We start from the raw sequence: 71,049 nt of genomic DNA, 5'->3' as shown, positions 1-71,049 counted from the left end.
GGTCCCCCCAATTTATACCAATCATCTACCAAAGAATATTTGCTTATATCGAGAGAAGAAACCAAACACCACCTTGCAAGCTAGTGGAGTTTTGTCTTTTACGAGTCTTGTCATGCAAAAAGCATACAATAGACCGATGGCCCTTTTGTTGCATAATCCATAAGCTACATATTGCAAATGACAAAATCATGCTAAGCCGTAATGGAACGAGACCAACTAGTTTTCGGGCATTTTAGATTGGTTTACTCATTTAGTTCAAATATTTTCTTGAGTAATGAAAATTCATTATTCCTAGACAGTTTTATGAAATTTCAAAAAAAAATAAAAAAAATTCATTGATGCTAAAACCTAAAAGGCATGAATTTGGTTTACTTTCGATTGTTACATGACTTCAGCTTAATTTTTGTTCAGCTAAAATGTATTAGGACAATCAGAAGGTTATGCTATTTTTCAATAAAATGTGAAACATTGATCACCAGGACTGTGCCACCAACCATGGTGAATATATTATTTCTCCAGTAAAACATTGCCTAAACTAATTGTTTTGTACTTTGGAAGAATGTCTGTTTGCTGCGCTATATCACCAACAATATAGTCTCCAGATGTATATATTTGAAATATACAACAGTTTGTAAAAGAGAACTGAAATAATAAAAGAATGATTTTAATGGGATAATCACATAATCAATAACTGATGTCTGTAATAATAAAACCACATGAAGCTTTATTTTTACTGTCATAATCATTCAAATAAGTGTCCAAAGGGAAGAGATCTATATATTAATACCCTGTATAAAAATCAAATCAACTTGTGTTTATGATTCATTGGGACACTTTATATATATATATATATATATATATAAAATACCAGTATATATATTTTATGTTTGTTTCCACCCACTGAGCATCATCCTATAGAAAGGGGTTTCTCTTTCTCGTAATCTTGATAAAAGTGTAGATTTTCTTAGTTTAACTCAAAAGGTTGATACTTAATAAGGATCGGGTACTAATTGTGGCTTCATTTGGAGGAAAAAAAGAAAGTAAAGTACTAAAACAAATAATTCATGATTATGTTAACTTATTGAAGTCAAAAGGTTGGAAACATCCGTGCATACAAATTTATAATATATTGAAACAGACAAAACATCTTATTAAATCTTTTCAAATTTGATTAATACTTTGATGACTACTAGCTCTTTTGTGTAAATGAAGAAATATTGATGATAATGCCAAATCGCAATAAATAATTAAATTTAAATGTTTATCAAAATCTATAATAGAATGCAATTGATTGATTTTTTTAGCTATATATAGAAATTCTAATAACATAAATTTTGATTTTTTAACATGTTAATTAGATTAGATTTGATTAGATTAGATTAACATTAGCCAAATAACAATTACATGAAAAATTTACTCGTGGTTGTGACATGCATCTATAGGCGTTGTTTTAAGGTAATTTCTTTTCTTTTCTCATTTTCTTTGCCGTGATAGTGGCGCAGAGGCAAACTGTGATGGACGTGACACAAAGCAAAATACAAACTTACGACAAAAACTTTATTGGAATAAACCCTAGCTAGCTTTCCCTATATTTGATTAAGTACAAAATAATATAATATACCTCTATATCTATTTTTTAAAAAATGTGAATGTACTTGTATAAGGCCACCCACATTGGTTGGTTAATGGGTGGTAATATTAATTTTCGCCCACCAATATGGGCGCAAGAATTAATAATCTTGGCTGACATGGCAGCCAAGAAATTCATCAGAATGAACGGCGTTATTTCGAAATTTGCAACGGTTTTTCATAAACCATCGCAACTTTGCGACGGTTTTTCGTAAACCGTCGCAAAGTGAAAAGCGTCTGTTTTTTTTTAAAAAACGGTCGCTATTTGCGACGGTTTTTTAACACCCGTCGCTATGTGCAAAACCGTCACTAATTATCACCAACGGCTATTTTCAAACGGCAAAATTATGCACCAACGGCTATATTCGATTATCGTAATTCGTTTTCTTTGTATTTTGTGTTTTTTTTAAAGAGATTGTGTTGAATAATATTTTAAATAAAAGAGTCCAACTTTTTTTTCATTTCTTAATAATATTTTAATGAATATTAGAATTAAGTTATTTTTAAAATAATAATACTATTTATTTTTAGTAATATTTGTTGTAAAATTTTAAAAATATTAGAAAGATATTGAAATATTAAAAATAAAAAAAAATGAGTAAGTGGACAGTGGGACCCATAAATAATGAAAGTTGAAATTAAATGAATGTGGGTGTGTGTTAATAATGGGGAAGTGTTAATGTAATGAATATGTGGCTCGTGGACCCCATCATTTTTGATGAGATGGAGAGTTATTAACATGAATTAATTCCGACGGATGCGGATGCCCTAACAAGCAGCTGTAAATTATACCCTTTTTAACTCATTTTAATAAAATAACAATAATAAATAAATAATATATATATTGTTAGAAATTTTTCTCAAAAATCATGTTTTGCACGTATATAAACATGATATATAATATGCGGAAGCGGATCGAGAATTACCTCCGGCCATTGAAAATTTTTTATTTCTCTGAGTTCCTTATGGTTGAAGCCTTCTAAGCACTTCACGTTCTCCGTAGATGGTGTATATTTCTTATGAGATGTGTGTGCTTAGGGACCTCAATCGTTGCTATTTATAGGCATCTCATATCATCAACGAGAAAATTTGGGAGCATGAATTTCAAAAGAAGATTCGTGTACGTAACTTAATTTTCTTGGTCGTCGCCAATTTCAATTTGTACACGCTATGTGTCACGTTTTTCTTACATTCTCCTACTTGACACATATATCTCATTTACCATAGGAGAAAATAAAATACATGAATCATGGCGATAGGTTATCTAAAAGAGATTATTATCTTCCATGTATCACAATGTATTATATCTCTCAAATAACTTAATGAATAAACCCTATATTTATTCGAGGTCCAACTTTATCGATATTTCTCGAATAACTGAATGTGTGAACAACAAATATGAGAAAATATCACATCATAGTTTCATTAAATTTGTTCTTACAACAAAATTACGTAAAGGAACCAAGTCCCATTCTTTCTGTATGATTCTTAAATTTCAATGGTGGCATGCCTTTAGTCAAAGGATCTGCAATCATCAATTCAGTGCTAATGTGCTCGATAAGTAACTTCTTATCTTTAACACGTTCTCTTATGGCTAAATACTTAATGTCGATGTGCTTGCTTCGACTACCACTTTTGTTATTTTTAGCCATAAAACAGCAGCTGAATTGTCACAATATATTCTTAATGGCCTAGATATAGAATCCATAATTCTAAGCCCTGAAATGAAACTCTTCAACCATACACCATGTGAGGTTGCCTCAAAACAAGCTACGAACTCAGCTTCCATAGTGGAAGTAGCAGTCAATGTCTGTTTCGCACTCCTCCAAGATACAGCTCCACCAGCTAGCATGAAAATATATCCTGAAGTGGATTTTCTTGAATCAATGCAGCCAGCGTAGTCTGAATCAGAGTAGCCTATTACTTCCCAATTCTTAGTTCGTCTGAACATAAGCATATAATCTTTGGTCCCTTGAAGGTACCTCATTACTTTCTTTGCAGCTTTCCAGTGATCTAAACCTGGATTACTCTGATATCTTCCCAACATCCCAACAATAAATGCAGTGTCAGGTCTAGTGCAAACCTGAGCATACATCAAGCTTCCAACAACAGAAGTATAAGGAATGTTTTTCATTTGTTCCCGCTCTAGATCATTCTTTGGGCATTGGCTCAAATTGAATTTATCGCCTTTCACAACGGGAGCTATACTTGGTGAACAATCTTTCATCCGATATCTCTCTAAAACTTTGTTGATATAGGTTTCTTGAGACAGACCTATAATTCCTCGAATTCTGTCTCTATGTATCTTAATGCCAATCACATAAGATGCATCACCCATATCCTTCATATCAAAGTTTTTAGAGAGAAATTGTTTCACCTTATATAACAAACCCTTATAATTGGTTGCAAGTAATATATCATCCACATATAGAATAAGGAAACAAATCTTACTCCCACTGACCTTCTGGTATATACATTGATCCATGAGGTTCTCAACGAATCCAAATGAAGAGATAACATCATGAAATTTTAAATACCATTGACGGAAAGCTTGTTTCAATCCATATATAGATTTCTTAAGCTTACATACCAATTGCTCACCATTACTAGAGAAGAATCCTACAGGTTGCTTCATATAAACATCTTCCTCTAGTTCTCCATTGAGAAAAGCTGTTTTCACATCCATTTGTTGTAAATCCAAGTCAAAATGTGCAACTAATGCTAGAATGATACGAAGAGAATCTTTTTTAGATACAGGAGAAAAAGTCTCCTTATAATCGATTCCTTCCTGTTGACTGAATCCTTTAGCAACGAGTCTTGCTTTATACCTTTCAATGTTGCCTAATGAGTCTTTCTTTGTTTTGAAGACCCATTTACATCCAATGGCTCTTACACCATCAGGCAACTGAACAAGATCCCAGATTCCATTAACTGCCATAGAATTCATCTCTTCTTTCATAGCATTAAACCATAGTTTTGACTCATTACAACTCATGGCTTGTGAAAACGTTTCAGGATCATTTTCGGCTCCGATGTTAAAATTCGATTCTTGTAAATACACAACATAATCACTAGATATAGTTGATCTTCTAATTCTAGTAGATCTCCTTAGGTTGTTTGGTTGATCAACAATTTCTTGTTGTTCTTCATTAACAACTCGATCTACTGGATTTTCATCAGCAATTTGTGTAACTTCAGTAAGTGGTTGTCTAACACCCATTTGGTCTTGAGGGATGTGGATAACGACCAATCTGTCATTTGAATAAGAGGGTTGTGCATTAATGTGATCATTCTCAAAAAATATGTCATGATCACTCCCACTAATTAATTCATTTTCAAGAAATTTTGCATTTCTTGATTCCACAATTCTAGTATTGTGAGATGGACAATAGAATCTGTAGCCTTTGGATTTTTCGGCATACCCAATGAAATATCCACTTATAGTTCTTGGGTCTAGTTTCTTTTCATGTGGGTTGTAAACTCTTATTTCAGAAGGACAACCCCAAATGCGTATATGTTGCAAACTCGGTTTCCAACCTTTAAATAACTCAAATGACGTCTTTGAGACAGCCTTAGTTGGAACTCGATTTAATATATACACAGCTGTCTTAAGAGCTTCAGTCCACAAGGATTTGGGAAGTTTAGTGCTACTAAACATGCTCCTCACCATGTCCAATAATGTTCAGGTTTCTCCTCTCAGCTACGCCATTTTGGTCCGGAGAACCAGGCATAGTATATTGGGCAACAATCCCATGTTCTTGGAGAAACTTCGCAAACGGACCAGGTGCCTGTCCATTCTCAGTGTATTTACCGTAATATTCTCCACCTCTATCAGTTCTCACGATCTTAATATGTTTTCCACATTGCTTCTCCACTTCAGCCTTAAAAACCTTAAAGGCTTCAAGTGTTTCGTTTTTATTATGAAGCATGTAGATATACATGTATCGTGAATAATCATCAATGAAAGAGATAAAGTATTTCGGACTTTGCATGTCCATATCTGGACAACATATATCTGAATGTATGATTTTTAATATTTCTGTACTCCTCTTGGCACCCTTTTTAGACTTATTGGTTTGCTTTCCCTTAATGCAGTACACACAAGTCTCAAAATCAGTAAAATCTAAAGTACTGAGTACTCCATCATTTACTAATATTTTAATTCTCTCTATGGAGATGTGTCCCAATCTCCGATGTCACAATATAGAGGAATCTTCATTTATAACACATCTTTTAATACCTCCTTGAACATGCATAGTGGTGTTATTATTTTGTAAAGAAATAGAGAAAAGACCATCAACCATTGTACCATTTCCAATAAGATTTGATTTATAAAACAAATTTATTGATTTATTCAAAAACTGAAATGAATAATCAAGGTGTACAAGTTTTGAAATCTAAAATTAAATTCCTATAAAAACTAGGAACGTAAAAAGTTTTTTCCAATTTTAAAATATAACCACTATTCAACACTAGACAGCAAGTCTCAATAGCCTCCACATGCGAAGACATCTTGTTTCCTGAATAGATGCTTCGCTCATTTTCTATTGGCTTCCTTAGGTTTTGCATACCCTGCAAGGTATTTGTAACATGGATTGTAGAACCAGAATCAATCCACCATGTGTTACAAATATTATTAACTATATTATATTCATAACAGACAAATGAAGTAGGAATACATTTCTTTTCAAGCCAATCCTTAAATTTATTACAATCCTTCTTTATGTGTCCCTGCTTTTTACAGAAGAAACACTTGGATTCTTTCTTAATGTCAGGTTGAGGTGGAATTATTCCTGTCCCTTTTCCCTTGACTTTGACTTGCTTCTTGTACTTTCCTTGCGTGGTCATAAATACATTATCACTCGTTTCCATCAACAACATTCCTTCCTCTTGAACACACATGGTCATTAATTCATTGATTGACCATTTATCCTTATGTGTGTTGTAAGAAATTTTGAAGGGTCCATATTGCTGTGGAAGAGTGCATAAAATGTAGTGCACAAGAAAAGTCTCAGACATTTCCACTTCAAGTGTCTTGAGCCGAGCCGCCATGTCCCGCATTTTCATGATGTGTTCTCGCACACCTCTCACACTGGTGAGCCTTAATGAAGAGAATTCCATAATTAGGGTACTGGCAAGTGCTTTATCTGAAGACTGAAACTGTTCATCAATAGCCTTCAGTAATTCTCTGACATTATTATGCTGATCGACAGAACCACGCATACCAGCAGAGATTTTGGTCTTTATGAACATTACGCAGATTCGATTAGATCGCTCCCATTTTTCACAAAGATCAACATCATCCGGAATGTTGTTTTCAGTAATAGCAGATGGTTCGTCTTTCCGTATAGCATAATCAATATCCATCCACCCCAATTGAAGAAGAATTCTTTCTTTCCAAATTTTATAATTATCGCCCTTTAGATCGGAAATGTCACATTTCATATCAGAAAAACTCGCAGGTTGCATAACTTCACAAAATATAATATGCTTAAAATTTTGAGACAATATCATGTTTTACCAATGTAATTCATGTTTTTAAAAAATCTAGTGACATAAAATTTGTCTGTGGGCTAAAATTTTAATTCAATAAGATTTTTCTATAACTTTACGATAAAACTATCAAAATGTATTTTTCTTAACTCCTGTGGGTAAATTAAGAAAAATATAATTTGATATTTTAACCTAATTAGTTATATAAATATAATAAAAATTTCTGTGGGAAAAAATTTATTATGTCTATATAATTAATTACAATTGTTGTCCATTATGTGATCCAAATCCTCTTAATGTATAATTTTTCATAATTAAGGATGTTGTGACTATTCCTCAATTATTTAAAATTATACCGTTCACCGGACAAAATTTTGGCTTTACTTAATGCTTTATATAATAATTATTTCGCAATCAACACTTTCCAAGAGTGCTCCCAGGAAAGATAGGTAGGGCTAAGGCCCTTTAAATACCTAACTCCTAGACAGAGCAACATTCCTCAGGGAGACCAGTGGCTAGTCAAGGCAATTTAAACCGATCTATGAAGAACTCCCTCGGATCATGTTTTCTTACGTCACATTATAATTATTATTCAACTTAATTATCCACATTTATGTGAATCTTTATAAGCCTAAATTTTTCATTAAATAACTTTATATTCACATTTTTACTTAATATGAACAAATATGTTTCCCATCAGTTTTTCTCTTCAATCAGAGTAGTGATAAAGTGAGGATCACATTTACGTGAAAATGTGGGCTCCTCATCAGTTTTTCTCTTTTATCAGAGTAGTGATAAAGTGAGAATTATTTGTTCATTTGTGAACATCTGAAATATTTTAAAATTTTATATTCACATCTTACTTGATATGTTCATTTCAAATTATAAACAACTCAATATAATTTAATATGAACATAATGTGAATTTTGATTTACCAAAAAAAATTTTCAATACAATTTGCATTTAAAAAAAAACTTCAAAATAAATGCAAATATAATATTAAATTTGCAGGTCCATATCAAATAAATATCCATAATATTTGACACAATATCTAACATGCAAAAATAATTTCTTAAAATGTATTGAAAATTGCATCGAACTTCAAATTATTTTAATGTGTACAAATTATTTAACCAAATGTTATATGTATACCGAATTAAACATATAACCTAATAACACATTAATCATTATTTATTAATTAATTATTATTATTAAATAATAATAATAATAATAATTAAAAAACATTACCGAGAATTGACAATTTTGTCAATTTTCGTGGGTCTCACATTTAATTTAATTTTTTAAAAAAAAAATTAAAATAATATAAAATTTGCATGCATTTAATTTTTCTGATGACTTTACGTGGCATGTTGGATTCAATCACAAAGGCATTTGATAATGGTTCAATCACGCATGGATTTTATAATTGATTCAATCACAAAGGCATCTTCATTATATCGATCATCTTCATTCTCTCTGGAATAAAATTTTCCCTTCGTCTGAAAATTTCTTTTCTCAAAAAATTTTCAGAAATCAGAAAACGTAATATTTTCATCTTCAAGATGCAGCCGAGAACAAATTCCAGGTAAGTTTCATATACAAAAGCTTCAAAAGAAATTTTATGATATCGCGTATTTTTCAGAAAACAAATTTTCAAGGTAAAGGTATCACTGACTCTGATACCAAATGTTAGAAATTTTTTTCAAAAATCATGTTTTGCACGTATATAAACATGATATATAATATACGGAAGCGGATCGAGAATTACCTCCGGCCATTGAAAATTTTTGATTTCTCTGAGTTCCTTATGGTTGAAGTCTTCTAAGCACTTCACGTTCTCCGTAGATGGTGTATATTTCTTATGAGATGTGTGTGCTTAGAGATCTCAATCGTTGCTATTTATAGGCATCTCATACCATAAACGAGAAAATTTGGGAGCATGAATTTCAAAAGAAGATTCGTGTACGTAACTTAATTTTCTTGGCCGTCGTCAATTTCAATTTGTACACGCTATGTGTCACGTTTTTCTTATATATATATATATATATATATATTGATGAATTTAGGTGACATATATCTAATCTAACCTTTAAAAAATCTGCTTTTTCTTAATTACAACGCCAGCAAAATCTACGTACTAATGAAGCTGAGCCCTGAATGCTAAGTCTGCCTAAACTTTGAGTCTACGCCTGTTCAAGTTAGTAACGCAATTGATTCGATCAAGAACTGACATATATAAGCATTATTCTGAATTTAATTTCTTGTCAAATGTCGTTTAATTTGGATTTGTAACTTGAAAAGAAATCAAGAAATCTAATGTACCTGCGTTTTTTATAAAACCAAATAACATTTAAATATTGAAATATTTTTCAAACCCTTTGAAAAATAACCATAGCGCTTTCATATAATAAGTAGAAATAAATAAACAATATAGCTATTAAAACAATATAGGTATATGCATTTATTTAATATGCAATCATATATTTTGAGCAGAAACAAAAATGTTCATATGTAGCTAGCTGTTGACGCACAGAAGGAGAAGGCCGAAAAGAGATTCGTCGAGTCGGTGTAATAAGTTTAAAATTAAATGGAGAGAGGTTGGAGACAAGCTAAGGAGACGGCTGCCCCACAGCCACAAACTCTCAGTTTTTTAGAGTATATATGCTGTTTTGTTTTTTCATCATTTCTCACAGAAAATGTATTTGCTTCTTTCGACTTTTTATTACTTTACAAACACAACAATCTCCCCAGCATGGGAGGAAGAATATTTATCTATTTACAAAAATAATTCAATTTTGTAACTGACGGAAAGTTTGAAATGTAATTAAAATTCGCTGTATCAGTAAGTAAATCGGTGTAACTTTTAAAATTTGTGATTATATTGTAATAGTTTTAGTTATTATTTGGATAATGATTATATAATTATATTAAATATATAATTTGTATGAGTTGATGAGTGAATTTTTTAATTTTTGAAAGTGAATATTTTGAATTTTTTAAATGTAGATATTAAATGAAAATATATCATATTTCCTAAATATATAGACATATTTTTATAAAAATCAATTAGTGTCGCACAATACACGAAATTCTATTAGTACAAATAAGATGTTGAACAAAGTATATGGAAAAACAGGACAGATAGCTATGTGTAAAATCAACAAATCAGTATAGTGAATCAAAACAGTATTATAATACTTAATTAAATCAAACCAAGGCCTGTAGCTTGTACAGTTTCCTTAAAACATATTCGCCCCCTCCGGTATGTGCTCCGAGATTCAGCGGACGTCTGTTTCCCAGGATACAACGGGCAAACCAGCAGAGTTGCAACACAAAGCACTATGCTAGCGAACAAAAGCAGTACCTGAACTTTATCAGTGAACGAAGCAGAAGCAAAACAAGCAGAAGCAGTACTGCAGCAGAACAAGCAGAAGTACTGTAGCAGAACAGGAGTACTGTAGCAGAACAGGAGTACTGTAGCAGAACGAGCAGCAGTATTGTAGCAGAAGTACCACTGTAGCAGAACAGAAGTACTGTAGCAGAAGAAGCAGAAGAACTATAGCAGTAGGAGAAAGTGGATTTTTCGGTCTCTTTTTCTGGCCTTGGCACATCTCCTATTTATATATACCTATACAAGCCATACGAAAGGCCAAAGATTGTCATAAATATGCCTTTAAGATGGTAGATGAAGCACCAACAGTTGGGGAGATGAAGCACCAACATTTATGCCATGCGAAAGGTCTCAAGAGCATGTGAAAGGTCTCAACTGAAAAAAAATAACAAAAGATGACATAGACTGCTAGGCGATTTTTTGCCTTGATCGGTCCAACATTCGACGCACCCAGGTCGTGCTCGTACGATTGCACACAAGTCAAACCTTTTTTCCACTGCAAATCGGGCTCATGATTTGCACCCCCTGCGCCGGTGTGCGCGAGAGAGAGCCTCTTGACCAATCATTGTTACACCTCCATAAAGTGTAACACAATATAAACTTATCTATACCACTTCAATTTTTCAATGTGGAACAAAGCCACCTTTCTAAATTTTCATTCACTCAAATGAAAAACCCATAAGCCTAAAAGCCCATCTTTAATCCAACATAAGATTCTATAGCTTAATATTGAGATATAGATAGATATTAAAGCTCAAAGTTGAGGGCCTTCGATTTTGTAAAGAACAAATAAGGCAATGGAAATTTCCCACCCTGCTAAAAGACTAAATCGTTAAACGAAATATTAAATCACAAAAACCCGTGTTTGGATATAAAAAATGGGATGAATTTAGATTATGAATTTCTAGTATATAAATATCCACTCAAACTGTTATAATATAAAAAAATATTGTATATATATATATTTTGGGAATAAAATAATCTCATTCATTAATGGCCCATAGTAATAAAAATTTCCATATTTATATATAGACTTGAACCGATTAAAGCTAACATTTGGATTATAATAATGTGATTTTCCATTGAAATATGATGCTGTCATATTATCTAATGATTTGGGATATACGCAGAAAGTGAAGCAAGGATTAACCTAATTTTCAAATTGATAGATTGCATAACTTAATTTATTTCAAGTTATTATTCTAAATACATAAACGTCTTTTCACTAAATTTTTCCATCATTAGAGTTCACATTAATTATCCTGAAATACATTAATTGAATAAGATATCTATATTCGAACTCAAGTTTAAGACCATATTTGATAAATATTGTTGAATAAAAATTGAAATTTAATTAATATGGCAATTGGTGTTGCTTCAATTGAGCAAATTTCGGCTTTCGTATGCATGCCATCAGCTTATATAATTGAGGTTGTCCTAGGTCTTCAAAGACACCAAAAATCAACTCATCTCCCCTTGTGTTTTTTTCGTTGTTTCTATTGATGTTTTGCGCAGATCGCGGATAAAGTTCAAGTACTATTTTAATTCGTTAGTATAGTGATTTGTGTTAGGTCGCTAACAATTATCAGTCTTGATCCTCGAAACACATACCAGAGAAAGAATCTATTTTGAGGAAACATATTTGATACCCGGCCCCCATAAGGATCCGGGTCATGGACGACCCGGAGCATTAATTGGATAGCCCGAACCATAGTCAATATGCATAGTATTTTCCTTTGCAGTCGAGCATGGAGATGCCTTGGACATTCTCTTTCCGGGCAATCAAGAGCCTGGGCTCTCATGCGAGTTCCCGGGATCTTTCTACCGGGGCTATCTCGAGAATTGCACCACACTCGAGTATACGGATATGGGCAATCTTATCTGTCAGAACAATATGTATTTGGCGTGTTATATAAGTCATCAGAAAGTATGGACAACCGTCTTACCATACTTAGCAGGTGACACTGAAAACAAGGTAATGATGGAATTTACTACTATAAATAGCAGATATTATTCTCATTTACTGATTCTAGATTTTTGAACTCTCAAGCATACACACATATTCTCACATATATTGCTTGTGTTCTTGATTCTTCAACCCGCTGACTTAAGCATCGGAGTGGTTACGCCGGACACTCCTCCGGCACCCATTCACGAGTTCCTTTCTTGTTTGCAGGTATTATCGAGGCCATAACCTTCACTCAATTTCCTAAACATTTAATCACTTTCATTATCCGGTGGATTGCCCACATACCTCGTACCCGATTCATAGGGATAACATCAATATTTATTACATACCTCGTACCGGATTCATAGGTATTATGCACATATGATGTTTATATTTCTAATAACACACTGTTTTTGTTTGGAGGTCTGTCTATATCTATACGATACTATTTTCGTTTACTCACTACAAGAAATTTTTAAATCAACAACACCTCTACGTTTTTAACAACGGTTTTAGTTAAAACCGTTGTCGTAGAGCGTTTTTTTAAGCAAAAGAAAACAGTTTCATAAAATTGTTGTCTTTTTGAAGGAGCGTTTTTTAAACCGTCGCTATAATTAGCGGCGGTTTTAATAAACTGTCGCTACATTTAGCGACAGGTTAAGTTAATCCGTCACATGTTTTCATTTAGCGACTGTTTTACTAAACCCATCGCTAATATTAGCGACTGTTATAGCTTTACCGTCGCTAGATATAGCGACGGTCAAAGGACAAACCGTCGCAAATTTTAAATTTTGAAAATACCGCCATTATTAGCGACGATTTTACCAATAACCGTCGCACAATTTTCTATAAATACCGCAACTTTGGATCCATTTTCTTACCCCTCCCTCACAACACTTAAAATTTTTTTCTCTTACACAATTTTACCACTTCACAACACTTAAAATTTTTCTCTCTTACACGATTTTAGTTTCGATTTAATGTAAATTTTATCTTTTTAATTTTTGGTAAATTTTTAAGTGTTAGTTAAGATTAGCAATTATGTTATCATAGTAATATTGTAAGTTTGTTTAGATTTATTAAATTATTAAAAGTAAATTTTTTTTTATTTTACCGAAAATATTAGCGACGGAACCCATGATAAAACCGTCGCTAAAATAGCGACGGAATGCATGAACAAATTGTCGCTAATTTTAGCGACGGTTTATTAATTCCGTCGCTACATTTGGAGGCGACGGTTTTTAAATCTATCGCTAAATGGCGACGGTTTTACATAAATTCGTCGCTAATGTTGTAGGCGACGCAAATGGTTGCTACAACAACGGAAAAAAACTGTTGTCTTTGAGCGCACCCTTTAACAACAGCTTTAAAAGACCTACAACAACGGTTAAAAACCGTCGTCGTAGGCCTTTTTTCTTGTAATGACTGCGTAAGTGTTGTATTCGTATTTTGGATTTTAGTTATTTGGCTAACAATTATCAAGGTCTCTCTTTAAGGATTTTAGCAGCTTTTTTAATACTAGCAACGAGAGCTGACTTGTGGGCTACGGCGGAAAGCAAAAGATGAAGAGAACACACCATGCAAACCTTTTTTGGTGGACTTTGCTCGGTGCAAGGGTGGGAGGCCGAAAACCAAGGCTCCAAAACGAAGGAAGACGAAAGGAAAACGAAGAGGGAAGAAGGAAACAAACCGACACGGTAACCTGCATGTGTGTGTTGCGGTGGAGAGAAGAACCCATCCCACTTACTATTGTCCCTGGCACGCAGTGTGATGGAAGAATAGGCTCATGACACGTGTTATGGACGTTACCGGCCACCGTGCCAAAACTGACCAAGGAAAATGTATTATCGCTTTCATATAAGTAGATTATTACTCAATCTTGTGCAATATTCAGTGCTCGATGTTTCGGATAAAAGGAAGATAGATACACACACAATGAACACATGTTTTGTATCTGCAAGAAATGAACTTTATCCATGCCATTTATATTATGGTAATTAATCACTAATTAAATTAGTTTTATATACTTTGCCTAAAAACAAAGATGTAAAATGAGATGTTTGATTTGTAGTAGTGGAATGGTAGGGTAAGGGCGTAGTAGAGGACAATGTAGGGAAGAATAATAATCAGTGAACGGACAAATAACTCAAAACCAGATTTATACGGTGAGTTGAGAAATTGTGATTTCTTGCCCCGGACACCAAACCCTACTGTCCAAATTACACCTCGATTTGATCTTTCATTCAATCTCCTCCTTTCTTTTTAAACTTTCCACAAGGGAGCTTGGCTTCTCTCTCTAGTTTGCCAGTAATGGCAGTGGCTCAGTGTCAGTGCAAGAAAAAGAGGGAGAGAGTTTTCATCGGGAAGGTAAAAGGCTTTGCTCGATAGCCCTTTAAAATAATACACCTTTCATAAACACACAGAGTGGTGTCTCTTTCCCTTCCTGCAAACGCAGCGTGCACTCTGCAAATCTCTCTCTTTTCTCTCCATCAGTGAATTTCTTTCTTTAACTCATTTTGTTGTGTCTCTGCAGAGGCAGCAGAAGGAGATTTAATGCTTGTGTTGTGTGCAAATTAAAGAACCGGAAACATAAACTCTAAAAACCCATTTCCAAAGGATAAAGATAACCTGGGCAGGTTACTTTCTCAGACCCCATATCCAAAAGCGAAAGATTTCGAATCCTTCATCGACTGATCCCCGCAGACTCTACACACCCACTACAACTAATACTGTTTAGGATTTTCTGTAAAAAGGCTGAAACCTGTAAGCATAAAACTCGGGAGGAATTCAAAAGGAGATAAAAGAAAAGATGGCCTATTCGTGTGTGCAACAGAAAAATGTGTGATGACCTAGATTCATCTTCGTCAAGGGTTTTTTTAGGGTTTCCTGCAGGAGTACTAGAACAAGAGAGGAAAATGGAAGGTGCTGGTGGTGGCTCCGGTAGTTTGATGTCTTTCGGAGAAAATAGTCATGGATTTGGTCCTATGTTAATGATGCCTCCAACAGTAGACAGCTGCAACAATAACCTATTTCTTCCTCCCGCTAATCATCAAGATCTCACTATTCGACACGGCAGTTTAAGTGTAGAAGGTAGTTCTTCTATGATGCCTGAAGAACACCATAGCAGCAATATGAGTACAAGTACTGGGTATTATTTAATGGAGAATATTAATGATGCTGGCAGCGGCTCTGTGAAGGCGAATATCATGGCGCATCCTTATTACCAGCGCCTCTTGGCTGCTTATGTTAACTGTCAAAAGGTATAGATAATTGTTCTTATATTTACATGAATTGGAACTACGTACCACAGAATCTTGAAATTTAAAACCTCATTTTGTACCAATTTTCTACCTCGGTGAAACCCAAGTACCAGAAGAGCTGTGAGATTTTACCAAACGGGTTTTTCTGTTAGTGTTTGATAACAACAATCGAGATAGAGTGTGTCACCAGAACCCTTTGTAAGCAAGTGACGAAAGTGACCGGATTGAAATTGTTGAAAAACTTTAGTGTTTCATGGAATTGACTGTTCAACAGATCGGAGCTCCGCCCGAAGTGGTGGCGAGACTGGAAGAAGCCTGCACATCTGCCGCTGCGCTGGGCCGACAAGGCACAAGCTGCGTCGGCGAAGATCCGGCGCTGGACCAATTCATGGAGGCCTATTGCGAAATGCTGACAAAATATGAGCAAGAACTGTCGAAACCCTTCGCGGAAGCTATGCTTTTTCTCTCAAGAATTGAGTGCCAGTTCAAATCTCTCTCTGTGTCTCCTATGGACTCTGGTGTTAAATCAATCCCTTATCTCTCGCTCTCTCTCCCTCTCCCTCTCGCCCCTTTTATCGATCCTCGGAAGGATTGCATTTATTCTTTTTTATAGATTTTACTGTTATGAGGTGGATTACTGCTTCGTTTTGTGTTTTATATACAATAAATGCCTGCATGTGCATGATTCCTAGGAAATCAAGAATTCAATTTACTATACGAAGAGAGTTTAGGTTCCTTCATGTAACAGTACTTCCTTGATCCGTGACTGTTTTTCTTTCGCCATATATTAATTACGACCGATATGTTCATGTCCAAATATATAAGCTTGTTTGGTTTCTTCTTATTAAGAATATTGTATGAAAACCAATTGTACAAATAAAGTTTCTATTTTATTGGGATTTTAAAAATGCCGATTTGACAGTATTAAGTAAGTCTTTTAACCTTTTAAGTTGTTTCATCACAAACTATAAAGCATGTGAGGCAGTGTGTGTATACATATTTGTGTGTCTTCGTGCATGTTCGTGATTTCTTCCATCTTGTTTACTGTTTGGTATTCAAATAGCTTTAAATAATCAAATATCAAATATTTCTCGCAAATATGTGTTTTCCAAAAAGTTTTATCTGAGGTAGGGTGAAATATTCCTCTGATATCTGTGTTTATTTCTATATATTCGGAAAAAATCTACTGTAAGATTTCCTGCAACATTCCATGTTACATTAGCAAATTGCTACATGTTGGGTTTTCATTGGTGTGACAGTTTATGTGGCTATAATGTTACATGATTTGTTGCAGATGAATTTTTTCCATTTCTTCGGCAAGGGACTTGTTTTCCTGATCAATTGAAAGTTCATGTCCATCGTCCACTGAACATGTTATAGGAGCATGATTATTACTTTCTTTTCAGTATGAAGTCGACTGGAATATGATGAATGAAGTTTTCTCGATGGGTTGTGCACATATAAGTGAACTAACTTTGTGTTGTGATAATTCATACAAACAAGTGGTTTGGTCTTGTCTGTTTCATTAATTGTCTAGTAGGGACTATTAGATATGAAGTTTGTCATAAATTTCTCACCATAAAACAATTGCTTGCGCGTGGTGGCCTATTGTGTGGAATTTATGCGGCCTTCGTGCAATTCTGAATCTAAATATCTTCAATTATGCATCATATGCTCATAACAGTCTATGTTCTATCGATCATCTTTTCCTAATGATTAGTATATTTTGTCTCGATATCCGTTATTTACTTAGTTGGGGAATTATAACTTCATACTGATTGATCACTTTGTTTATTTAAAAGGTTAGAGCTAAATCTCTTTTTGGAGGCTTGACATGTGAACAATAGACACTTTGAACCAAAGCCTTTCTATCCTTGCACGGCATGAATACTTGACCCGAAGTACATTTGCTGGTCCACGTGTATCCGAAAGAAAGGGAGTATGTCTGCGTACGAGTGGGAGATGATGTATTTAGGTGCTATATAACACTGAGAGTTGTCATCAAGGTCTTCATTAATTGGATAGTGCTGGAAACACTTTCTCGGGCACAAATCCTCTTGCATATGCTGTCTATATTAGTTTGACAATGTTGATGATTTTATTGTTTTTATTTGAGTGCTAATTGAAGGACAACTACATATTTATATTGTTAAGAACATGTGTGGCCTTGAAAACTAGGAGGTATACCTGAGAAATCACATTTCATCCATTGACCGATGTGAATAATCAAGAATTTCTGGCTATCTTGGGATTTTTATTTCTTGAAAACATTTTACTCTGATTTTCATTATATTGTTTCCGAAGATGATATGCAATTTGTCCTGATATATCCATTTTTTGACGGGCCATGAACTGAGATAAAAACCGTGATGGATCTGAATAATTGAAATGATTTGTGTGCTTTGACTAGATAATTCTCTTGCGGCTTGTGGTGAAGCAATGGATAGAAATGGTTCGTTGGAGGAAGACGTAGATGTAAACAACAGCAGAATTGACCCTCTAGCAGAAGATCATGAATTGAAAGGTCAATTGTTGCGGAAATACAGTGGATACTTGGGGAGCCTGAAGCAAGAATTCATGAAGAAAAGAAAGAAAGGAAAGCTGCCTAAAGAAGCACGGCAACAATTACTCGACTGGTGGAGCAATCATTACAAATGGCCATATCCATCAGTATGTATCTATAATGTTCTGTAATCATATTGATCAATACCCTAATATCTAAAATAATTCAAAAATTCTGATGTTTTAGACTTTGAACCACATGAAATGGCCTTCAATTACAACATATTTCATTTCTTACGTCAACATGTTTTTCGTAGACAGAAGATTTGATAAATTACGAATACTCTTATCATCGAGCATTCTTGTTTTGTGAGCTAATAGGAAGCGCAGAAGCTCGCGCTTGCTGAATCGACCGGCCTGGATCAAAAGCAGATAAACAACTGGTTCATTAACCAAAGGAAGCGACACTGGAAACCCTCCGAAGACATGCAGTTTCTCGTAATGGATGCAATGCATCCACACTTTTACATGGACAATGTCTTGTGCAATCCCTTTCCAACCGACATGTCGTCTACGTTTCTTTGAGAATTGCTACGAGTCTAAGACGAATTTATATATTGTAAGTATGGTAAACAATGAAACCTGTGCTTTTAGTAAATGTAATTTTGGTGGTATATAACTTGCACAAACCCATGGCTATTATCTATTACCGTTGTTTGACTTGGAGTCTTGGACATGGTGTGCTTGAATTTAATTCAACTTTCCTCTTCGTATTTAAGTCATCTAATTTTGATGACTACTATGCTTACTATCTTCGTGTTAGCATCTCATCAACAACGATAACGATGGACATGAGAGGTTGGTGTTGCGGTTGCCATACTTTCGACTTCCTCCCATGTGCGTGCGTATGATATTATGATCTTTTAGGCAAGTTCGATTTTTCTATCAACGGCGAGCCATTCGCACAACTACGATATTTGTCTAATGCATTTTACAGTAGACATGGTTTGCTGTGTTAGATCATTAGTTTGAAACTGTAATGAAATGGAATATGAACTTAACAACAGACCACCCAATAACGTTGCGTTGCTAATTTTGTAATATAAATTTTTTTATAATATATTGGAAAAATTTGGAATTGTTTTTTTTAATAATAAATCTCTATGACCGTTCGTACAACTGTAGGGCTCAGTCGTGAGGGCCTGTGACCTAATGTTGTAGACCTTTTGCTGGCCTGCTTAGATTTAGATTTTGGGTCCAAGGGAGCCTAATTAAGTTGGCCCAATAAAATTACGGCCCAGATAAACCAGATAAATATATGTTTTTTTTCCTCTCTTTCACCCCACACTTCCCATGCGCTTCTCTAGCACTTCAGAGTGTAGGTAACTAAAGACCACGCCAAATGCTCGGACACATACAACCGGCTCCACGGATTCAGTTCTTGGCACCGCCACCTTCGGATTCCCTCCTAAGCCCCCGGCGGAAATTACTTCTGCAGCACCGCCGTTATTGTATAGCTTCTTGCGGACTCCGAGCATCCAATTGCTTTGATAATGGTGCTAGTGTTAATGGGTTTTACAAGAAGAAGTTGAAGAATCTAATACCCAGAAAGAAAATGAAGTGAAAAGAGCATATCCTTTTCAAGAAATAGAGGCCAACTGGCAGCGATACTGGGAGGAGAACAAGACTTTTCGGACGCCCAACGAGATTGATGCCTCCATCCTAAATTCTATGTTCGGGACTTGTTTCGTTATCCGGGGTCATTGTCTTCCACTTTCTCTTGGATTTTCAGTTTTGTGTTGTTTCGGAAATTTTACAAACTTTATTTGTTTTCTACTTTCTTTTGTTTAATGTCCTATTTTTTGTACTTGCAATATTTCTATGTCCAAATCCGTTGTCTTTTACTTAATTTCTAGTTTGTCCGTATGAAATAATATAATTTTTTTTATATAATTTTAAACTTGTCCATGGCTCTTGACATCTCTCTTTACCTCAGTCCTTTGTTTTTTAAATTTTCTTTTCACTTTTAAAATTGTGGAAATGAGTAAATTTACAAGTCATGAAGAGTTTCTTGGGTATGAAGGCTTTTAATTAATGATACATGAACATGAGGATCATTGAGCGAAAGAGAAGTGACTAGAGAATTCGAAGGGAAGAGAAATCAATTGGAGTTATCTATTTGGCAAATAAAATGGAACAAAAAGCAACTTTTTAAGATGTGTTTCCCTGTCAACATCCCTTCAGTTCGCTTCCGACATACCTGCCCAATAAGCAATCCCATGGATAAATTAGGCATGGCTTTTGGAGGGACGAGACATTGGTTAATTCCATATTTTTGTTTCGTACAATGTTTGACGCAAGTTGTAGAAGACATATTTATAAATCATTATGTCATCCATATGTATTAATTTTACATCCCTATATCAGTGATCCATCGTCATCCCATCTCACGAGCCTAATGATATCCTAAAGTACTCGTTGATGTTTTTAACCTCGTTGCCATTATAACAGAATATTGGTTGCAAACAAAGTTAAATCATTAATTTTGTCACTTATTAGATGCTTGAAGAACGGTTTCTTGTCATCCGCATCTCACATATTTGGTGCTTTCATTTAAAATTTTACCATTTTCAGTGGGGCTGGTTTACATGTTGGCCACCCTCTTGGATATACTGCTACTGATATCCTTGCAAGACTTAAACAGAAGCATGGTTTCAATGTGTTGTATCGAATGGGTTGGGATGCATTCGGTTTACCTGCTGATCAATATGCCATTGAGGTATGTTTTCCTTCCTGAACATACTTTCTTAGAGGTTGGCTGCTATTTGTTACGTCCTTTCCTTTTTAATATTTTAAATGCACTCTTGACAGACTGGTACGCATCCAAAAATCACGACAATGAAAAATATTGACCGATTCCGCTCCCAGGTTACTACTTTTTAATCTGATTTATGAAACTTGATGTGGTACATATTCTCCAAGGCCTTTAATGTGCATTGTTCTTCTAGATCATGCAAAGTATGTGAGTGATTCATGTTGCTGATTGTCATTTTTTCTTGTAGTGTTTTTTTTGTTGATTCAAGTGATAATGCAGTAATTTCTGATAATTTTATGGTATATGACTAACCTAGAGAGCACTGATATAATCCATATACTCCATGCCAGTTGCAACTCTCATGTAAAACCGATTTTATATAAAGATTGACTTTTTAATTCTTGTTTACTGACAGTTGTCTTTATTTCCAGCTCAAATTGTTAGGCTTCTCATAGGACCGGGATCGGGAAATTTCCACCATAGAGCCTGAATATTATAAATGGACACGGTGGATATTTTTGCAGCTTTTGAAAAGAGGATTGACATATCAGGTAGCAACCTTGCCACATAAGTGGATGTCATATCGTGCAAGATATGTGGTACTTATGTTAAACATATTATGGAGGCTGAAGTTCCTGTCAACTGGTGCCCTGCTCTTGGCACTGTAAGCAAATGAAGAAGTGGTGGATGGTGTAAGCAAGCGTGGTGGTCACCCTGTAATGAGAAAAGTATGTTTTTTTTCTTTCCAATCTTATTCTATGATTATGATGTGTTCTCTTGCAGCATCCTACATTCAACTTTTGCTATTTTCTTATTTTCATTTGTTGGATGGTTTTATGATTTTACATTTTGTTTATTACATTCTTGAAGATTTAGATGATCTTGACTGGCCAGAAAGTGTCAAGGAGAGCTACAACTTCATGTCCTGGATGATGATGGTTCAGATAGAGATATTAAAATCACTGTTTATACAACGAGGCCTGACAATTTTGGGGCGACGCATTCTCAATTCATGTCATTTCAAAAGTTTCTTGTGTGAATTACATTGTTTCTAATTACATTCGTCTTACATTGAAGCTACTTGGTCTTTGCGCCAGAACACGTCCTGTTGTCGTCCATTGTATCGAATGCCCAAAGCCAAGATGTATGCCTTTTATTTTTTATTTTCTAGGTCTAGTTCAATATTTGTGGGCATTTAAAAAATTAATAATCTTGAGAACAGTTGGAAGAATACATTGAAATGGCCTCTAGAAAGAGTGATCTCGAAAGGACTGAGCTCCAAAAGGAAAAGACTGGGGTCTTCACTGGTTGCTGTGCAAGAAATCCAGTTAATGGCGAGGCTATTCCAATTTGGGTTGCTGATTATGTTTTGGGACGGTATGAGATTATTTCCTAATTTCTGTAAGTTCTCAAATATATCATATGGTCTCCGAAATCTGAGGTGCTCAAGTGACATGCACAGTTTATTTTTTGCAATCCTTGATGAGAATCTGCTTCTGTTATCGAGCAGCAAGGAGATGGAGAATTCTTATAGTAAATTAAACGTGTGTTTTCAAAATTGCCTCTATTGAAGTTTACTCTTGCAAATACAGTCAGGATAATATCTATTGTTTTTTAAAAATAGAAGTATTGTATTACCACAAGAAACATTATAAGTTATTCCAGTTTGTTATCGTTGATGATAATTCTGTAGTAACTTGTTAAATAATTTTGCAATAAAAATACACCGTTTAAAAAATATATATTTTAACATGCACTGATGTACATGTATGTGTTTTATTAACTAGTTCATTAATTTTGTCCTTTGGGATTTCATATTTGTCAGAAATCTCCATATTTCTCATCTCATTGTGTTCCAAGATTAAAGTTTGCACGTTGTTAAAGTTTTAATGACGGGATGGTATTCATCATTCAATAAGTTTTCATATTCTTCCGATACAGGTCAAAAAGTTTGGTGATTCTTTTGTGCTGAAAGGCAATCCTGGTATCCGCTTAATTGCCTGTGCTTACAAGATGAGTAAAAGTAGGGGAAATGTCATTAATCCAGATGATGTAGTTTCTGAATATGGTGCCGATTCTCTTCGATTATATGAAATGTTCATGGGTCCATTTAGGTATGCTAATTTTTTCTTTGTAACATCTTGTTTTTTTAAAAGAAATATCAACTTCTGACCCCCTTATTAACTTTTTGGATATGTACTTCTAGAGACTCGAAAACATGGAGTGCTAGTGGTATTGAAGGTGTTCACCGTTTTCTGGCCAGGGTGTGGAGATTGATTGTTGGTTCACCATCCCCGATGGCAAGTTCAGAGATGGAACAGCTGATTTAGATGGGGAACCTACTGCTGAACAACATAGTGTTCTTAATAGATGTATTAGTAAATTAATAGTTTCCAGATTATTTAGCTTACGTTTTCTTCTGATATTCACCTCTTAAATACGTGGTCTGACTGTGGTCTTCAAGCCCAAAAAAATCAAAGATGTACAATAGAAGTGCTTGATAAGTAGATATATATTCTGCGATTAATTTATGGAATTACGAAAATATAACATATGCATTGCGCTCCTCAAATGAGCTTGATAGTACCAAGCTTGTTTAATTATATTAAATTTCTTATTTATGAGTGGAAATTTGCGTTTCCATTTCTGAATCATTAATGTTTTTCTTCTTTTTTTGTGTGTGTTGTGAATTATTAATGTCTTTGATCCAACAATGTTTGTTTTGTTGCGAAAGGTGACCGAAGAAATTGGAGGAACACGGTTCAATACTGGAATATCTGCTATGTTGGAATTCACTAATGCGGCATATAAGGTCTTTCTTCATCCCCACCACACACAAACACACAAATGTTGTTTTCAATGCTGGTTTTTTAATTTTTTTTTTTTTGGTTTCTCTTATTTGGATCATCTATACTTGCACATTGACTCTACATGAATTGAGTGTATAAAGGAACTGAAGCTTTTCCGTAGAAAAGGAGGAAACGGCCATGGTTCCCGTGATGGGTTTTACTTGGAGGAAATATGGACTTTGCTCCCCTGTCGAGCTAGTTCAGCTAATTTGATGGTCGCTGTAAATTGGTCAAGAATTTTTACACCGTTTTCCTTTTCTTGTTTAAGTGGGACAAACTACCAAGATCCATTGTGGGAGATTTTGTTTTGTTGCTTTCACCCTATGCACCACACATTGCTGAGAAGTTGATTTGTTTTCCGTTTGAATCTTGCTAGAGGTTCATAACGGAGCTACTTTACCAGATTGATCGTGCTCTTCTTGTTGCAACTATTTTCATCCTATTTTTCTTATTTGCGAATCTGAAAGTTCAATCTCTTGAATAAATATATTTGCGAGGTAATTAAAGTATCTGGATTCACGCTTGGGTCGAGTGCTTGACTTGTTTTGTATTAAATAAATGAAGTTAAAGAGTATGTACGCTTTTTAAAGTAGCGATGATATAACTGTATCTTCAAATCCGTGACTGCCATTTAGTAATAATGGCAGGTGAATCCTGCTTTCTTGAAGGAGTCGATCGTGGTGCTGCCTGTACAGATAATGGCAAGACCGGAGGAACCATAGAGGTTGAAGAAGCCTGCACAGAAGACAGATTCCTTTAAACTTGCTTCATTGGATACAAAACTGTCCAAGTTCCTGTCTGGGAAAACGATAAAAAGAGAATCTATGTTCCCAATAAGATTTTGAACGTTATTTTGGCTCCTGAAGGCGCCAAGGTGGCTCGATAATCGTCCATTTTTGAGATGCTGCCTGCTGTAGATTATCAAACTTTATCCATTGATCATGCAAATGTCACATCGGTCGAGTTTTAACCGTGTGTAGGTACACTGAGACAGTTTGCAGTTAATCCATATTTGTTAGACATAACCGTCCATTAATATTTATTGTTGTGAGTTAATTTTGTGTTGGCCATGTTTGATGAATTAGTTATAGTGATAGCGTGTAAGTTTCGTGGTGGATGCCCATTTATCTCAGATTTCAACTCCTTGCTCTTGTGATTTTAATATGACTCAAATGATTATATGCACTAATTTGTTTCCATAAATTACATGCAAGGCAAATCAAACTTCTAGGATAGAAACTCAAAAAATGTGAATTTACTCGTGAACTATGAGCATGGCGGCCGTTTTATGCATGGCTTTGGATGAAGATGCAAACTCTGCAAATCGGACATGCAAATTTGCATCTATCCATCCACTTCTCAATGCATTCCACGTGAAACAAGTGCCCGCAATTCGGCAATCTGTTCACCAAATCTTCGGCTCCAAAATCCATCAAACAAATCGAGCATGTTTCTTCACCTCCTCCTCCGAAACCGTGCATTCTGTAAACTGGGAGATCCAGGTTGCATCGGACACTGGTGCTCTCCGTGTATTGGTGGGGATGCAAAATGAAGGCGAGCAATCTTGAAAATACCTGTGCGATGTGGAGAAATGGGATGTACATGCAAGTGTAGAGGATCAATGCAAGTATTGAAATTGGGGTTTCTGCATAGAGACATATCATTTTGTTTCTGCTGTACGTGAGTTAAGAAGAAAAGAGATTGACGAGCGAAGAGAAGTGAAGGCTGTGGGCTTCGCTTTATATGCGCAATCAGGAAATTAAAGTCAACTGCTATTTCTTGGAGTTTTAAAATATCTTTCCGATGATACAAACAAAATCTTTCTATCTTGGTGGTTTTATGTACGATCTTTAAAATCGAATTCCAAATTCAAGATATGTTATTCTAATTTTGTTATATAAAAACACCTAAGTTATTGCATGATTGTCTATTTTTTGTGTTTTTTCCGATGTGAAGTTAAGCTTTAAGCTGATACGACGTCAAAAATTTGTGTGAGACGGTCACACGGATCGTATTTTGTGAGACAGATATCTCATATAATCATTTATTAAAAATGATATTCTTGGTGGAATGAGAGGTTGGTAGATTAGCAAAGTAGCTTCATAGCTACACTAGAATATTGAATCAATATTTAAAAATATCATATCCTATATTATATTTTAAGTGTGGATTCTATAATCATAAAAAGCTGACAGAGACGATGAATCATAATGGAGGACCGTGCCCCTACGATGCAAGCATATCTCCTTCCGGATTTAACTACCACGTGACCCAACACGATTTGCGGATCCGCTCAAATCCACTTCATTGATGTTCTTTTTACACAAATCCCATTATTTCAAATCATATATATTCTGTCAACTTTTAATATCAAAAAAATTCTCTAAAGTTTTTGAGATATATATTTTATTTAAATTATTTATTGTAAATATAAATAGATTTGATTTATTTTACGAACAAAGATACATAAAATCGTCTCAAAAAAAATTATTATTTTAAAATATAAATTAACATTAATAATAAATTGAAATGCAAAAACTTGTGTGAGATCTCATGTGTCGTATTTTGTGAGACGGATATCTTATTTGGGTCATCCATGAAAAAATATTATTTTTTATGTTAATAGTGTTACTTTTTATTGTGAATATCGATAGGGTTGACCCGTCTCACAGATAAAGATTCGTGAGACCGTCTTACAAGATACCTACTCAATTTGAAATATGTTAGTAGCTACGCGTATCACTGCACTGTCATATATGTGTGTGTGTGTTTATTTCCACCTCTTACTACAAATGGAGGCCCATAGATCCTGATATCGAAAAACGAAGCCCGTCTTTAATTAGGCCAGAATGTTCGTTTTCATAAGGCCCATAATTTGAAATCTATATACAAGTTTGAAAAATTTATTTCAAACAATAATGGAAAATTCGGAACTGAATTGAAAATTCAATAGTTAAAAGTAAGAATATATACTCCCTCCATCCTAATATATAGATGCTACATTTTCTTTTTGATATGTCTCAAATATACAGTTAAGTTTTCTTATATAAAATTATTTTCTTTATTCTTTTATCAATCTACCTTCATGGATAAATATATCAACTAGTTTCAACAAATTTTTAATTATATTAAAACGTTACTTAGATAAAAATAAAATGAGAAATTTTATTGTAAATTGTACTTTTTTAGTAAATGTTTTATTATGTGTGAAAACATACAAAAGCATAAATATATGAGATGAATGAAGAAGAAGTGTTAAGAATATTGAGACTTGAGCTTATTAGTTAAAGGATGTGGATTGTCTAAATCCATATATACAATTTTCAGAAATTTAATTCAGCTGATGCAAGACATCTGACACACCTCCTTAGGCTTAAGAATGAACAATTGGAGCGTGAAATTTACACGATATTAGTGACTCATGTGAACCTTCGTGCCGATTAATAAACAATGGAAGAGTTAAATTTATAAGATATTAGCGGGTTGCTCATAAGATGGTCCAACACATAATCGGTGAGACTTGAGCCTAACTTCACCCAAAAAGCTTGGTCAAGAATGAGAAATTGTCCAAGTTCATATATGCAACTTCCACGAAACTAATCGACAGATGTGAACATCTAATAATAATAAGCCACTTAGGAAATGATATTCATAGTTTGGTCGCTTATCTTTCTTGTTCATCAAATAATTGAAAAACAATTTGCTCAAGTACTTAATTTCACTTTAACCTTCCTATTCCTAGTTTTAGTCATCAATACAGTAACTGCATTTATTAAAAGTAACAATTAATTATTCAAAAAATAAATGAAGAAGAAGAAGAAGTAACGACTAAAATAATAATTTGATTAACTCAGTGGTTAATTCTAATGAAATCTTTGCCAACCGATTATCGAAATTTCAAAAATATACATTTTAAAAAGCATATACTTGTAATCTTAGCATGATTACCATAACCATGTAATTTCCTACCTATTTATGCTTGCATTATTGCCTGTTTCTTGCTCAAACCAAGCTCAATCATGGCAAAACCAAGTCCTTTCTATGCAATGGCATGGCTATCGGTGTTCTGCATTTTGACATCGACGATTTATTTATCACCATTTGCAGCGTCCCTTCCGACAAATATCACGACTAGTAGTAACAAAGAGTTGAACAAGATTGATTCTTGTTGGAGATTAAACCCTAACTGGGCGAAAAACCGCCAGGCATTAGCCGGCTGTGCGGTTGGATTGGGGAGCGGTGCACTAGGTGGAAAGGGTGCTGCCATTTATGTAGTGACAGATGCAATATCAGATGATCCTGTGAATCCCAAACAAGGAACCCTACGTTATGGTGTCATCCAGATAGCCACTTTGGATTATTTTCCAAATGGACACGAGTATTAAACTTGTCAGTGAGTTGACGGTGAGTAGTTTTAAAACAATTGATGGTAGAGGCTCTAGGGTCGAGATATCCAATGGTCCTTGCATCACCTTAGAGAATGTGAAACATGTTATACTTCATGGGATCTTGTTGCATGATTGCAAACCCGGCCCACCCGGTAAGATCCGGAGCTCACGGAATAGAGTCGTCGACAGGAAAGCTAGCGAGGGCGATGGCATCACTATCTACACGTCATCGGATTTGTGGATCGATCATTGTTATATCGTTCGTGGAACTGATGGTCTCATTGACATTACACATGCTTCTACCGCTGTAACTATATCCAACAATTACTTCTCTCTACACGATAAGGTACAATTGAATAATGTCTGTTTTCTGATCATATTGTCATTTTGCACCTTAATTAACTATAGATATTCACCACATGCATTAATCTTTGTTAAGCTCTATAAAAATTATGTTGATCGTAGCCAATATCAATCAAACGACTACTTGGACATAGTGATGACAATACAGCTGACAAAGTTATGAAAGTGACTCTGGCTTTTAACCACTTTGGACCTGGATTGATTGAGCGAATGCCCAGGTGTGTATAAACTTAGTCATCGGAAAATCAAATTTTCGTATAAATTAGTTTCTTCTAAAAGGCATATGATTTCCATACGAAACCGCATTAAATCGTCCTCCACAGCATTTTAATTTAAGTTTTCAACAAATATATCCAAGATGTGTATCATTTAAAATGTATCACTCAAATCATTTTCTTTCATTAAAATCAGATTCATCATATATATATATTATTCTTTCATTAAAATCAGATTCATCATATATATATATATATATATATATATATATATTTCTTCTCATTGTATTTCTCGAACAAATTCAATTGACCACGAAAGTCAATTTAATTTCTCTCTAGAGTGTGAAACGTATCTGTAATTCATCTTACACAGTATGCAATATTTTATACACGTTTTAAGTGAATAAATAAATTGAGCGCATATAATAAAATTTTAAGTTTAAAATAGTTTGGAAATATATATATATATATATATATATATATATATATATAATACAATAAAATTTTAAGTTTAAAATAGTTCGATATATATGTGTGTGCGCGCGCGCGTTTTCGCGCGATTAATTAATTATGAATTCTAATTTATCCACGTAAATACTATAATTTTTTATTATTTTAGAATTGAATATATTTGTTAGGACGTCAGCTCTCATGAATTTTATTATATATTTTTCAAAAAAACGAATTTTAGATAAATTTTTTCAGAAGGAAAAAATATTTAAACTTTCTACTAATCTTTCTCTCCCCTATCTAGTCAAGCCCTTGGCATTTATTGAGAAGAAAAAGCTCCCAATGACTGATATTAGTCGTTCACAGGATACACATCATACATATTAAATATTTTTCAAGATTTATTTTAACCCCAACATTTTAAAATATAACCTTATTAGAATTATACAAATTAAATCACGATGTTTACAATAATATGATATAATTTTAATTTTTTTTTATATAAATATATATGTTCATGATTGTTATTTAGATATGCTTAAAAATTGATATACGACAGTACAGAAAGGGTTTGGTGAAGCAAATTAAATGTAAGTCAACGATTTCTTCAGTCTCCAGTCGTTCTCACGTGGAGCATAGGGAGTTTACTAAGAAAATTGATGGATTGATTAGGATGCTAATTATTCGACTTTATATATATATATATATATATCAAGCATACATAATACGTATGCTGGATCACTAACTTAACATTTGAAGGATATAAATATATTTAATGACTATGTTATTCGTAGCCCCGTCTCTTCAAAACGTAAAGATATTCATATTACAAATTTTATTAGAACCGCTCGTTTTTTATCCGAAACATGCGAACCTTTCGGTGTGCCGTGTATATTACGATAAACCCTTGAGTTAATGCAAGCCTGAAAATCACACTAGGTAAACATTAGGACTAACATAGTAGCCCGCAAACAACGCTAGTCAAGCAAATCTTATGCGACAAGCCAATTTGAACACTCTGATGAGCTTAATATTTTATGTCTTAATCACCTTTACTTACTATTTATATATAAAACTGTTCCCTCCCATTTGAAACAAATTTGTGGCGATGATTTCTGTTTAAAGTAAATCCTACAATTTTTAGCAAAAAAAGGCAGTTGTGAATGTGAATAATATAGATGTGTTTGTTTACAATTTTGGCTTCCAAGCTATTGATATATATCCTATGAGTTGGTTGTGTTCATACATGGTGTTGGATGTTCATGAATATCATGGACCCAAAATCATTTAAATTAATTTAGGACAAATACTTAATTACTGTATATAAATTTATTTTTTCTCGAAATATTAATGTATGTGAAATAAAATATGATAGTAAAGCAGCGTATATCATAAGGAATTTGATTAATGTTTTCCATCCTAACCATACCTATTAAAATATTATAAGCTTTTATTTTTAAGTAAAAGATTCTAACAAATAATTAAGGATGATTCGCCACAACATACATTTGTATCATTAAAAAATTCAACTTTTAATTTAATGCTGTCGAGACGTTGATTATTTTAGATTTTAAGTCAACAAAACACATATACCAAATTATCATTAAATATATATATATTATTGTCCAATTGGGAAACGCGTCTCGATTTCAAAGTTGTTGCATCTAAATTTCAAGTCAAGATAGGGTTTTTTTTTAAAAAAATAAAAAATAAAAAATCAACTGATCAAGTGTATCTTCACCTCTGGTAGGCGACTCTATGCGCAATCCGATTAGCAAGAAATGTTATATAATATGATTAATTAAAAAATTTACTTCATGTATAACATAATATATATGATATTAAATAAATTTTAAAATATGTTATTAACTGGGAAAATATCATGCTATCAAAGTTGTCTTCTTCGTGACGCGAGTATGGATAATTCGTATCATTCATTATTTGTTTTCCCTTTCAATATTCATGCGATTTAGAACAAGTTTCTGGATTCGGTTTGCCGCGACGATCATTCGGAATGCACTAAAGTGATTCGAGAAAGCTCATCGTGGAACCTATCGGATCATGAAGGCTGGGGTTTCGACATTCTCATCTACCATCTACTTCATTTGGTCAAGACCGAAAAATGCCGAGCTTTTCGAAGACTCTCGGCGCCGGTTTGGATGGTTATTTTTCAGAATCAAATTGCATGTATTTTTTTTTTTTTTTATTACCGTATTCTCGATTTGGTATACTAGGAGTATAATTTGAGTAATGAAATTTTAAAATAATTGATATTTCAATAATTTCCGTCCGATCACTCTTGCCAATATTTTTCTATTTATGGAAGAAGTGCACGTAATTAACTCTCCGTTTTCTCTTCACTAATTTGCTTTCTTTACTTTGGATTGAAAATTGCGCCGTTTTGTTGACATTGTTCCTTTGGATTTGCTTTCCATCAAGCAGGAAAGATCCAACTAATTTTAATAGACAAACGCGCGCAGTTGTTTTTCAACTAATAAATTTGTCGTATTTCCTTTCTAAAAAATTTTCTTTTGTTATTTTTTCTTTAATTTATTTTTTGTGGATGGTAATTTATGCGGGAAAAGAAAAAAAATTGTACAACTTTAAAAATATTAATATGTACCAATTTTATTAGCGTGGGTTTTCAAAGTTCTAATTTCTTAGTTCTCAAAACAATAACATAAAAGATCAAGAGAGTGGCACGAGAGAATTTTATTGAAATCCACATAAATAATTTAATTCTCTAATTTAAGATTTTGAATATATATATATATATATATAACTATGGAAGCATCTCAAGAAATAAAACAAAACCATTCTATAACATGGAAAAATTTATTTCAGTTTTCATACGCCGTGTTGAAAAATTGGATAATCTCGAATCACGCTAATTATACCTTTTTTTTCCTTCCTACTTGAAGGCTCTAGCTAATTAATTTGAAAGTTTTTGGATATAAATGTTTTTGGGGGAAAACTTCTTAATAAAATAAATAAATTTTAATGAATTATTAATATTTTTTTACATATAACAGCTCTTAATTAAAAATCCAGAAACTAGAAAATATCGATGATAATAAATTAACAAATATGAATAAAAAAATTGATATAAAGACAACTAATAAAAAATTGGAACACGACCTTGACACGGAGTCGCAATGTTTTCCGAGAGTTGCTAAATAATTCAATATAAATTGGAAAAGTAATGAACGTGTATGTTTGAGGTGGGCACCAATGGGACAAAATCAGTGTTTCCTTTTCTCAAGATTTCAATTTTTTATTAGACAAGTTAAATTTATCTAGTTAGTTCCACGTAATCAATGAGAAATCGATGGAAAATAGATTTTTTTTTAAATATAATAAATTAGCCTAAATTGAAATTTGATTATCCATTAGCGGTTAAAAAAAAAGGAAAATTTTGTAAAATAAATCCGTAGAGGTTGCCTAATAGTGTCACATTCGTCTTGGTTTAGCGATGCCTATAATATTTACATGTTTCGAGTTCGAGATCTAGTGAAATTAATATATGAATGTAAAAGTTCCCGTAAAGTATTTATCTTCAGTAGATCATAGCGCAGGGATCTGTTCTCAGAATTTATGAGATGATCAATTAATTTCGTCAACAATAACATAGCGAAAACGCCTGTGAGATGGATCGCATGTGACTGAAGGATCTTTACTTTAATCTTCTGGTTTAGTTGGAGGTTGGAAAAATATGACTTTGGACTACATTTAAATTTTTTTATATCTAGTTTCAATTTTTGATTAATTTATTTTAAATAATTTAATGCATGTATGTCATCATGCTTTAATTTATATTTATATATATTACAAAACTTGTGGAAAAGTTTTCATATTCCAAATTTTCTTTTTCACTTGTCAATTTATTTTAATCTTGAATTTAATTAAATGATACAACGCACACATAGGGAAGCCCAATATCCTTGCACGAAACATTATTTCTTAAATTAGAATTCTTAATTTCAGCTTAATAATTATATTCCACGTATGATTATAATTGGAGAAATTTGGAATTACGGCGTCTAAAGTCCAAGACTTGGAAGTCTACAAAAGCATGCAGCCCAGCCCCGTGCACGCATGGCTCGCGCCCCCTAATCTCAAACCCTTTCCTACCTACCTAATCCGGCCCGATACTCACACGTTATTGTGTACCCCCACCTAGCTAGTTTAATTTCCGATGCTCAAATTAAATAAAATACAAAAACGGGAATTCTACACCCAATTCAACCAAAATAAATAAATTAATTAACCACTTCAGATTTCAAAAAGCATCTCTCTTTTATTAATTAGAAGAAGGTGAAGAGGTCAATATATATTAGCCGCATGCATAAAAATGCAGGAGTAGGTCCTTTGTGAGACGATCTCACGAATCTTTATCTGTGAGACGGGTCAACCCTACCGACATTCACAATAAAAAGTAATAATCTTAGCATAAAAAGTAATACTTTTTCATGGATGATCCAAATAAGATATCTATTTCACAAAATATGACCTGTGAGACCGTCTCACACAAATTTTTGCCAAATAAACTGCGTTGTAAACACGCATATAATAAGATGACGGGGGATCATTTTCCGCAAGCTTTTTTTATTTTTTTCAAAAAATGAAAATGAGTTTTTTTAACGAACGAGATTTTTTAAACCCAAACTGAACTAGTTAGATATAGTCTATGTTTGTGGATTAATAATTCGTGAAGCAATTTGTACGTTAGCTTATTTTCAGTTTTTCCCATTTATCGGATAATTAATTAATGTAGCTAGCGACGTTGTACGTGGAAAAAGTTGGGACCAACAATGTCAGCAGAAAAAGGTTGTAATTCAAATATCATGCATGGCTTAGTCAACCGGCTATCTTTAATTTCTTTTTGGAAATTCTATAATACAACAAATTAAATTGATTTGATCGTTATCGTAATTCTTGGCCCTGAAAATTTAAAATTTAAAGAAGAATTATTGATCAATATTTGTTTCTTCTAGATCAAGAAGTTAAGTAGTACATATTGATCCCAGAATTTCTGGCCAAAACGCGTATAAAAATACCAGACAAGATTAGACTGGAATTATACTAATTTGAAAGTTTCTACGTATTGTTGGGTGAGTAAGCTGCAACAGATCTGACCGTCAAATACGTTGACTTTGCCCCACCTTTTCTTTTCGATCACGTGGAACGCGCCGCATAGCTTGGGCCTGTGCATTTTTTATAAGGCTCCGATCCCCCGTAGCTGAGTGATTACACATCCGGGCCGTTAGCTGTGTCAATTTCGGTGTTGACCGAAATTGGACGAAACGACACCCCTCCCCTCTCTTATTTCTTCCCCCAAGTCTAACCTGTGGGCCTTGCTAGCTGCCATATGGCATCACGATTTAATTGAATGGGGACTACTTCTTGATTGGATTATGCAGATTTTTAAACAAGTAGACAAGAAATTTCACTTATGCCAAGGTGTGAAACTGGTTTACAAGAATAAACAATGATTCCTGTATGGTATGATATGTATTTAATGGAGTGAATGTCCAAGAATGAAGTATACGGGAGCGTTCCAATGTTGGACCTGAGCCCTCTTTGAAGCAACTTTTTACGTTGCTTTGTATGCCAAACCACCTTCGGTTTTCTTACTTGCATGAAACGTACGTCAGAAACTTCAAATTCTTACCCTTCAGCCCTTTCGCCTTTTTATATAAACTTGTCCATAGCACTTGCGAAAAAGCCTTCTTAGACTCTTTGTATTCTACAGCTTCGTTTCTTTTCTTAATTTTCAAGAACCCAGATAGTTTTCTGCAGTTACCCCTCTTGCCAGTCTTTAATTTGTCTTCTCCGCCAATTGAATTTATTTATTTATGGGGGAAGGATGGGGTCTTACCCTCGAAAATCCTGATCCAGCAGCGTTTTTCGGGAACCAGACTGTTGCGTTTGATCGTCGGAAGGCCGGTTTGATTATGTTTCCTGTTAATTCCAGTTGTAAGGAAGGGCAAGCTGCTACGTCTTCGTCCGGTGCAGAACAGAGGTTGGCGTTGGGTGAATTAGATTTCTTCTCTGAGAAGAAAAGGCCTGTTAACGATTGCAGTCCTTTTGTGAAGAAGGAAGATTCAAGTGCGGACGTGAATGTAAGCATACGTTCAATTACTGTAACTCGATTACAATCATATCTACTGCTTGACTTATTACTGTTTGATTTGTTTTGAATTGGAATATTTATTTATTGTTTTAATTTTTATGTAGGCTGGTTTGCAACTTGTGACTGGAAAAACTGGAAGCGATCAATCTACGGTGGATGATGGGATATATAGTTCTAATACAGAATATCCTAAACGAGCCAAACATGAGGTAATTTATCAAGGATATATGCAACTGTTACATTGCTTTTGATCTCTTCTCAGCCTTCACTTCGATTCGTTTCTTTCATTAAATTGTCTATTTGTGATTATTTTTGCGTGCTTGATTAGGTGGCTCAGCTCAAAGTCGAGCTTGAAAGAATGAACGCTGAAAATAACAGGTTACGGGGGATGCTTACTCAAATCAGTAACAGTTATACCGGCCTGCAGACGCATCTTGCCTCGTTGATGCAAAGCCAACAAAACTCAACGACCCCGAACACACAGGAACACGTGCACGAGGTAATTCGATCATATTATGTTCACTAACTCCTTAAGATTTCGTCATATTAGCTTCTGTTTCAGCATATTTAATACGAAAAAATTTTATGTTTCTAATACTGTTTTTGTTGGTTTTTAAATCAGATCGTTGATAGAAATTCTGAAGAGAAGAAACAAGAAAATGGAGAGGTGCTGAAGGCTCGTAGACAGTTCTCGGACCTGTCCCCAGGTGCCGCCAATAAATTGGCCAGTGAGCGATATTCTAACTCAACATCCGAGGAAAAATCTCAGTCAGGATCCCCGAAAGTCACAGAACTGTTGCCGAGGAGTAAGAGGATTGGCCGGGAGGAGAGCCCGGAAATGGAAGACAGGGCTCCGAACAAGGTTCCAAAGTTGTATCCCTCGAAGCGTGATCATGAGACCAGTGAGGCCACCATGAGGAAAGCGCGTGTCTCGGTTCGAGCACGATCGGAAGCTCCCATGGTATCTAGCTATTTACTATGGTTGATTTAGGTTCTTGCTTGTGGTCAAATAGGGTATATAATTCCTTTCTGGCACTAAAACGATATATAATGATTTGTCGTAGATTCCAGATGGATGTCAATGGAGAAAGTACGGGCAGAAGATGGCCAAAGGGAATCCATGTCCACGAGCATATTATAGGTGCACCATGGCAGTCGGTTGTCCAGTACGCAAACAAGTATGTGACCTACAGATATATTTATTTATATATGATGAAGTAAAACATAAGCAAAACATCATGAAATTTTAATCAAGTAGATTTTATAACATCACGACTCAATATTTGTGTTCGTATGTTTATTGAAGTTTTCAATTAGTTTTTGTCAAAGTTTTCGACTTTATTTCGGTAGATTACATTATCTTTTGTTAGAGTTTTTGTTGCAAGTTCCTATATGTTATAAAGAGTCAAATTTGATGGAATGGAGTCGCAATAAATCATGTTTAGTATGCTATCAATCTTGCCTATTTTATTCATATCCATTTTGATATCTAAGTAAATGGAAAAGTATATGTGATCCTGTTCACAAAAATTAGGCCAACATTTAGTTTGGTGCCTTGGAAATTACAGGTCCAGAGGTGCGCAACAGATCAAACAATCTTGGTCACAACCTACGAGGGAACACACAACCACCCACTGCCTCCCACAGCCATGGCCATGGCCTCCACCACATCAGCGGCGGCAGACATGCTTTTTTCCGGCGCCATACCAAGCTCCGACCTGTTGATGAACTCAAATTTTCTAGCAAGAACCATGGTTCCTTGTTCATCGAATATGGCTACAATCTCCGCTTCAGCTCCATTTCCAACTGTCACACTTGACCTCACACAATCTCCAAACTCGATGCCATTCCAAAGACCACAAGCTCAATTCCACGTCCCATTTCCGATTCCTCCCCATCAAAACATCGCCTCCATGTCGACTCGGCCGATTCCTCAGATATTAGGCCAGGTCATGTACAATGAGTCCAAGTTTTCGGGTCTCCATATGTCTAAGGACGGTCCATCGATGCAGCATCCACAACTTCATCCGGTGGCAAATCACACATTATTTGAGAACACCCTCAGCGCGACAACGGCGGCAATTACAGCCGATCCCAACTTCACCACCGCTCTTGCTGCCGCCATCTCCTCAATCATTGGTGGAACATCTCATCCGAAAGGCAACGCAGATACAACTGCCAGCCACGAAACAAACAGTTTACATGGAAAATAATCAAATCGTTCTAGTTTATACTTTACTCCTATTACGTAATTTTTCCAAACTTTCTACTGCATCAGTGATCAGGTGCCACTTGTTCATATTACTGTTGCATTGATGTTTCAAACGGGGAAAGCTAGAGGCTGTATCTTCTTTTCAACTTGTCGATTTTTTTTTTCTGTGTGCATTTTCTATCTCATCTGTAAAATTAGAGGACCAGCTGTGAAAAGTATCTTTTGAAAATGGAAGCCTACAACTCGGGCGTTTATTTGATCGACCCGTTATCTCTGATTCCATTGGTATTTGGATAAACATATGAATCAAATCATCGACTTTCAGGAGACTTGGTTGATTTTTGCAAGAAATAATTAATGTAAGAGAATTATATGTTGGTTTATTTATTCTATGATTTGATCATGCATGCCTGTGCTTTCAACAGTTGCCACTCTAATCAGAAACTGCCTCCAGGAACAAAAAGAATTCAAGGCTGATATGTCAGTTCTTGATGACTTCTGCAGACTGCAGTGTTGGATGAATGAAGCATGTTGAAATTTGAATCTTTTATTCCATTCAATAATTTAAATTTTAAAAACATAATAATTAAAATAGAATTAAAAATTACACATAAGTAAAACTATGCATAAAAAAAATTAAAAGCTAGTACATCAAGATTAAAATTAGACAAATTAATAGAGTAAGATCAATGGTGGGTGCAATAATTGTACATGCTTGGTAGAGCGATCGAACCGTGGTGCTTGAGCTGTTGTGCGGTTTAAAAGATTTGAGTTGCACCATTACTACTAGCTATAGATTTTGGTAAAGCGGTAAGCAATCGGTCCTACAATTGATATCAGAGCCAAGGTCACGAGTTCGATTCCCATTGATTGCAAGGAGTGCAATTATTGGGAGGGAGATTGTTGGGTGCAATAATTGTCCATGCTTGATAGAGCGATCGAGCCGTGGTGCTTGAGCTGCTGTGCGGTTTAAAAGATTTGAGTTGCACAATTACTATTAGCTATAGCTTTTGGTAAAGCAGTAAACAATCGATCCTACAATCAAAATGAAACAAATTAATCGAACAAAATGGTTATTTCCTTAAATGAAATGTCAAAATAGTAATGTTTGCAAATATAAAAAATGATAGAGATCTCTAAAAAAACGACATAGGTAAAAAAAAATGTATAATGAAAATCGAAAGATAATATGAGTAGACTATAAGAGAAATATGATGGTTTTGTTTTATATATTATCCTTTAAATTGATTTTACTTAGAAGACGTTATTTTAATAAATATAATTTATCTTGTAACTACAAACTAAAACATAAAAAATTATAAAATGAAATATTTCCAATTCACCTTTGAATATGGATGAATATTAGGATAAACCGAAAATTTTCTAAATTTTCTTAAAATACCAAATTAAATTAAAATCGATTATTTCGGTCGATCAGCTAACCTAAAAAAAAAGAGGAGAAACCCGATTCTTTTAATTACGAATTTTGTTGCATTCGAAAAACATTTTTTTATTACTTCTGTTCCTCATTGTGCATGTACAAAACACTATCTGAAGCAACAACACTCCAAATTATGGGCCAATATCCAAGCCCAACTCCAACACTACACCAAAATAATGACCCAATAAAAATTTAAATTTTATATATAAAAAATAAATCAATTAATTCAATTTGATTTTACCCATTTTTAAAATATAAATTATTTTGGTTAACTTTTAAAACCATGTGTTTCCCTAACTGAAACAAAATAGGCTTTGTGCATATTTTCCAATGAGTAGGTCTGTTGTAAGACGATTTCACGAATTTTCATTTATAAGACGGGTCAACCCTACCGATATTCATAAAAAAATTAATATTCTTAGCATAAAAAATAATAATTTTTCATGAATGACCAAAATAAGAGATCTGCCCCACAAAATACGATCCGTGAGACCGTCTCACACAAGTTTTTATTTTTTTTAATAGGTGAAATATACGAGGTGTGAAATTCAAATATAATTGCTTAGCTCCGAAGAAAACTCGGCGATATTGTTCCATCTGCACTGACTTTTTGACAAAACAAAGAATAAAGCAAACCATTCACGAGAGACAAATCGAAGCATTTCAATTTTTTTTTATCAAGTTCAAACACTGCTAACGTCCAAATAAGAGATTAAAGGGTGTTTAATAAAATGACAAAAACTTGTGTGATACGGTCTCACGAGTCGTATTTTGTGAGACATGTATCTTATTTGGGTCATCCATGAAAAGTATTACTTTTTATGCTAAGAGTATTATTTTTTATTATGAATATCGATAAGATTGACCCGTCTCACAGATAAAAATTCGTGAAACTGTCTCATAAGAGACCTACTCTAATAAAATAATAATAATAATAATAACAAGATTAAGAAAATAGATTAACGGTATATAAGTGAGACATAACCTATAAGATATATTTTCAACGCTAATATAATTATTTTTAACAAAATATTATTCATATTATATTCGTAAGACGAGTAAATATGTGGGACGAGGAAATCTCATCTATGACTATATGATATAAAAAATAATATTTGTTTCGGAACTCTTCTATTCTATATTTCTATTGTTCCGGTTTTGTTTTATAATTTAAAATAATTTGTTCGATAAAGACAAACATATTAAAAAATCCAAACCTCTCGCACTTTCAGATTACTCCGTCCTTATCGATTTAAATATTTTATGTTATATTAAAATCTCGAAATCCAACGGTTTAAATGGAAGAAGACTTAGTATAATCCAACGGGTAGGATTTCCCCCCAGCAGTAGCTGAGCGAGGTCTTTCCTCTTATTTCTGTCTCAAAGCTTCTTTGTTATTAAATTAAATTTATCTTTCTGGTTCGACGTTACCGGTGAGGACTGCAGTTTCCGATTATTAGTTTACTTGTTTACAGTTCAGTATGTTGATGAGTTTCGTGGGTTTTCTTTGTGGTTGGGGTGGCATAGTGGAGAAATTTTAGGCTTTGTTTGGAAAACGACGTTGTGTAGTTTGCTGTCTATTTGGTTTCGACTTGATTTTCTGGATTTTTTATGCTGGTTCATGCTTTTTAAACTTTGTGGGTTTATGAATGTTTTAATTAATTGGGTGTGTTGTTATTATGTTTTAATTTTTCACTGTTTCCTTTGTCTATCATACAATCCGTCATTCTTTTCTTGCTTGACATGTTACGTGTTGGAAAAGGGTAAAATATACATGTATTTGTAATTTAGTTTGGGTGGTGGACTGAATTTTTTTTTATTCATGGTTCTGATCGGTGCCTTTGTTGGAAAAATGTGTTATGATTGTTTTGAATTTGAGGTGAATTGATTTTTTCCTGTAAATTTTGTTTTCACTTTGCAAAATGTAGGCTTTATTCCCTGTGTAAGATCTCGTCGTAGGTTTTAAACCTTGTATAAGATCTCTTGGATCAACGAACTTGAATAGTTAGTAACTTTGTGGGGTTAATTATCGAAAGCTAGTAGGAATTTCAAATTATTGGGAGAATATATGTCGTTGAAAAAAGAAATTGTTGGTTTAATGTATTACAATCTTGGTGGCTATTTAGTTTAATGATCTTCAATGGCTAATGTTGAAATTGATGTCTCCAATATGGATATGTAATAGAATTCTATTTTAATTTGATGATGATATAGGTCAAAATGGGAATGAGATTTAAAGCTCTAGCCTTCTCCTTGTTCCTTTCAAGCTTCTTGTTTTCTCTGGCCTTTTCTGCATCAAATGATGGCTTGGTCAGAATTGGACTGAAGAAGCTGAATTTGGATCAAAACAATAGGCTCGCTACTCATCTTGAGTCCAAAGAAGGGGAGGAATTGAAAGCTTCGATTAGGAAGTACATTTTCCGAGGCAGGCTCGGGGATAGCGCAGACGATGATATCGTAGGATTGAAGAACTACTTGGATGCTCAGTACTTTGGTGACATTGGAATTGGCACTCCTCCACAAAAATTCACTGTGATTTTCGATACTGGTAGCTCTAATCTGTGGGTGCCGTCCTCGAAATGCTATTTTTCTGTAAGTCTGGATTCTGGAACCTTTGTCTAGGTTATGTGAGAAAAAAATGGGTCACTATGATCATCTTTATGCAGTGGATAGAGACTGAAGGATATCTGAAAATTGACATATGTTGGTGCAGGTTGCATGTTACTTCCACGGAAAGTACAAGGCAGGACGGTCGAGTTCTTACAAAAAGAATGGTTTGTTATTATTTTCCTATTTCTTCTCAATTTATCTCCATGTTCATGTTCTATTTTCTACCATGAGCTGAATCATGTTATCTTTTAAGTTAGATTAAAGGTATATATATTATTGTATATTAAGATATAGTGTTTCCACTTGCATTGCACTATTGCTAACTGAGGATGTAATTAACCCCCTCGCATAGAACTGTCGAAACATTTGGATGCACAGAATGGGCATGTTAGATGCATCATATGTGCATCAAATGCCATAGCTGTATTATTATTATATGATAAAGTATCAGATGTTATTTGACTTGTAACAATATCGTTGATCTGTTGCCGTTGTATATTTGAATCAAGCATAATATGTTGTTTGCTGATTTGCTATTTATTTCTTGGGTTTGTTATAAATTAGACTATGAAGTTGTTATTCTTAGATATAAAACAATCTCTGTACAGGAAAATCCGCTGCAATACATTATGGGACAGGAGCTATATCTGGATTCTTTAGCGAGGATAACGTCAAAGTTGGGAACCTAGTTGTCAAGGGCCAGGTTTCCCACTCCTCCTTTGGGTTTTCACTTTGCACTATTATTAGACATAGTAATTCACAGTAGAGTGCTGATCTGTCCAGGAATTCATTGAGGCAACACGAGAACCTGGTATTACATTTTTGGCGGCAAAGTTTGACGGCATACTGGGACTTGGTTTCAAAGAGATCTCAGTTGGAAATGCCACCCCAGTATGGTTAGTGTTGGACCCTTTTTTCTGTAGTGTGTTTTGGCGTGTTATTTTGAGAAAAAAGATGTTGATATTTTTTTCCCATTATCCGAACATTAGTTTTCGTCGCGTGGCTTGGAACACAGATGGTTACTGAGATGGTCATATTTCTTTTTTGTTTGTTAGAATACTTTGCCATTGTGTGAGTTTGCATTCCTTGTAGGTACAACATGGTTGAACAAGGTCTTGTCAAGGAGCCCGTGTTCTCATTTTGGCTTAACCGTAATCCGGAGGAAGAAGAGGGGGGTGAACTGGTTTTTGGTGGAGTTGATCCTAATCATTACAAGGGTAATCACACGTACGTTCCAGTGACCCAGAAAGGCTATTGGCAGGTTGGTTGTCAAGATACAAAAGATATAGTTTGATTAATATAGTTCTTTCTTTAATACTTAATTTTCTGTTTACAGTTTGACATGGGTGATGTTCTCATTGATGGTGAAGAGAGTGGTATGTATGCTGCAATGCTTCATGATGTATCATTTACTGTAATTAGAAAGATATAATGAATCAAGAATATGCTTTCTGTTAGTCTGTAAGATGGTTTTCATTCAGAATTTTCTAATAATATGCACTGTGATGAATTAGCCTTGCACCTCTGTATTCTTAGGTTACTGCAATGGTGGATGTTCAGCTATCGCAGACTCTGGAACTTCTCTCTTAGCAGGTCCAACTGTATGTGCTGGCTCCACCCTACCAAACCAAGTCTTCAATTAACTTCTCATTTTTCGAAATATTATCATCAAACAAGTTGTTTATAATATTAGTGATATGGGAGGGGAGTGGTTTTTCGGTTTTCGTAACCTACTGTTCTCGTTCATAGTGTTTTGTACTTATTTCTTGTATGTCTGTAGACGGTGGTTGCTATGATTAATCATGCTATTGGTGCTGCTGGAATTGTCAGCCAAGAATGCAAGGCTGTGGTCGAACAATATGGGCAGACAATTATGGATTTACTAATTTCAGAGGTAGTTTACTATGTTAAGTTTACCTTCTTAAAGGTTTCAGGTGGCTCCTGTTTATCTTTTCTGAACCTGATATTCCACATGACCTTAGGCACAACCAAAGAAGATTTGTTCCCAAGTTGGTCTATGCACTTTTGATGGACGTCATGGCGTTAGGTTTTTCCCTTTCACTTTCCCTCACACCGGTTTTAATTTGTCCTTAATGATTAGTTTTGTGAATGTTAGATTTCCATTCATGATTCTTTTTTTTTTGTGCTTGATGTCTGCACATAGTGCGGGCATTGAGAGTGTAGTAGATGAGAAAAATGGTGTATCATCTGGTTTGCATGATGCTATGTGTTCTGCGTGTGAAATGGCTGTTGTTTGGATGCAAAATCAACTGAGGCAGAATCAGACACAAGATCGCATCTTGAACTATGTCAATGAGGTAAACTTTAGTGTTTTTGGGATGAAAGTTTTTTGTTTTGATAATAGACTGGTTGACACATAAAACTGATGAAATTTCAGCTCTGTGAACGGCTTCCAAGTCCAATGGGAGAATCCTCTGTTGAGTGTGGAAGCATTTCTTCTATGCCTAATGTTTCCTTCACAATCGGTGGAAAACTTTTTGATCTGTCCCCAAAAGAGGTATGAAAAAACCGCAATTAATGTTTTGGTCAGGTTACTGCATAATTTTTCTCTGTGCTCTAAATTTGAATCAAGGTGGGCTACTTGGCTGGTATGTTTTACAACACCACCCCCCCAACCCCAACCCCAACCCCAACTCCTCTGAACATAGAAGTTTTGAAGCTCATTATATTTTCTGTTTTGTTTTTTATAATTTAGGCTTCTATGTTTTGATTCAGGATTACTACATGAGTGAGATTAGATGTTGTACTATCTTGGTTTTTTCTCACGAACTAATATATGACTTTCCTAGAGCATTGAAGGAGACAATTTTTATTGAAAATTATAGTTCGAACCCTACTCTATAATGAAAGGTGAAACCCTCCATAGAACGCTGAAATTTAGACGTTTTAACGCTGATGATGATGATTTTATTGCGTTTCTTCAGTACATACTCAAAGTGGGAGAGGGCGCTTCAGCACAGTGCATCAGTGGTTTCACGGGTTTAGATATTCCTCCGCCTCGTGGGCCTCTTTGGTAATATTATTTCCTTCCATGTCGAATTAACCCATCTCTTTCTTGTCATTTATGTTTCTGATGAATATTTATTATATTCCATTGGAACGATTCTTGCAGGATCTTGGGAGATATGTTTATGGGTCGGTACCACACTGTGTTTGATTACGGGAACCTGAGAATCGGATTCGCTGAAGCGGCATGAGATAAACCTGAACCTGCAGCCCCGTTGATGTTAATATTTCTCTGTTTATGTGTGAGGTTAGAATGTTGATTTTATGGTGTCGACTTGTACCTTAAACAGGGTGTGTACAGTTTGCTCTTCGTTTAACCTGATCCTGGTATTTGACCGACGTATCAAACTGTCCATGTTGCTTTAACGTTATAGAGGATGTCGTGTAAGATGTCTGATGTCTGTCATTTTACTTTTTCGATGAGCAAATAAAACACACATGTATTATGTAATAAAGAATCGTTGACGTTAGTGCTTTGATCGTTTTTTTAGTTTGTATTTAATATTTAATGATAAAATATTTGCATACTGAGCAAATAATTATCTGCTAAAGATTGAAATGTTAATTGTTGAATTTTATTCATTGTCGATAATTTTTTTTTCATATAGATAGTTTTTGAAAGTATTCATTTGTATTTTCTTTTTAATTGAACTAGAATGATTTTTGGAGTCCATTAAATTTAGTTTAATAAATTTTTTTTTTTTTGGGTTTTTCGAATTGGAAGACCATATATTTTGGAGAATTAGAATTGCATACCCTCTTTTAAGTGTGGTCGCCGTAAGAGTTTTCTGATTCCGCTGCAAAAGAGTTACCTTTGTTTGGCGTCAAGCTCGGGTGTCATTCTTTAAATTAAATTGTGCGTGCGTGTCTGTTTGAATCTCTGAGAAAGGGCAAACGGTGTATAATGGAATGTACCATATATGGGAGGCATTTTGAAGCGATGTGGTATTATTGGCGTGACAACATGAAAGCCAACTAAATGCATTCGGAATTAGCATTAAGCTACTCATTTGGAGTTTGGTTGTTAGGTCCAAACTTCCCAATCTAGCGTGAGCTGTCACATCTACTGTATATGCCTTCCCCCATCTGACATGACCAACTTACTTTAATCATTACACCTTCTATTGTCTTCATCTCCAATTTCACGGGAATGGACCAAGTAACATTAGTTAAGAGAGGAGAATATTATGCAAAAATTGAAACGATAATGGTAGATAAGATACGAAAAAGAGCAGTACTTTCTTAAGCTGTTGGATCAAGAAATCTTCACAAACCCCTGCACATTTGAACGGCACGTCCAACCTCACATTGCAGAACATGAAAACTTAGATCCGTTCTTGTTTTACAAACAATCCTTGTTAGATAAACCAAACCAAACCAACACAACAAGGATAGACTTTTACCATTGGAAAATAATTAATTGATTGCCACCTAGGACTGATCTCGGAGACTAAAAATCACAAGTGGACATTTTGTTCCTCAAGCTATTGTTTTCTTTTGGTATTGATTGTATTCATAAAACCTCTATGGTATGAACAAATAATTCAGTAGCACAATTCAATGAATGAGGAAAAGAAAACCACAAATCATGGTCCCTTAAGTAACTTTCTTGCTGTTTGAATGGGACAATCTCCGGTCTAGAGATTGCAACTGGCTTCGAAGGTTCTGGTTTTCTTCAAGCAATCTGTCATATTCAAGAAGAAATCCTTCTGATTGTTTTTTCAAAGCGAAAGCACTGGCTTCTGCATTGCTTGCTTCTTTAGACTTTTCTTCAAGGTTCGTCTCGAGCTGCTGGATCCTCTTGTGCAACGATGATGTCTCTGCTTCCAGTGCTTTAATTTCCTCAGAAACTGGAGGCTTACCATCCTCAAAAACCCGGCTTTGTTTCTTTACGGCTTCCATTGTCTTTCTCCTTACGCGCAGTTCTCGAATATAATGATGTAGTCTATCAATCATCAATGCAAGGAATAAGGAGAATCCTGCACAAAATCATTTATTCTAAACTGATAACAGAAGTAGAAATCGAAATAAGGGAAATTGGCATTGACAGTTTAATTATAAAATTAAGGAAGTAAGGTTAGAAATTTTATGCAGCCCCATTGAACATAGACTTTCTAACCAAAAATCTGGCTGAGAGATCATATATTAAAGAGTTATATTCATGTTAACTTGCAATGCTAAAAGAATTTGAAACCATGTGAACCAAATGGCCGCCATTTTCAAGATTTGCATTTAAATTATTCATATTCTTTTAAATAAATTGAATTCGTTTCGTGCCATTTGATCGAGGACGTTCCCCAAGGCTTGGAGGTAACATGACCCCCAACAGACTATCATGTCCTGTGTAACATGCAAAATCCTGATTCACCATATCCCACGAAAAAACCGAAAAGGATTCTACTCGTCTACGTAAACTCATCATCCCCATATCCTTACTTCACAAATAGCGAGCTCAGATATACTTTTCTACATAAAACACAAAACATAAAGGTTTATACCAGATTTCTCCAAGTTAATTATGCATACCAGTTTATAACCAAAAAACAAAACAAATTTAATCAATCTCAGAATTACAAATACTCAAGGATCCACTTTGAATCCAAAAATTTCTTGAAAAGATTAAAAAAAAAAACTACGCCGCAAGAATTTTCAAGATCCTTGTTTGGTCATCAAATCTTTTTGCTCGATCCCTTATCTCGAATTTTAGTTACGCATGTCAAAGCACAATCAATATCAGATCCATCAGTATGTAGTACGAGAGACAAGCAGAGCAAGACATCCGCTCCAATGGGGAAAAAAACAAGAAGCCATCCTAGTGCTAATAATGCTCATTTCTGCTCAAAATACGTAAACCCCAGATTACATCCCCAAGCATTCTTATGAATCAACCCAAATAGACACCCACTGGCATGAATTATCCAATACAAAAATGTTTTCTCATCATAAAAATCCCCAAAATAATTCACAGATAGGAAAATTAAACAAGCAATTACAATGAGCCACAAAGAATAGACATATCGCACAAAAGATAGCATTTTGAAGTATGTTTACCCATGAGAGAAGCTTCAAGAAGGTTCTTCGCCAGAAGAATCTGATCCGTGGGATTGACCTCACCATCGTCGGCCCAGCGTCTCTGGATCTTGAGCGCACTGTACACAATAGACATCATCACCACAAAAACGGTTCCCGCCACCGTCTTCACCACAATCGGGCCGCGGCCCCGTTTGACCCGGTCCAAACCCATTATCACTAGCTTCCTAAACGGCGTCTTGAACACGAACACAACTATCAAAGCCATCTCCGACAATACCAGAGCAAACAGCAACTGTATCATTTTTATGCTATCGACGAATACAATGTCGGATCGATCGGAGGACAGACAAAGAGCTTGAGCGTTTTAATTCATTGGATCCTAACACCAAAACGTGCACTCCTATATTTATTATTAATTTTTATTTTATTTGATTTTGATTTTGATTTTGAGAGCAACGTAATTTTTTTTCCGATAATTTAACAAAACATACTAAATAATTATATTTTGATTAATTTTTTGAAAAAAAATACTACAATTTAAAAATACTAAATATCTCAACTTATTTAAAACTTGACAAAAATTAAGGTAACGTGGTTTCTTTGTGGGCACACTCCATAAACCAGAAGCTCAAGTTGTATCTAGCTAGTCGAGAAATATATTTGGGGTATGACAAGATAACACATGAACTGGTAGAGATTTTTATTTGTTTGTATACAGGTTTAGACTGGTTCTTGGGTATTTTAAGATTTAAGTATTTAAATTATATAAATTATCATCATCAACACGTATAATTTTATCAATTGGTTTTACAATTGATATATGACTTAAAATATTTGCATTGTGTTGTTGCGGATTTATCATGTCATGACCCTAGCCAACCGTCGCCTACTTTCGCGGTCTCGAATTTTGGATATTTTGATTATGTTATATTGTTGATTGTAGGTTCTGAGCTGCTTGGAGGTATTAATAAAATTTCAGAATTTATTTGAGCATAATTTCGAAAATTCAGATTTATATAGTTGTGTTTTCAAATTTTAGTGTTCAATAATTAGATGTTTAGATGCTATAAAATTGTCGTATATTAATTTTAGAAATATTAAATTATAGATTTTTGGAATTTTAGGTTAAATTGGTGAATATTGGAAAATTAAAAGAAAGTTGATGTAAAAAAATTATTTGTCACATGATCGGATTCTTCGGGAAAATCTTTAGGATATTTCAATGGTAAATTAAGTATTAGTTGATGTACGCATTAACTGTTTTATTATGACGTCTATAATGACATGAAATAACGTTAAGTATTTTGTAATTAGTTGGGTATGTCTTATATGCTCATGTGAATAATGTGATTGCATTCATGATTTCTTTGAGTTTATATGCTTAGGTTCATAAATATTCCCTATTTTATCATTGAAAATAATAAAATAAAAATATGGTTATTTTGAAAAGAATATTTGGGATATATTTTCGACTAGTCATATTAACTATTCACACATATCATTTCGAACTTTGACTACGTTTATTGCTATAATGATTGATCTGTTCAGATTTTGAGTCATCGATAGAGCGAGTGATAGGATTAGATCACTCCTGACATCTCATCGATGGAGCGAGTGATATAATTAACACACTCCTGATGACTGCATGAGGATTGATCGGGTCGCTACCGGACCCTCGATGCTATGTATATGGATGAGCGACGATTTGATGTTTCGTTGTTGTATTCCTGGCACGGGTGGCCACTATTTTAGTATTATGACAAACTATAAAATATATGCGTGTGATTGATTATCTATGTGTTGCTTATTTTAATTTATGAACACATATATGTTTGCATGTGTATGTATGTACTTTTGGTCGATTAACATAAGTTACTCAAATGATATTTGGGTGATTATTGCTCATTATATAGTTTTATATATATATAGTTATTATTATTATTATTATTATTATTATTATTATTGATGTAATCTCCAGTTATTTTTACCAACAAAAGGACAAGGTTTTTCACATAAAAATCAAATTTCTCAAGGAAAAAATTCCCTTCTCTTTCGAAGAATGAAACAATAGTGTTCTCCTAAATTTACACACTCTATGTTAGCTTTACATTTTAGGGTTTTCTTATATTCCAAATGAAAAAAAAAATGATTCAGAAATTGATTCGCCATGCATGCATGTAGAAGATTCAGAAAAGCTTGCTCGCAAACTCATCGATATCTATCCCTTTACTGGCAGACGCCGCCGCAAGATCTCTCAGCTGCGACAAGCTTCTTCCCAACTGCAAACACACCTTCGTTTCAAATAGATCTCCGTTCTCCCTTCTCTCCAAACCCTCTTCCCTCAGATTCGACTCAATCGATTCTTCCATCAGCTTGAAGAGTCCCGCGTTGCTCCGGTACATTTCGACCACCATTCCTACTTGCCCGCCGTGTTCGAATGCATTCACCACACTCGCCAACGATCCGCCTAATACTCCGAGCATCACCGCCCAACCGCCATGGGACGGTGAGCCCACGAAGGCGGAACCAAGGGCCGCTAAACCCGTCAGCACTGGGGCCGTGATGGCCAGAATTTTGTTGAGTTTTAAAGCTTTACTGGCCAATTTCAAGTAGTCTTCTCTATCTTTTATTCTCATCACGTTCATTATCTCTCTCATTTCACCCTCTAATTTTCCGTTCCAGCCGTTGAAATCTTTGTTCCCGGCTAGCCCTTTTGGCTGCCTCCGTCGTTGCTTCGTCGGCCACCAGACTGCAGGCTCCACAGTCTCCGGGAATTTTTTCAGCATTACCCCAAGGAGAGGGAGAGGATAAGCTTTATCCAGAGCTAACACCTTTTCCATCAGTTCCTTCACATCAACCGCCGTAGGGTTTCCTACACGAATCATCGTCTGGATTTGATTCTGAAGCTGCTTGAACAGCCTCGGCAGCGTTTCTTTGTTCTTCCGCAAGTTGAGACGGCTGAATTGTATTCACGATCAACAGCATCCCGGTTGCGGCCACGTACATGGAAGTCGAAGAAAGCTTCAAAGCAGCCGCCGGAGCTCCAGCGCTTATGGCGGCAATTCCTGCCATGGTTGCAGCCGCGAGAGTGATCGCATTGATTGAAGTCAAAAGAAGACTATTCCAATGGGTTCTTTGATCTCCAATATTGTTGTGCATTTCAACTCTGTCTGCAACTGCCTCCAAGATAGCGTAAATCTTCGCCATCACCAAAGGATCCACGCCATTGTTCTCAAATCTTTTAAATCCAGTGTTAATACTAATGGGACTCAACCGTTTTTCAATACTGCTGTGGAGTTCGAGTCCACCCAAACCACTCGTTCGGAGCTCTGGAAGAGAAATACTGGCGACCCGTTTCGGGATATTAATAGCTGCCCGAATAACTCTTTTTCGTTGGGAAGAAGAAGAAGACACGGATGGCTTCAATAAGATCGAAGATTTTAAGGTTGCCATTTTCTTTTTAGCCCCTAGATTTACGTGAAATCTATATAATTTGTTTTTGGTTTGTCAGGTGTTTCAGGAATTGTATCTCGAGGGTTTGATTGAGAAGGATTGGATGCAGGAACAAGTGTATTTATAAAGAAATGGCGAATTTGGCCGTTGACTGATGAATTGGTTATGGGAAGCGAGAAAAAAATTTTCAAAGTCTGATGTTTGAATTGAACCGGTTAATGTTTTGTTTTGTATATAAACAGAAGTTGGACCGTTTCTTGCATTCAATTTTGTTGTAAACCAAGTAATTAATTAGTTTTGCGATAATATATAGTCTTGAAAGTACTGTAAGCTGCATAATATTTGTCAAATCTCATGCACATAATATATTTATTATTTTTATTTGATATTTAATTAATTACACAATTATTTAGTTTTATTCAATTTTTATTATTTCCTTTTAATGAAGTCACTTCAAATTATTTTGGTGTTATATATCTTGCTAACTAAAATATTTAGTCATAAGTTTTTTTCGATTCCCGTCTTTAATAATTAGTAAAAGATATGATCGAATGAGTATACAAATCATAATTTAATTTTCTCTTTTGAACTATAGTTATCTATTTTCGACTCGATCGGACCAATAAAAAATATCTTTTTATATCTAAAATATTATTTTTCATTAGAAAAATATCATTTTTTGTTTGTTATGCTATGAAAAATATTGTGTAATATATATCGATTGAGTGAAAAATATTATTTTTTATGTAAAAAATCTATTGTATAATATATATGTATTTGAGCGAAAAGTTGAGCAATAATATCTCTGCAGCATGTTAGACGAATAACGATTAAAGTAACCAACGTTTTAGCGAATTTTGTTGTTTGTCCTCATGCACCATTTTGTTGGGTTCTTGCAAATTTTCCATCTTGACTGATCATTCTTGTAATGAACAATTTGGTTATCCATTAATAAAGACACAAGTTTTTCCAAAAAAAAATAATATTAATTTTCATTACATATATGAATCAAGTCAATTTGTCTCACGTATATAAATTTGTGATACCATTTTACATGAGACTTATTATCTATTGAATATGTCAAATGAAAATTTTATTTCCTCAACAAAAAAATGTAACTGTTTTTTCTATTTTAAAAGACAATTATCTATTGAATACATCCTTGATTTTTGAACACGAGGTTTTTTGTTTTTGTTGTTGTTTTTGTTTTTTTAGATTTTTGTTCCTGGACGATCGAGTAACACAGGATTGATAAAAATAAATAAATAAAATTCTATAATAAACTTATAATTAATATAAAGGTTATCCTGTTAATATTTAATTCCACAACTCGCTTTCCGAGTCCATATCATGTACCGAGAAGCATATACTACGATTTATGACAGTACACCTGCTATTATTATTTTTTTATATGTTTTTTCTTTAAAAATGCATTTGGGGTTTGTTGACTTTCAACTCAAAGAAAATTTCAAAATTGTTTTGAAAATGAAAACTAGTCAAACAAGGGCAGATGAACGAGACAAAAATATTGGACAACATGTCTTTTATCATATTATTCATATATTTAAACCATTATTAATCATATGTAGGTTATAAATTTTTAATCATGGATAATATACAAAGTTACATGCAACTTTTCATGTGATCTGAGAAAATTAGGCATTTGATGCGTGTAAATTCAAGTAATTGCATTTTTCATTGTCAAGATTGTTGGGTGTAATAATTGTCTTTGTTTGGTAGAGCGATCCAATCGTGGTGTTTGAGCTGCTATGCGATTTAAAAAGATTTGAGTTACACCATTATTACTAGCTATAGTTTTTTTGGACGCAACAAGCACTCGGGTCCTACAAAAATTTAAAAGGACCCCTCAGAAAAATTGGTGTAATATTACAAGTTTTTCATTATAAAATTAAAAGAGAGATTGACTATAATTATATTTGTCGATTCTTGCATAATCCAAAAATGTGCCCTGTCAGCTCAAGTGTAGACAAATTAAAACACCTAAAAAGTTGTGAAAATTCAGACAACGAACGAGTCATGCCCACGGATCTTGTTGATCAAGAACTCTTGGGGTACCAATTCTTGGAGTCAAATAATTTTTCACCACAGAAAACTAGATTACGTGACCTATTGCCTTCAAAGTTCAATATTCAAATTCTCCCAAAAATCTAAAAAGGAAATAAAAAATTCAGTTTCATCATTCTTTCATTAATTAAGTTCCACATAATACAAAATACAATTTGAACCGGTCACATGCACATGCCATAATGCCAATAAGAGCGTTCAAAATTCGTATAAAACCAAAAATAATAAAAAAAATAAATTAAATATAATTGTGACAATCATTTCATGAATGAATATGTCTCTTGTAAGACGGTCTCACGAATCTTTATATGTGAGACATGTCAATCCTATCGATATTCACAATAAAAATTAATACTCTCACCATAAAAAAATAATACTTTTTCATGGATGACCCAAATAAGGGATATGTCTCACAAAATATGACCTATGAGACCATCTCACACAAGTTTTTGTCTTCACATGAATAACATTCTTTCAAAAGTATATATAAACTAATAGATGTAACCGATATAATGAGTCGAGATTTCTTAAGAATTTAGTCTCAAGTTTAATATATATATAGATTTTTGTGTATTCAAAGATGGTTTTGTTTCAAAAGATTTGCTTCTTTTTTTTTCTTATGGTCCAATTTTGCCCGGTGATGAGGTGAAATCGAAAAAATGATGGTGTGACGTCAAAAAATGCTGACGTGAAAAAAATTAGATTAAAATAATCAAAAATCAAAACTTAGTGTACCAAGAACAAATTTTAACAAGTTAGTGGACAAAAATAATATTTTCTCTTAATGTTACTATATTTTTCGAAAAATAATTAATAAGTCTATCAGATAATAAATTAATCTAAAATCACAGTCGATCGAAAGATTTTTAATACCCAATCCTCATTCTAAATAGGAACGGAAAATATAACTTTAAATGACATCAACAACAATAATGAATTTATAATATAAATAATATTCTTAAATTCTCAAATGATGGAAAAAAAGAATGAAATAAATGTTTTTACCCTAGATTTAGATAATATATGTTAGCTTTACATCCAAGGATTCTTTACGTTAACAAAAAATGTGCATGCATGTGGAAGATTCAGAAAAGCTTGCTGGCGAACTCATTGATCTCTGCCCCTTTAATGGAGGACGCTGCCGCAAGATCTCTGAGCTCCGACATGCTTCTTCCCAACTGCAGACACACCTTCATTTCAAATAATTCTCCGTTCTCCCTTCTCTCCAAATCTTCTTCGCTCAGGTTCGATTCTATCGATTCTTCCATCAGCTTGAAGAATCCCGCGTTGCTCCGGTACATTTCGAACACCATCCCCACCTGCCCGCCGTGTTCGAGTGCATTCACAACACTCGCCAACGCGCCGCCTAAAACGCCCAGCATCACTGCCCAACCTCCATGGGAAGGGGAGCCCACTAATGAGGAACCCACGGCGGCTAAACCCGTCAGAATTGGGGCCGAAATGGCGAGAATTTTGTTAAGTTTTAATGCTTTGTTGGCCAATTTCACGTAATCTTCTTTATCTTTTGTTCTCATCACGTTCACTATTTCTTTCATTTCTTCCTCTAACTTCCCATTCCAGCCGTTGAAATCTTTGTTCCCCCATAGCCCTTTTGACTGCCTCCGCCGTTGCTCTGATGGCCACCAGACTGCAGGCTCCACTGTCGCTGGGAATTTTTCCAGCATTACGCCAAGTAGAGGGAGCGGGTAAGCTTTATCCAGAGCCAACACTTTTTCCATTAATTCTTTCACATCAACCGTCGTAGGGTTCCCTGTGTAAATCATCGTCTGGATTTGATTCTGAAGCTGTTTGAAAATCCTGGCAGAGTTTCGTTGTTCTTCCGCAAGCTGAGACGGCTGAATCGTATTCAAGATCGAGAGCATCCCAGTTGCGGCCACGTACATGGAAGCCGAAGAAATCTTCAAAGCAGCCGCCGGAGCTCCGGCGCTTATGGCGGCAATTCCTGCCATGGTTGCCGCCGCCAGAGTGATCGCATTGGTTGAATTCAAAAGAAGACTATTCCAATGGGTTCTTTGATCTCCGATGTTGTTGTGCATTTCAACTCTATCCGCAACTGCTTCCAAGATTGCGTAAATCTTCTCCATCACCAAAGGATCCGCGCCATTATTCTCAAATCTTTTAAATCCCGTGTTAGTGCTAAAGGGACTCAGCCGTTTTTCAGTACTGTTATGGAGTTCGAATTCGTCCAGACCACTTGTTCGGAGATCGGGAAGAGAAATACCGGTGACACGTTGCGGGATGTTAATGGCAGCCCTGAGAGTTCTTTTTTGCTGGGAAGAAGAAGAAGACATGGATGACTTCAATAAGCTCGAAGATTTTAAGGTTGCCATTTTCTTTTCTTTTGCTTGATTTATGTGAAAACTGGGTCAGATGTTTTCTCGGTATTGTATTTTGAAAAGTGCTGCGAGATTTGAATGAGAAGGTTTGCATGTTGCAAGTGCATTTATAGGGAAAGGGCGTAATTTTGACTATTGACTAATTAATTGAATTTTTAAAATGAGAAATAAATTTCAACATCCGAAGTTTGAATTGAACCAGTTATATATTACTATCATTCTTTCAAGTTTGTTAATATTTAAACAATATACTGAAATTGGACCGTTTCTTGCATTCCATTTTTTTGTGAACCAATTATTTATTCGTTTTGAAACGAATAATTATTTACCGATTGTTTATTAATGAGATTTTTGTATTAAACTCATATTTATAGGTTGGTTTTACAATTGATATTTGACTTAAAATATGGTATTCGATTACCCATGATATGCATATTGATGTAATTACATATACATTTTTTTTAAAAAAAAATTATCAAAACGTAATATTTGCAATTATTGTATGAGTTAAAATATTTGCATTGTGTTATTGCGGATTTATCATGTCAAGACTCTAGCTGACCGTCGCTTAATTTCGCAAGAAAATCGGGAGAAAACCTTGTTTTAAGTTATTTGAAGCTTAAATCCGAAGCTTTTAACATATTCGAAACATTCATGGGTATATTTTAGATTTTAGGGTTTCGAATTTTGGGTATTTTGATTCATTTGAATTCTAACAATTAATATATATTATAATGTTGATTATAGGTGCTATATCTGAGCTGCTTGGAGATATTAATAAAATTTCAGAATTTATTTGAACATAATTTCGAAAATTCATATTTATATAATTGGGTTTTCGAATTTTAGTGTTCAATAATTAGATATTTAGGTGCTATGGAATTGTCGTATATTAATTTTAGAAATATTAAATTATGGATTTTTGGAATTTTAGTCTAAAAGAATATTGGAAAAATAAATGAAAGTTGATGTAAAATAAATTATTTGTCACATGATAGGATTCTTCGAGAAAATTCATAGGATATTTCAGTGGTAAACTAAGTTTTAGTTGAAGTACATATTAACTATTTTGTTATGACGTCTATAATGACATGAAATGATGTTAAGTATTTTGTAATGAGTTAGACATGTCATATATGCTTATGTGAATAATGTGATTGCATTTATGATTTTTTTTTTTGAGTTGATATGCTTAGGTTGATAAATAATCCCTATTTTATCATTGAAAATAATAAAATATTTGATATATTTGTCGATTTGTCATATTAACTATTCACACATAACATTTCGAACCTTGACTCCGTTGATTGCTATCATGATTGATCTGTTGAGATTTTGACTTATCGATGGAGCGAGTGATAGGATTAGATCACTCATGACATCTCGTCGTTGGAGCGAGTGATAGGATTAGCACACTCCTGATGACTGCATGAAGATTGATCGGGTCGCTACTGGACCCTCGATGATACGTGCATGGATGAGCGGCAGCTTGATGTTTCGTTGCTGTATTCCTGGCACGGGTGGCCATTGTTCCTATTGCTGATTCTATTCGTTTGGACTCTGTTTTGGTATCTATTATTTCATTGTTGCTGACAGGTATTGCATTGTATTTCATTGCATTTTACTTTATTTTATTTTATGTCAGTAATATTTGTCATAATTTTACCGTTTCGTTGTGTTAGGGCATGACCTCTCTTTTCTTTTTATGTTGTTGCTGTTTTTGATGCCATAACAGGTTATCCAGGAGGATTTGACGCGTCTGGTTGAGCGTCAGGTAGCGGTGACCAGTAGTTGGGTTGTTGTTGAGAGTTCTTAGATATACAAATACATATATGTGTATTATTTTATCGAGTCATATATTTGCCAGGGGATGCTCAGTGTAGTTGTGCTGTTATTTTTACGATGTTTTGGATTGATATTTCGAGTATACAAATATTGTTTGTGTTGTTTGAAAATTTTTTAGATGTCTTACTTACGGGGAGGTCATGTCGAAATTTCTATTGGCTCAAAAAAAAAATTAATCACTTTTGCTGTTTACATTAATGAATCATGGTTTTTTTAATCATTAAACACTAATCAGAGAGACGGACCTTCACATAGATTCATGATTTTCCTTGCAAAATGAGTATCAATGAATTGTCCATGTCGAGAACTTTTCGAAATAGGGCTCGTTTTAAAATTCTGGCAATTAACATATGAGATATTGCCGATCAAAGTTTGGTGGTGATATTAAATTCTTGAAACATTGTAGAAACCCGACAGAATGGTGCATGAGAATAAATTGTGAAGCTGACGCCATCTTTCAGAAAAGCAGGTGTATGAATGTTCACTGATTGGTTAATCTATAATAATACAAACAAAATAATTATATCACATCAACCATTTCATTTTAGAATATATTGGACTCGTATGAATAACATTAAATTAAAGAGTTTAAAAAACTTACATTTATCGAAGATATTGAGCATGAACTCCCTTCAATATTAACCCCAACTTGTCATGCTCTTTTCACCTGCATGTAAGTACATACAACAACATATTTCTTAAAGAAGGAAAAAAATGCAATAAAAATAAGTTTTCATTTTCAGAACCTGTAGTTTTTCTTTTCTTGTGGCACCCCAATTATTATTTGGTAAAATAACGCTTTGATGTGTCATGGGCTCTTGTTGGAATGTTTCTTGGTGTTGGATATCTTCAGTCTGGTTACAAGTCCTTTTGTTATGTCCTGATCCACCGCATAGTTTGCATTTGGTAAATTTTTTTACACCTCTCAACTTATTTTCAGAATGGGGTGGTTCATCTGGTTCTCTTCTTCGTAATTTGCAGGCCTTCTAACTTTTTGTATGTAAATTGGGGATAGTGGTGGCACCAAATCACATGGGGGCCACAAGTTTGACCCATCGACAGGCATTATTCGTGTTGCATAACATCTTCTATATGTCTCTACCAAGTAATAAGGATGGACATATGCTTCTGGATCATCTTTTTTGCACCAAATGGCGCATACAGCGTGCTTGCAAGGAATGCCTGTCAAGTCATATTTCCTACAACTGCAAGACCTGGTCAACAAGTCAACCGAATGCTGATCACGTCTGTCATCTGATCTCGTTATCTGGTAGTGCATTTCATTTGACTTCATGGGAGAATACCTAATAGCTTCCACATATATCTTTGCAAGCACATCTTTGATCTTTGAAAAAATTCGACTGTTCCGTTTGTTAGCCTTCTCTCAGTTTTTTTGAAATATGCCCATCAAAAGATTTCATATCATCTCATACATCTCAATTACTGGCTTCTCCCTGGCATCTAATATGAAGCTGTTAAAACTTTCACACATGTTGTTCAACAAGATGTCTGATTTAGGAGCGGTGCTGAAATACGCCTTAGACCACTGGCTTCGGGTTTTTTCGCTAGCCATTCATATGCCTTTGCATCAATGTCTTTCAACTCAGCCATATACACTTGAAACTCTTCAATTCTTGTCGCTTTTGCCGCATCCTAAAAGGCAATCTTAACTGCTACACTCTTGAATCCATCACGTTTCATATTGCTTTCTAAGTGTCTCACACAAAATCTATGTTCAGCATCAGGAAACAAAGATTCAAGTGCATGAATCAAACCTTTTTGCTTATCTGACATAAATGTCCAAGTATGCGGATCATTGCCAACACCAATGTCTTCATCTAGGAGCTGAAGAAACCATGTCCAACTATCTTTTGTTTCACGCTCAACCATTGCATAACATATTAAAAAAATGTTATTATTCGGATCTAGCCCTAGGCCGATAACAATTGCCCATCATGTTCTATCTTTAAGAAGCATCCATCAACACCAATGATACGCCGACAAGCATTCTTAAATCCTTTTTTGCAAGCTGAAAAACAAACATACAATCTCTGAAACTTTGGACCTTTGTCATCCTCTATCAACTTCAAAACTACAGTAGCCCCAGCGTCGGATCTTTTCAATTCAGCACAATACTTCCTTATTTACCGAAACTGCTCATCGACAGAACCTTGCACTAATTTCAGCGCCTTTCTCTTAGCCATGTAGGCGGTCTTCCTTGAAAATTCTGACCGAAGAATGGTAGAAATCTCTTCCCTAAACTCCAAGTGTCCCAATTTAGGATTTGTGCTGAATTTTTTGACAAATTTCTTTCCCAACCACGTTGAGTTGACACACTTGTTTTTAAAATCACGAACACAATGACTGTGTCATCCATCAAAATTTCTTACTTGCCAACAACTATCATTAGTTGTTGCAGCAGCCACCGACTCGATGTGGAGGAAGATAGTTGTTGCAGCAGCCAGCGACCGACTTGCTTGGAAGAAAAAAAATCAATTAGGCCTACTGAATTGATTTGGGCTTTCTTCAAGGCAGAAGCGTATCTTCTTTCTATTACTTTCAACTCCAAATTGACGGAAAGACCAATGGGGTAAATTAATGTGAAGATTTGGGACTAAATTGGGTCGAAAAATTGATTCGGGACCAAACCGAAAATCACAATTAAGATTTGGGATTAAATCGAGAATTTACCCTCCATATCATGTAAGGAGAAGCATATACTACGATTTATGACAGTAGACCTGCTATTATTATTTTTTTTATATGTTTTTTCTTTAAATATGCATTTGGGGTTTGTTGACTTTCAACTCAAAGAAAATTTCAAAATTGTTTTGAAAATGAAAACTAGTCAAACAAGGGCAGATGAACGAGACAAAAATATTGGACAACATGTCTTTTATCATATTATTCATATATTTAAACCATTATTAATCATATGTAGGTTATAAATTTTTAATCATGGATAATATACAAAGTTACATGCAACTTTTCATGTGATCTGAGAAAATTAGGCATTTGATGCGTGTAAATTCAAGTAATTGCATTTTTCATTGTCAAGATTGTTGGGTGCAATAATTGTCTCTGTTTGGTAGAGCGATTCAATCGTGGTGTTTGAGCTGCTGTGCGATTTAAAAAGATTTGAGTTACACCATTATTACTAGCTATAGTTTTTGGTAACGCAACAAGCACTCTCGGTCCTACAAAAATTTAAAAGGAGCACACAGAAAAATTGGTGTAATATTACAAGTTTTTCATTATAAAATTAAAAGAGTAATTGACTAGAATTATATTTGTCGATTCTTGCATAATCCAAAAATGTGCCCTGTCAGCTCAAGTGTAGACAAATTAAAACACCTAAAAAGTTGTGAAAATTCAGACAACGAACGAGTCATGCCCACGGACCTTGTTGATCAAGAACTCTTGGGGTACCAATTCTTGGAGTCAAATAATTTTTCACCACAGAAAACTAGATTACGTGACCTATCGCCTTCAAAGTTCAATATTCAAATTCTCCCAAAAATCTAAAAAGGAAATAAAAAATTCAGTTTCATCCTTCTTTCAATTAAGTTTCACAGTATATATACAAAATACAATTTGAACCGGTCACATACACATGCCAACGAGGTGTTCAAATTTCGGATAAAACCGAAAATAATAAAAAAAATAAATTAAATATAATTGTGACAATCATTTCAGAATAACATTTAACTACTAAATATAAGGCAAAAACTTGTGTGAGACGGTTTCACGGACCGTATTTTGTGAGACGAATCTCTTATTTGAGTCATCCACGAAAAATATTACTTTTTATGCTAAGAGTATTACTTTTATTGTGAATATCAGTATGATTGACTCATCTCACGATCTCTCACAGATAAAGATTCGTGAGACCGTCTCACAAGATATCTACTCTAAATATATATAATTGTGACAATCATTCAAAGTTTTTTTGTTGCAATAAATTTGCCTCTTTTTTGTACTTCTTTTTTTTTCTTATGGTCCTATTTTGCCCGGTGATGAGGTGAAATCGAAAAAATGATGATGTGATGCCAAAAACTACTGACGTGAAATAATTAGATCAAAATAATAAAAAATCAAAACTTACTGCACCAAGAACAAATTTTAACAAGTTAGTGGACAAAAATAATATTTTCTCTTGATGTTACTACATCTTTCGAGAAATAATTAATAAGATAATAAGTCTATCAAATAATAAATTAATCTAAAATCATAGTCGATCGAAATATTCTTAATACCCAATCCTCATTCTAAATAGGTACGGAAAATATAACTTCAAATGACATCATCAACAATAATAAATTTATAATATAAATAATATTCTTAAATTCTCAAATAATGGTAGAAAATATTTTATATTCATTAAGGAAAAAAAGAATGAAACAAATGTTTTTACCCTAAATTTAGATAATCTATGTTAGCTTTACATCTTAGGATTCTTCACGTTAACAAAAAATGAGCATGCATGTGGAAGATTCAGAAAAGCTTGCTGGCGAACTCATTGATCTCTGCCCCTTTAATGGAAGACGCTGCCGCAAGATCTCTGAGCTCCGACATGCTTCTTCCCAACTGCAGACACACCTTCATTTCAAATAATTCTCCGTTCTCCCTTCTCTCCAAATCTACTTCGCTCAGGTTCGATTCTATCGATTCTTCCATCAGCTTGAAGAATCCCGCGTTGCTCCGGTACATTTCGAACACCATCCCCACCTGCCCGCCGTGTTCGAGTGCATTCACAGCACTCGCCAACTCACTGGGAATTTTTCCAGCATTACGCCAAGTAGAGGGAGCGGGTAAGCTTTATCCAGAGCCAACACTTTTTCCATTAATTCTTTCACATCAACCGCCGTAGGGTTCCCTGTGCAAATCATCGTCTGGATTTGATTCTGAAGCTGTTTGAAAATCCTGGCAGAGTTTCGTTGTTCTTCCGCAAGCTGAGATGGCTGAATCGTATTCAAGATCGAGAGCATCCCAGTTGCGGCCACGTACATGGAAGCCGAAGAAATCTTCAAAGCAGCCGCCGGAGCTCCGGCGCTTATGGCTGCAATTCCTGCCATGGTTGCAGCCGCCAGAGTGATCGCATTGGTTGAATTCAAAAGAAGACTATTCCAATGGGTTCTTTGGTCTTCGATGTTGTGCATTTCAACTCTATCTGCAACTGCTTCCAAGATTGCGTAAATCTTCGCCATCACCAAAGGATCCGCGCCATTATTCTCAAATCTTTTAAATCTCGTGTTAGTGCTAAAGGGACTCAGACGTTTTTCAGTACTGTTATGGAGTTCGAGTTCTTCCAGACCACTTGTTCGGAGCTCGGGAAGAGAAATACCGGTGACACGTTGCGGGATGTTAATGGCAGCCCTGATAGATCTTTTTTGCTGGGAATAAGAAGAAGACATGGATGACTTCAATAAGCTCGAAGACTTTAAGGTTGCCATTTTCTTTTCTTTTACTTGATTTATGTGAAATCTGGGTCAGATGTTTTCTCGGTATTGTATTTTGACAAGTGCTGCGAGATTTGAATGAGAAGGTTTGCATGTGGCGAGTGCATTTATAGGGAAAGGTGTGATTTTGACTATTGACTAATTAATTTTTAAAATGAGAAATAAATTTCAACATCTGAAGTTTGAATTGAACCAGTTATATATTATTATCATTCTTTCAAGTTTGTTAATATTTAAACAATATACTGAAATTGGACCGTTTCTTGCATTCCATTTTCTCGTGAACGAATTATTTATGGTAAAAAATTTTGTCAGACGGTTTCACTAGTCGTATTTTGTAAAACATATCTCTTATTTGGATCATCTATGAAAAATTATTACGTTTTTTGCTAAGAGTTACTTTTTATTGTGAATATCGGTAGAGTTGACTCATCTCACAGATCGAGATTCGTGAGACCGTTTCAAGAGACCTACTCGTTATTTATTCGTTTTGAAACAAATTCATGTACAAATAATTTTGTTGCGATTGTTTATTATTCAACTCGTAGTTATTGCAATTTACACTTATTTCCCTTTATCAAGTTCAAAAGTTAAAACATGCACGAGAAGTAAGTGTCGAATTAATTGAACAGAGGATGTGAATACAAATATACTCCTTTATTAATTTTTCGTGACATGGTCGCTCGATGAGGTTAGCAACTCTCATTAGCAAAAGAGAATCGACATGTTTAGTAAATTATATATTATTTGACATACGTTTAATTTATAATTTATTCCAATATACTGTGGACACGCTCTAATTATTATAATATGCACAAATTATACATCTAATTAATTATGTCTCGTTATCATATCTATATAATAAAAATTAAGAAGATTTTTAATTTAGGGAATGAAATTTTAAATAAAATATTATATAAATTTTGAATATTTATGATCCAAATTGAGATAAATAAAGTAAATAATGTTAGTGCTAAATAAAAATAAAAATTCCTATATATAATATTTGGGAATTAATAAAATTTGTGTTTTAAAATACATAATATTTTGTAAACAAACAAGGTGTAGATTTTTTTTTTTTTTTTTTTGGGGGTCAGTGTAGCCGCTTCTCAGAAACAAAATGGTTTTAACTCAAGCTTAAAAAGAAAATGTTAATTCGAAAAAAAAGAAGAAGAGAGAAAATGAATAGAACTAGCCACCGATGTAAAAAATAGACTGCTTTTAACGATTTCCGACCAAGGACAACAGTGGCCAGTTTGAGATTGAGTTTCAACTCGAAGAATAATTCAACAGACCAGTCAATATTGTCCGATGAACGAGCCCAAGATCTTGGACAACTCGACCTTTTTTTTTTTTTTTTGAGCACACAAGTCAACCGTTTTTGTATTGAACAATATTAAAATGTTCGATAGTATCTACAAATTTTATTGAAAATAAAATGGACAAGTTGCATGCGAATAAAATTAATGACCAGAGTGATCTAAATGTCACGCAATTAAAACAAGATCCATGTTAAATATAGCGTGTGAGACTAGCACGTTAAAATGACACAAGGACGCGGGTGAAAAGATTTTATCTTTCTATCGACGTCGAACATCTTCTTTTTTATTGGGAGTGTTGTATAGAAATGAAGAAAAGTTCAGAAAATAGAACGGGTCCAAGAAACGGGGCTTGGTAAAGAAATCTCGGGGCTCAATTCATTTTAGAAAACCGATAATTAAACTAGTGATCGAAATTCAAAGCTAAAGATTCAAATCCCTCCCAAATATGCCAGTTTCATCACAGACAAACAGTTGCAAAACCAAATTTTGAGAGAATTGGCATTTATTTAATGTTAATGGCTTGGCATCATGAGCATTGTTCTCACCATTCCTACATTATGTATCCAAGTATCAAACTTTTTGGATTTTGGAATTGCCTCAAAACTATCAAATGCAGGATAAAACACAGCTATGTTTATGTCCAGCTGAAATAAATTTGCAATCTTGCACATAAATTCTGAAACTTTAAGTATATATGTCCTCAAATTTTATTTCCATATTCAATGTATCAGATAGGGATATCAAATTATTAAGAACTCTTACAAAGGATACTTGTTTAACTCAAAAAAGCATATCAGGCAGAAGCAGCATTTGACAGATCTCATAAAAGAATATACCATTTGAGAGTAAACGGTTCAACATTCAAGAAAAAGTTTCAGAATCAACGGAACAGTTAGGATGGCTTATAATACTTGGTGGGAACGAAAGGCATTTTTGTAACTGATCCATCATATGATTTTCCCCTAATCACAATCTTTACTTTAGTGCCTGCCTTGTGTAATCCAGACTTCACATACCCCATTGCAATGTTCTTCTTCAGACACGGACTGAATCCCCCACTGGTGATTTCCCCAATGTTTTGTTCCTTCTCGTCTTGAATTTCACTATGACTGCGAGCAGGTGGGCCAGAAGAAATAAACCCGACTCTCCTAATTGACGGCCCTTCTTCGATTTGTTTGAGCATTACTTCGGCACCCAGGAATCCTCCCTCAGCTCTTCGTCTTTTACCAATGGCCCATGTTAATCCTGCCTCAACAGGTGTTATGTGCTGCTCCATGTCGTTGCCATACAAGCACAGTCCAGCTTCTAGACGAAGGCTGTCTCGAGCTCCCAAACCTGTTAATCTTACCTTATTCTCAGATTTGTCAAGAATCGCTTTGGCAAGATCAACAGCATGCTCTGAAGGGACGGATATTTCAAAGCCATCTTCGCCTGTGTACCTGAAGGTTTGTAAAGTTTAACTCCATTTTTTAAATGATGGAACGGACAGAGAAGAGAATGTTCATCCATTCATGCTATGACAATGGATAAGAGAATCAGTAAATTCGATTTCTGATAATCGGAGAACAATCTCAAGGCAATGTGAAAGCACAGAGCAGTACGATGACAGAACTGAATCTATTGCACCGTACCTTTGTTAACACATTTCATCAACTGTGTAAAACTTCAATGCGTGTGGTGGTTGTAATTATGAACGTACGCATTCTAATAGGAAATAAATATGTTGCACAACAAATAGAAGAAACCAAGCCTCGTTCTATCTACTAGTTGTTCGAAGAAACAACCATTTATGCTTTCACATAAAAGATATTCAAATAACATACCCTGTTCGAGTAAGATAGCAGGTCGATCCATTGATGTCTATCACTTTGAAGTCACTAAAGTATATCTTGCTCAAATCTTCTTTAGTCAGGTGCTGGAGAACTGGGGCAGCTAGAGGCCCCTGCACAAGAGAGGCAAGAGAATTTAAAATTTTGCAAATATTCAAATACAAAGGAGCATAGAAAGACATGCTTGGAATAACGGATAGTTCATAATAACATTGTATATAAAGTACATGAAAAGAAATCAGCATGTCTTGCATAACCTTTCATCCATCTTAACACCTTTTCCCAGCTAATCTCCGTAAACCGTCAAGGAAACAAATGACAGACAGCAGCAACAAAGAGGATAAAAAGAACTACTTTTTACTACAATCCAAGTATACATAAAGAATTTTGTAGAGATAAACAATGCAGAAAAAAATTAAATCAGTAGAATACATTGCCTTGATCATAGATCAAAAATAAAAATAAATAAAAATAAAATTAAAAAGAAGAAAATCTTGAGCTGTGTTGTTATATTCTGGCAATGAGCTTAATCATTCAAGAAAATCTCGAGCCTGTAATGTCATTGCTAACTCGTGTACACTAGTTAGCAGCATTATTACAATATTCTCCAATGTTCATTTCATTAATTCCCAAATCACATACTGTTATTTAATGTAAAATCAACCATTTTCGACCATAAATCGCGCCCTTTTAATCACAGGACCCATTTCATAGATACCTTTCAAGCTCATAGCTAGGAGCAATATTCAATCAAATTATGTGAAATATAAAAATAACCAAAACAAGAAATGTCACCACGGACCTGCAGAGCTAGAAGGGAACGCTCATCATGAATGTGCCATGAAACGTCGCCACCTTTTGATGTGAATGCCTTCATGTGTTCCTCAATAGTGGGCAAGATCCTTGTCTCTGCAGCCAGCATTAACAACCAGGTATATGTGATTATTTGTCACCTTGGTGATTACTGAATCATCTATTGAGCCTCCCTTCTCATTTGTAAAGACAGTCAAAGTCCCAGTCCCAGGTGCAAGCCCAGCAACATCGGCAATGACAAGCTTTTCAAGGAAAGTTATGCAGTCCTTTCCTTTAAGACTTAGACCACACATATGAGAAACATCAAATAGGCTACCATTCTCCCTACAATTTATGGTAGAGTCCATGATTGAGTCTTTGTACTGGATCGGCATACTCCAACCCGCAAAAGGCACCATTTTCCCACTATGGGCGACATGGAAATCATACAGAACAGTTTTCTTTAGATCCGTTTCGGATGAAAAGCACCGACGAACTATAGTCTTTTTGTCGCCATGAGCCAAACGGCGAGTAATAGATTGACCAAGTTGCCACAATCCCCCCTCCTCTCATCTTTGTAAATATCTGCCACAAAAGAAAATGCGTACAAAATCTTTACCAATCACATTCCACAGATAAATATTGATCCTGGAGCTAAACCACACGAAGAAGCAAGCATCAAGAAGAACCAAGAGAAACAAAAGGGCTTTAAATTGAAGCAATGCATTTATTACATTGACAATAATCAAATAACAATGGATTCAAGACAGCTTTTAACATCCAATACACGGAGTAAAGCCAGCACATTGATTGCATGACATCTATCAAAATACAATATTTCGCTCACATCTCGTTCGGTTAGAAATGCAGAAAGTCGTGTATAAACCAATTAAAATGTAAATCTCGAAGGTGGATCCCAATATTATTTACACAAAGATCCATAAAAACGAGATCTTTAATGTGCACAGAAATAAACAAAAACGATAATTTATCAAAAACTGAAAATACGCAATCTTGGACCAATGGTGACTACTAAAAACATGGAATATTGAGATATAAAAAAAAAAAAGGAAGGAAAGAATCAGAGCATACGCATTACCTTGAACTGAGGATCCCTTTTCTTGAGAATAGTTTATGTGGGAAATCTGTTAGATGTGTGGAATAGAGGAAATCTGACGCAATCCAGGCATCTGAGATATAAATTTTGCGTTAAAAAATATAGTCGGACTTAAGTTTTGTGATATACTGAGTTTTTTTCCTGGGAATTAAAGTGAATAATAAAAAAATAAAAAAAAAAGAGAGGGTTGGTGGGATATAGTGGGTGGAGGAGGCTACCTCAGCACAATCAAGACCCAATCTTTAGTGAGTGGTGATGCGAATACCTAACTACCCAATTGCTCCATCGGTTTGCCTCTTTGGTAGAGGGTGGGCTTCACGGTGGATGTGGCTCACTTGCCAGCGTAGGATCAAAATGCCTATTCTTCAGCTACGGAAAGCAATTGTTTTTCATCTAAATTGATAGGCGTTTGCATTCTTACAGAAAGATTGGTTTGAATTTAAGGCATTTGCATTCTTGTCATATGAAAGGCAAAATGTGAATTTCATTAACATTCTTTGTATAAATATGTTGTGATACTCAATTTTAGTTACTTTTGTTAAAATCGTGTAATTAAATGATGAATATATCTTATAACTATGTTCTGACAATCAATTTATTATTTGCGTCATAATCATGTAATCGAATGATGTAATATTGTGCGACAATATCTTAAAAAGTTATAATGTAAAGAAATCATAAGATAAAATAAAAAAATGTTCAATATAATGGATTTGAAGTACGTGCCAATTCAATTTACATGAGTAACCAAATTTTGATTTTGATTTTTTTTGTTTTGAAAGGGAACGAATATATTTGATTTTTTTAGAAAATATATATATTTAAATAATATAAGCAAAAATTTGTGCGAGACAGTCTCACGGGTCGTATTTTGGGACAGATATCTTATTTGAGTTCTCCATGAAAAAGTATTACTTTTTATGCTAAGAGTATTACTTTTTATTGTGGATATCGGTAGGGTTGACATGTCTCATAGATAAAAATTCGTGAGACCATCTGACAAAAGATCTACTCAATAATATAAGTCTCCTCATAGCTTCTGAATTCATCTCTAATCTAATATAGATTTATGTTTTTTTATATTACTAAATGCATGCCATTTTGAAGTAAATCTACTAAAAATAAGCTGAAAACAGAGCAGTCTCGAGTCAAGTTTGTTATACTACTACTTAATAATACTAGGAATAAATGCAACAAGACTGTCCCCAAGGAAATAAATTCACAGGCGGCTTTTAAGGTGCTCCTCCGTAACCTCTCCCATCAGCTCCATGATCGCCGCCCACTCCAACTCCTATATCATTTCCCTGCTTCCCATTACCATCACCGCCGGTGACTATATCACCACCATCTCCCTCTCCAAAACCCGAGCCTCCACTAACGCCACCGCCACCAAATCCTCCACCGACTACACCGCCAAATCGTCCGCCAACTGGGCCTCTACCAAAACCGAATCCGCCACCAACGCCGCCACCAAATCCTCCGAAATTCCTAGCGTGAGGTGGGAGCCGGTGGTAAAAGAACCACTTCTTCTGCATGTCATCCCCAAGCTTTTCTAGAGGTAAAATCCTGCCAGTGATAACACTAGCGATTGCAGCCAAGACAATTAGGAAGAGAATCTTGGTTGCCATGTTAAGAGTAACAGATTTAATTCTTAATGAGAACTACGATTAGCAATTGTGCTTTATATAGAGTTCGAGATAGCGAAGAATATTGAAGAAAAAATAAATTTAACAATTTCAGGCAAGTGATCATGCGATATTCGTGCTGAATAAAAACCAACTGCATCGAACCAGGATCTACCCAAATGCCAACCTAATGAGAACCCAACTCCAGTAGTTCAAAGCTTGTGCATGAATGTCACCACTTACCAGGATAACCCAACTATGCAAATATAAGTTAATTTTCAGATTTTAGGTTACGGTATAAGGGTATCCCAAGGCAATTTTTAGGTAACCAATGTGGTAAAGAAATAGTATTACAAGCGAGTTTTTCAGCCAGACCACGAATAAAAATCTAACTTTACCTAGAAAATTGAGGACGAAATCTGACTTTTTAAAACAAGAACACCTAAACTATTTGAGCTAAAATTTACAGCTAAAAAAACTCAAGACAGCGAAACTCGAGCTTGAATTACATATGCTACCACCCATTCGACCCCATATTTTTACGAGTTAAATCATCACTTTTGCTCCTACATGATGGGAACAAGTAATCAACACAACTGGTCACTTGTCCTAATGAAAGTTTTCACCAGTCCATGCAAAATACAGGTCAATGCCAAACGAAAATCGTTCTTTCATGGTACACATGCAATAGTCATATAATTAACCAAGAGTTAGATCCAGAGAAATAAGATTTGCATCCACGGAGGTCGATGCCTGTAAGCTTTTCTTCTCACTTGCTATTCTTGCTCTTGTGAACCCACATTCTTGATCTTCTAAATCTACCATGGAACTTGGATACCTGTTACCACTCTTCTCACCTCGTACCAACATTTGCTTCTCCCGGCTCACCTGCAAATATACTCTTAGACTTTTAGTTGTTGTATTTGGTATTATATAATTATTGGTTATATATACAAAACACATAGTTGAAACATATACATGTACCTATAAATAATGGTCAAACATGTTATAAAATTGTCACTTAAATGCCTTGAACTTACTAGAAATGGGGGGCCGTTGCTGAAATAATCTTTTGGCATGACAGGAGTATTGGACTTCTGATCATACCCCAATTTTATTCCCTTTCCAAACGGTGAGAAATGTGGATGTTCGGTTTCTTCCCTTTTGATTGGGAGCTTCTCTAGCCTACGAATTAGAACAGCAAATTAAATTAAGTTTCAATGCAAATATTGTCACATTGATATCCTTCGAATAATTAATCATATATATACTCCATATTTTTAAAACTATATGCTACCTAGGTTCCCGTCGTATATATATCAGCAACAATATAGTATTAAAGATCGATCTACTGATAATTGTTCTAATGGTGGAACACGTGATTTCTTAGATTTAAGTCAACGCCA

At 34.7% G+C, this 71,049-nt stretch overlaps 7 protein-coding genes, 1 long non-coding RNA gene and 4 pseudogenes across 12 annotated transcripts; 6 read left to right on the top strand and 6 right to left on the bottom strand.

The window, feature by feature from the left end:
• Positions 1-14,608: 14,608 nt before the first annotated feature.
• Positions 14,609-19,020, top strand: LOC142542666 (homeobox protein knotted-1-like LET6). Of its 3 annotated transcripts, none has more exons than XM_075649424.1 (5): positions 14,609-14,828; positions 14,995-15,721; positions 15,996-16,239; positions 18,132-18,391; positions 18,541-19,020. In XM_075649424.1, the coding sequence occupies exons 2-5, from the start codon at positions 15,299-15,301 to the stop codon at positions 18,628-18,630; spliced, it is 1,017 nt and encodes a 338-aa protein (XP_075505539.1). In that variant the 5' UTR covers positions 14,609-14,828; positions 14,995-15,298; the 3' UTR covers positions 18,631-19,020. The 3 variants fall into 3 exon arrangements, with proteins under 3 accessions (XP_075505539.1, XP_075505540.1, XP_075505538.1); XM_075649425.1 differs by having other exon boundaries at positions 14,610-14,828; positions 18,598-19,020; XM_075649423.1 differs by having other exon boundaries at positions 14,616-14,828; positions 18,605-19,020.
• Positions 19,021-19,792: 772 nt separating this feature from the next.
• Positions 19,793-21,760, top strand: LOC142541357 (leucine--tRNA ligase, chloroplastic/mitochondrial-like; annotated as a pseudogene).
• Positions 21,761-21,788: 28 nt separating this feature from the next.
• Positions 21,789-24,778, top strand: LOC142542665 (uncharacterized). The gene is made up of 5 exons (XR_012819566.1): positions 21,789-22,415; positions 22,980-23,152; positions 23,245-23,410; positions 23,773-23,850; positions 24,535-24,778. It is a non-coding gene; the product is annotated as an uncharacterized LOC142542665 (long non-coding RNA).
• A 3,128-nt stretch (positions 24,779-27,906) lies between these two features.
• Positions 27,907-28,866, top strand: LOC142541356 (putative pectate lyase 2; annotated as a pseudogene).
• A 5,913-nt stretch (positions 28,867-34,779) lies between these two features.
• LOC142542664 (WRKY transcription factor 6-like) lies at positions 34,780-37,918 on the top strand. The gene is made up of 6 exons (XM_075649422.1): positions 34,780-35,425; positions 35,541-35,645; positions 35,765-35,935; positions 36,059-36,397; positions 36,501-36,614; positions 37,005-37,918. The coding sequence occupies exons 1-6, from the start codon at positions 35,159-35,161 to the stop codon at positions 37,647-37,649; spliced, it is 1,641 nt and encodes a 546-aa protein (XP_075505537.1). The 5' UTR covers positions 34,780-35,158; the 3' UTR covers positions 37,650-37,918.
• A 2,472-nt stretch (positions 37,919-40,390) lies between these two features.
• Positions 40,391-45,196, top strand: LOC142542663 (aspartic proteinase-like). 3 transcript variants are annotated; one of them, XM_075649419.1, is made up of 14 exons: positions 40,391-40,522; positions 41,304-41,681; positions 41,803-41,863; positions 42,308-42,402; positions 42,483-42,595; positions 42,792-42,960; positions 43,036-43,075; positions 43,236-43,300; positions 43,480-43,593; positions 43,682-43,746; positions 43,864-44,017; positions 44,098-44,217; positions 44,645-44,733; positions 44,833-45,196. In XM_075649419.1, the coding sequence occupies exons 2-14, from the start codon at positions 41,310-41,312 to the stop codon at positions 44,915-44,917; spliced, it is 1,542 nt and encodes a 513-aa protein (XP_075505534.1). In that variant the 5' UTR covers positions 40,391-40,522; positions 41,304-41,309; the 3' UTR covers positions 44,918-45,196. The 3 variants fall into 3 exon arrangements, with proteins under 3 accessions (XP_075505534.1, XP_075505535.1, XP_075505536.1); XM_075649420.1 differs by having other exon boundaries at positions 40,424-40,448; XM_075649421.1 differs by lacking the exon at positions 40,391-40,522 and adding an exon at positions 40,544-40,563.
• A 905-nt stretch (positions 45,197-46,101) lies between these two features.
• Positions 46,102-48,171, bottom strand: LOC142542662 (uncharacterized). The gene is made up of 2 exons (XM_075649418.1): positions 47,778-48,171; positions 46,102-46,705 (listed from the first exon to the last, which is right to left on the bottom strand). The coding sequence occupies exons 1-2, from the start codon at positions 48,058-48,060 to the stop codon at positions 46,323-46,325; spliced, it is 666 nt and encodes a 221-aa protein (XP_075505533.1). The 5' UTR covers positions 48,061-48,171; the 3' UTR covers positions 46,102-46,322.
• Positions 48,172-49,942: 1,771 nt separating this feature from the next.
• Positions 49,943-51,301, bottom strand: LOC142541468 (putative F-box protein At4g22030; annotated as a pseudogene).
• Positions 51,302-54,382: 3,081 nt separating this feature from the next.
• On the bottom strand, positions 54,383-55,690 carry LOC142541467 (putative F-box protein At4g22030). The gene has a single exon (XM_075647999.1). The coding sequence runs from the start codon at positions 55,646-55,648 to the stop codon at positions 54,383-54,385; it is 1,266 nt and encodes a 421-aa protein (XP_075504114.1). The 5' UTR covers positions 55,649-55,690.
• A 2,734-nt stretch (positions 55,691-58,424) lies between these two features.
• LOC142541355 (uncharacterized) lies at positions 58,425-59,072 on the bottom strand. The gene is made up of 2 exons (XM_075647899.1): positions 58,944-59,072; positions 58,425-58,844 (listed from the first exon to the last, which is right to left on the bottom strand). Exons 1-2 carry the CDS (start codon positions 59,070-59,072, stop codon positions 58,425-58,427), a joined length of 549 nt encoding a protein of 182 aa, XP_075504014.1.
• Positions 59,073-61,993: 2,921 nt separating this feature from the next.
• LOC142541466 (putative F-box protein At4g22030) lies at positions 61,994-62,994 on the bottom strand (annotated as a pseudogene).
• Positions 62,995-65,073: 2,079 nt separating this feature from the next.
• LOC142541354 (aminomethyltransferase, mitochondrial-like) lies at positions 65,074-69,646 on the bottom strand. Its single transcript, XM_075647898.1, is given in 6 exon segments — positions 65,074-65,719; positions 66,104-66,222; positions 66,912-66,998; positions 67,000-67,464; positions 67,510-67,607; positions 69,271-69,646. Coding segments are annotated over 6 exon segments (1,692 nt in total). The 3' UTR covers positions 65,074-65,172.
• Between the last annotated feature and the right edge of the window lie 1,403 nt (positions 69,647-71,049).

Source organism: Primulina tabacum, chromosome 4 (genome assembly GCF_025594145.1).
Source record: "Primulina tabacum isolate GXHZ01 chromosome 4, ASM2559414v2, whole genome shotgun sequence".
NCBI lineage: Eukaryota > Viridiplantae > Streptophyta > Magnoliopsida > Lamiales > Gesneriaceae > Primulina > Primulina tabacum.
Note: the sequence above shows the minus strand (reverse complement) of the source record. Positions and strands in the feature narration are given on the sequence as shown.

Excerpts from the sequence above, each read along its gene's own strand:
- LOC142542666 (XM_075649423.1), top strand. The coding sequence starts at position 15,299 with ATGTGTGATGACCTAGATTCATCTTCGTCAAGGGTTTTTTTAGGGTTT. Across the intron at positions 15,722-15,995 it reads CTTATGTTAACTGTCAAAAG|ATCGGAGCTCCGCCCGAAGT; the intron begins GTATAGATAATT and ends ACTGTTCAACAG. Across the intron at positions 18,392-18,604 it reads ACAAATGGCCATATCCATCA|GAAGCGCAGAAGCTCGCGCT; the intron begins GTATGTATCTAT and ends GTGAGCTAATAG.
- LOC142542664 (XM_075649422.1), top strand. The coding sequence starts at position 35,159 with ATGGGGGAAGGATGGGGTCTTACCCTCGAAAATCCTGATCCAGCAGCG. Across the intron at positions 35,646-35,764 it reads CTAAACGAGCCAAACATGAG|GTGGCTCAGCTCAAAGTCGA; the intron begins GTAATTTATCAA and ends GTGCTTGATTAG. Across the intron at positions 36,615-37,004 it reads GTTGTCCAGTACGCAAACAA|GTCCAGAGGTGCGCAACAGA; the intron begins GTATGTGACCTA and ends TGGAAATTACAG.
- LOC142542663 (XM_075649419.1), top strand. The coding sequence starts at position 41,310 with ATGGGAATGAGATTTAAAGCTCTAGCCTTCTCCTTGTTCCTTTCAAGC. Across the intron at positions 43,594-43,681 it reads TGGATTTACTAATTTCAGAG|GCACAACCAAAGAAGATTTG; the intron begins GTAGTTTACTAT and ends ACATGACCTTAG. Across the intron at positions 43,747-43,863 it reads GATGGACGTCATGGCGTTAG|TGCGGGCATTGAGAGTGTAG; the intron begins GTTTTTCCCTTT and ends GTCTGCACATAG.
- LOC142542662 (XM_075649418.1), bottom strand. The coding sequence starts at position 48,060 with ATGATACAGTTGCTGTTTGCTCTGGTATTGTCGGAGATGGCTTTGATA. Across the intron at positions 46,706-47,777 it reads TCTTGAAGCTTCTCTCATGG|GATTCTCCTTATTCCTTGCA; the intron begins GTAAACATACTT and ends GATTTTGTGCAG.
- LOC142541467 (XM_075647999.1), bottom strand. The coding sequence starts at position 55,648 with ATGGCAACCTTAAAATCTTCGAGCTTATTGAAGTCATCCATGTCTTCT.
- LOC142541355 (XM_075647899.1), bottom strand. The coding sequence starts at position 59,072 with ATGGCTAGCGAAAAAACCCGAAGCCAGTGGTCTAAGGCGTATTTCAGC. Across the intron at positions 58,845-58,943 it reads TAGATGCCAGGGAGAAGCCA|ATCAAAGATGTGCTTGCAAA; the intron begins GTAATTGAGATG and ends ATTTTTTCAAAG.